This window comes from Patella vulgata, chromosome 6 (genome assembly GCF_932274485.2).
Source record: "Patella vulgata chromosome 6, xgPatVulg1.2, whole genome shotgun sequence".
Classification (NCBI taxonomy): domain Eukaryota; kingdom Metazoa; phylum Mollusca; class Gastropoda; family Patellidae; genus Patella; species Patella vulgata.
In genome coordinates, this window is record NC_065884.2 from 63,942,923 (window position 1) to 64,003,870 (window position 60,948).

A 60,948-nucleotide genomic window follows, 5' to 3' on the forward strand; every position below is an offset into this window, starting at 1 on the left:
AAGCTACGCCAGGCCCAATTAGGCTCACATATGTCAGGTAAGGTCGCACCGCCCCTGTTATTTAGCTAAAGGGGACGTTTCGGTAAGTATTGTTACATAGTAATTTCAACAAAATTAGTGTCTATTAAGCCACTATTTGAGTTATTTGTATAGAAAGAAGTGTCTCGATTACTGAGAAATAACACAATGTATTGTCCTCGTGCTGTACAATATAGGTGTCAATTCGTGTTTATCTGCATCTCATCTATGTTTACCTATACCCACCTTTTATCCCGGGCACCTTGACACTGTTCTGTTAGTTTTAAATCAAAATTGTGATTGTTCTGATCTGAGCATCATTAGTTAATATATTTCTATATACCTGTTGTTATGTTACTACATGTAAACGTAGATGTGGGTGGTCCACAAGGCCAGCTGTTGTACATGTAATACTTAGCCAAAATTTTCAAAATGCAACCTAACCTATAACACATACTTATGGAAGAACAATTACTGATTTATTTAGGTGACGTTTCGAAGAGTATTCTCTCAACGTCTAAAAGATCAAAATGGAACCTAGAGAAATCAAAGGACTCCATCATTGGGGGTTGTGAAGGGAGGGAACCCGGGACTGGGGTCGGATTTTTAGTCGTGCAATGCGATAGTTTGTTATCTTTGTATGTAGTACTTAGCCAGGGATTCTATTTTTCGAAATGGAACCCAGAAATCAAAGGAATCCATCATGTTTGGGGCTTGTGAAGAGAGGAGACCGTTTGGGGGGATTTTTAGTCGTGCGTTGCGGTAGTTTGTTTTATTTCGTTTATACTTATTGTTTAATTTCGTGGTTCTTTTCCGCATTTTGTTTTGAGATTTTCGTTCTTTTCTTTGCTGGTGGTGATATTTGCTTTTTTTTCTTTTTGTCTTTGTGTTGTTTTGGGTATTTTGTTTCTTTCTTTGTTGAAGGTGGTTTCTGCTTGTTGTTTTTTGCCTTTGTGTGAGTGTATGTGACGAGATTGGATTTAGGGGGTATATTGCCGGTGGTTATGATTTCGGGTTTTTTCTGAGTATTTATCGCAAAACATTGCGACATACATAGGACCACGTTCACAGTTGTTTCCAACCCCAGTCCTTGTTTTATTTTAATTAATTGGTCTTTATAGGAGTACATGATATTACACACATCAGTATTTTCAAATGACACATCAAAATATGAAAACAACGTCTAAAATAAACGTTAAAAGATTTGTTGGCATCATTTTTATAAAATGGCTGAATAAACTTATTTATCTTTCTTTGAGTAAATGATACCAGCATTAGAGTATTTGCATTTTCGAATTTCAAATCAAATTAAGAAAAAAACGTTTCAAATAAACGTTAAAAGGCTGGTGAGCATCATTTTTATTAAAATGGCTGAACAAACAAAGACTACCGATGATGAAGTCGTCCTAGTGAGCAAAGTGAACCCTTACAATAGCTTCAAGCATAAAGGGTTAATGTGAGGCATAAAAGGGTTAACTCCTGACCACTCAATAAAACCCATGACTAGTCTATAGGAACAAATCACAGGTAATGAAGCATTCAATCTACATTTACTTCAATATAAAAGGTTTATAAAGACAGGAGCTCTCTGTTAGTGTCATTCACACTCGATTAACCCTTTCAACTCGCTCATTATCATCCTTACATCCCCCTCTCCTACCTCACTGATGCTCATTTTAAACTCACCTGTTTTAACTCCGCCATGTTTGTTTAGACTTTTGTCTGTGTATCATCTGGACATTGTTGTTAATGTTGGAATTATTGAAAATGTTGAATTTTTTCAGTCGGTGGGTTAAAGACTACAGCGATAAACGATTGCACAATTTTAAAGCTGTATCGCCAGTTATATCAAAATGTGATATTGTTTGAAGGACTCAATCTGTATTCGTTGAAAATTTGACGTTCCACTGTCGAAACGGAGAGTAAAAGGGGGAAGAATAATTAGCAAGTTGTCCCTTGTCAGACCCTTCGAGGTTACCGACCCAAAGCCTTAGTCACTGATCCACGGCGACACCCATATGGTTAGAACACAACCGACTTCCGCTTACTTATCAATTGTACAAAACTTAGCCCCGTAAATAAACGAAATAATTTTCCGATCAGCCAAGTTCTATACTTCATGTCAGCTCCGTTAAGATATTTCTAGCAGCCAATCAAAATAATTGTCTCGTTGTAACATGAATAATGTCTTCAGGACCAAATGGATCTGTTTTGTTTAATTGGCGACATTTTATGAAAATAGAATGATAATCAATTTTCAATTACCATTTACTTTTGAATATTGCAATATATTAATATTTATTTATTAATTAAATTTTTTTAATATCAAAATGGTTAAAATTTATAATGTTTATTAGAAATATATTAATGTGTTTTCACCATGTAAAATATTAGATTGATCTATATTCCCTAGATGATCCAGTCCTTTCTTTGTTCCCATTTGATCTCGGTCCGATTATCAAACCTTATGTCTTCATGTTGAAATGGCCAGAAGTCGCACGCTTTCCTTCCAATCCGCGCGTGAGATACAATCACGGAGCGAACCGATACCATCTTCACACCAGGATGAGGCTAATGAGGCGGAAATGACATCATGGGGAGCTGTTTAGCTTCGTGAGATCGGGTTGGTTATAAAGGGTATAGCTTTGGCGTCTTTTACCTCTTCGATTGTAATTTCGGTCTTGCTCTTTAATTTAACCTCTCCCCATGGACCGCTTTACTTATTAAAACTAGACGGGGCTTTATTTATTACACTTCAACTGTGAGACGGGTATTAAAAACTGATACACCGCCATTTTTCTGATTGGATTTTAAACCATCTCCTGTCGCCAAGGGTAACCAAATATTGTTGATTTGTTGATTTATATATCAGTAAATATCTTCACTTTATATCGGTTGTTGATTTATTTATCACTAAATATCTTCACTGTTTATTTTTTATTTGTTTCTTTGTTTGTCTATTTTATTTATCACTTGCTTCAAACTATTTTCCGTTTGTTTAGTGATTTCGTTTATTTTATGTCATTATAGCCAGTCGAAAGGTAAGGGGAAATAAAATTTGAAATTGTAATATATATAAAGTGCGTAGTTGTTGGGATAGGACGAAAAACCGTTGGCGTCCATATTAAATAACCATTCACAATGGGACGTGTATATGTAACAAATTTTGCCCTGAAAGCGGTGCCACGAAGAACACGTATTGCAAATTCCGATTATTAGGTGTTTTTTTGGGTTTTTTTTTTTTTTTTTTTTTTAACTTACTACCAATGGTTTACACAAGGCCTCGTTGTTTTGTCCCACACCATCCGCCCTGCACCAATATCAATTTCTTGAACTCGAGGCTTCCTGGTTAGTCCGCCAGTCCCAAACTCAACGAGGCCCTGTGGCCCCGGATGTGGACAGCAATAGTTTACAATCAAAAAAAATAGACTTAAATTTTGTCTAATATTTAAGAGATGCCTCTTCTTTATAGGACTGCCGTGGGTATCTGTATAAATCGTCGGACATGGTTACACGATAAAAGTATTTCTTACCAAGGTTAGACTTTTTAATTATAACAGACCTTGTCATATTTAATGTTTTAATACATCCCCTCTATAAACTCTAGACTCACTTCCGCTCTCACACGAGACGCTTATACCCCTGGCGCCATCTACATGGTTAAAAGGCTAGAGAACATGGCTAGCGATATTAAGAATATCATTATATATTTAATTTAATTTAGCTACATACTTTAATAGCCCGCTTCAAAGGCAACGGTATCAATATCCTTAGGGGATTTAATGCCTTACTAGGAGGTCGATGGGGGCCTTGTTTTTCTTCAGCCTAAATTAACCCCTCCCGCTGACCAGCTCTAATCAAAATTGACTCTATTAGAAAGCGGAAGCCTTCGGGGGTCTTGGGAGAAAGCATTCGGACATCTAACAAATTTATACAATACATTTTTACTTTTCAATTTTAATAATAGTTCCAAAATGTGACGAAATTTTGCCCAGAACAACTCAAGTTGATATTTGTACGCCATCTTTGTTTGATGGAGTCACGCTATGTACTGTGGGAAATTCGTCACTTGGTACTCCATTTACTGTCGCAAAATATTACAGCATTTCCTCTTACTGTGTTTTGTCAAAGCAAGTTCGGTTGAAGAGAGAGAGAGAGGTGGGGTTTAACGTTCTTTCGACACAAACTAGGTCATTTCGAGACTAGCACATGGTTCAATTTTATTTCAACAATTCGCTTTCGCGTATTGGTCTTTAGCAGTGGGAGGAAACCGGAGGACCCGGAGAAAACCCACGAGGTTGTACAGGCGACCCTTCCCCTGGCCACCTACAGCCGGGGAATCGAACCACGCCAGTTGACCCAATGACAGATCTTATGATACAGAGCGCACGTGCTAACCATTCTGCCATCAACCCCCTACCCCCACTCCCGCCGGTTGGATAGTGTTTATAGAAGTGTGTGCATATGGGGAGGTTGGATGGCTGAGTTTTATAACGCATGTTTTTATGGGCAGAGTATGTGGCCGAGTGGTCAGATCATTTTGTTATGGGCAGATTATGTGACCGAGTGGTCTAACTCGTGTTGTTATCTATGCAAATTATGGTTAGATATGACATGGAGGATGGTTGCCTGCCTATCATCGTGTGTATATTCCAGTTATGCCTTTCTCCTCCTACGTGCAAGCGAACCATTGAATAAATAAAACAACTTCTAATACACGTATTAATTATCTCTCTCTCTCTCTCTCTCTTTCTCTATCTTCCTCTCTCTCTCTCCAAATTAATGTCAGATCTACAAAATGTCCTAATACACATTTAAATAAAAATATGGATGAGTATGGAGGCTTGAGCTGAGAATTTCTCCATCTTTATTTGAATCAAAAAGTAATAATTAAAAACTGGAAATACAGGAAATTGTCAAGTTACAATGTGACATTATACACAGAACATCATATTGAATCTTTAAAGGATGACTAGATTACTGGATTAAACTAAATATTGGGTTTAGTTTTAAATTACCGCATTATTGAAACTACAAATACACATTAAAACAATCAAAACTGCTAAACAGCACGAGTAACTCATCATCACTGCTTGACACCCAGACAATAATGTCATCATCAGATATTTTTTTGTCTCCGTTTATTTTCGCTATTTTATTTTAAAAGAGAAAATTTCTGATTGGCCTTTAATTTGAGTTTTGATCTGAAAATGAAGGGTTTAGTGTTTATTGAGAGGAATTACTGATATCCGACTGAAGTTAGTCTGTCATCGTGCAAAGTTTAAATCTTCTCGTGCTATTATATCAAACTTCCTGATAATTACATCGAATACTTGACAGAAAAGTGAGTTATGCGGGTAAGGAATTATACGTTTGGAGCGTCATCACGTTCTAAACCGAGACTAATATCGCGTGACGACATTTCCGTTTGTTTCCGTGAGTTGACGTAAATAATAGGGTCTCGGAAATGTCTCTTTATGACTGTATCACCATAGTCGTAGAAATTAACTGTATTTATATTCCAGCTACTATTATGATCCGAGACACAATTTTAAAGTTTCAAGGCACGCTGCCTTAGAATATTCGATTGTGTGGTGTGTTTTTTTCTGGGGAGAGAATAAATGTACAAAAGTCAGCACTCCCTAAAATAGATAAGACGTTATCATTTTCCATGCATGGGGGTTTAATGTCATGCAGGTTGGATACAAGGCACATTTTGCCCTGATATCGACGTTTCCGCCAAGACTTTATCGAATCACATCTGTCAAGTCCTTGCCCCACCGTACGTCCTGTACCACTGATAAAATTAAATGAAATGGTGTTTAACGTCTTACTGTTCTTCTCCGACCGGGATAATGAAGACGGACATACGCCATTCAGTGTGCTATGAGAAAATTTTGCCCGGGCAGCGGCACTATGGCCTACTCTTATATCGAATTCCAACTGCCAAGGGATTTTTTACGTGCACGCCAATGTTTGACGGGACCTTGGCTTTTCGTCCAATCTGAACGACTAGACAAGGGGTAACCGTACCGGAAAATTTGGATGAACTTTCCCGGTCCCTCATAGCACACTGTATGCCCGTCTTCATTAGCCCAGTAAGAGTTAAACCCCATTTCATTTCACAAGACATCATCCAATCCAACAGCAACATCAGACCTTGAATCTCGGATCGACTTCATTCCCTCCTCACGAAAACATCAGACCAAATTATCTGAACACTTTGATGAAGAGGTGATTTACTCACTGCAAGCCCTAATCATGTCATCGCCGCCATTGATAGAGGTATGATTCTATAAAGGTTTATGACAGGCAGCGTGTTCACCACAACAACTAGCACGACTGTTAATGTTTGCACGTGCTGGGGGTTGCACGCGATAGTGCTATTGTTCGATCAAAAATAAACAAAACTACTATTTAACCCTCGATAATAATGGCGGCCGCTCGACCATTTTCTCGACTAACGTTAACTCCATTTGAAACATTTATCGCAGTAGGTTTAAGTAGAATTGATCGTTTTATGCGTCCCCCGAACACGATCATTTCGTGACAACTCGCCTCTCTTCCTAAAACACAATGGTCTCTCAATCGCCTATAAAACCATTTAAAATTATAAATGTGGCCCAAAACGGAAACAGTTTCGTCTGGAAAGGAAAAGGGCATTTGAATTAATGACTAGTTTTTGTAAAATAAAATTCATGAAACATTTGTCGTGTAATTATAATTTCTCATCGGATATGATTTCCATTATTCTTATTATCATGCATTAATCAATGTTGTAAAATTGTAAAAGAAAAGAATGGATGGAAATGGGGTTTAACGTCCTACTGTTCTGCACCAACTAGGATAATGAAGATGGGCATACATACTCCATACAGTGTACAATTATTGATAATTTACCCGGACAGCAATTGAATTTCAACTGTCAAAGACTTTTTGGCGTATATGCCAAAGTGTACACTGGATCTCGGTTTTTTCCTCTTATCCTAACGACTAGACATTTTTTCTTACAAACCCGTCGTCCTGCACCACTGACAACAGGAGGTGTTTTGGGAAGATTAAGCATATTCTTTTCTCGTGCACAACAACCAGTCACAAATTGTAGCTGAATCTCTAGATGTTAGAGATTCCCAAATTTATCCCAAAGCAATGACCAACTGGTGACTAGAATCTCGGCCATTTGTGTCATTCAAGTGGAAATTAATTATTTAGCTTCAGCGCCTGAACGTTTTTTTTTTTTTTGGTCATTATCTTTGATAAACTATTTTAAAAAGCACAGGACGCAGACATGACACTTGTATGCCGCCTGTTTAGATTATCCATGACGTCCTTGTCCGACATAACCGGAAGTAGGTATATCCGGTAGACGGAGACGGAGAACAGGATAGGTATCAAAGTTGACAGCATAATTTAACACTGCCACTTCAGCAGTTATCACCAATTCGCCATCTTTAAGTACAGGAGGAATCTCAGCACTATTTGTCTGTCTTACAACAGGAAATGGAGGAGTGACTTTGATGAGCAGTTTCTTCTCAATATTTTTCATTAAAAGAAACGAGTTGAACGTCTCATTTTTTCTGCTCCAACCGAATTAACGAATATGGAACTGCGCCATGCAGTGTTCTATCGGGTAAAATGTGTCCAGGAAGTCGTGCTACAGCCTTCCCTTCATTTGGAAATCCATGGGGAAATGATTATTATACGTATCAGGTCTTCAACGGCAAAGAAGAAGTCTGTAGAACCAGGGATATGAGAGAGAGAGAGAGAGAGAGAGATAAATGGGGTTTAACGTCCACTCAACACAAACTAGGTCATTTCGGGACTAACATATGGTTTAATTTTATTTCAATAATTCGCTTGCGCGTAGGGGTCTTTAGCAGTGGGAGGAAACCGGAGGACCCGGAGAAAACCCATGAGGTTGGACAACCGGGGAATCGAAACGTAAATTAACTCCTCAGTAAGGAATTATCAACAGTACTTTCGTTTAATCATTTTCAAATAGCCTCTGATATACTTCGTAGAAGTTTAACATAAACACCCTGTTGGGCACGTATGCCTTAGTAGACGCGAGAAAAGGCTCTGCGAAACTGTTGCTCATCGAGCAACTCTTTTACTGTTTTCGTTTTCGCGGTTGCGGAACGCTTACATGGGAACGGCCCGATTACATTTGCATTAGACCAACTTTTTCACCAACGAAACATGGGAAGCGCAGTTAAGACTTTACACCCCCTTTCATTTCACGAAAGCAATTATAGTCTATCAACTAGCAAGACGACTATAATATATATGTTTAAGTAGGTGATTAAACTTTAGAAAACATTAACAAAGTCGAAGAGGAAGTTGAGAATTTGTTCACATTCATGGCACTTTTACTCTTGAAGTGTTACACGTTGAACAATTATTTTCTCTTTAAAAAAAAACGGAATTTTAATTCAAAACAATTCCAAGTTTTAACATAAATAATCAACAGTTTGTACCTGTGCCCATCTTTAATTTGGTATGGGTAAAGACCTGAATGAAGCTTAATGTCCACAAACTCGATCGTATGGAACAATTTTATGAGTGTTTTATTGCGTAAGGGTCTTTAGCAGCGAGAGGAAACCGGAGGACTCGACCCCATCCGCTACCCCGCTAACAACAAGTAATAATAGCAGCCCAAATCCCCTTTAATGGCGACATTATTACCCCCCCCCCCCAGATAGAAAGTGAAATGTCCATTCGGCACAACTATGTCATTTCTGGACTACCATATCGTTATCGTTCAATAAATATGAAACATTTAGTATTCCACTAATCTAGGTCTGGATAAGAAGTTGGGTAAAACGCAGCTTAACGAGAAAAATGTTTCATTAAGCCCAGGTCTTACAGCTTTGAGTGCCAAAGCGACTCAATGAGAAGGGCACTGGTACACTAATTAGGAGGTCCCGGAGGATTTCTTCCCCGTGTAGAACGATAACGTTCCCAGAGAGTTACTTGTCTGACCCCCCCCCCCCCTTCAGAGGTGCAGGACGCACCGGCAGGCTTCTGGTCATTCTGATGGGGCGAAAACCGATGACCCATGTACACATTGACCTAGACTTAAAAGAACCCTTGGCAGTTGGAATACGAAGATGAGGATACCCTCATCGCCAACGGTATAGCATGTACCCGTCTTCATTACCGGTTATGTGCAGAGAGTAGGGCGTTAAGCCCCATTTCGTTTCAATGTATTTTTTCAGGGTTGGCGTTATTAATAAAATCTGAACAAATGTCACCTTGTCCTGATTGTAAGAAAATAACTACATATTTTTCTTTATTACAAAAACTTTTTTACGAACAATAAATCGTCTTCCCGGTTCTATAGCCCAAGATGATTGAGTACAACTCTCCCTTAATAAAGGTGGGCGGGATGATTATGATTGTCTACCGCCCCACCCCGAGGCAGAACCACCCCTTCCGAATTGCACAAAACATATCACGTGTCTTGTCAGTGCGGAGTTTCGCATTACTACCTCGAATAAAATAGACGGAATATTTTTGAGGACAACCAAACTACTTGATATTCGACTCTAATAGCCAGCCATCACTTGTTAAAATGAAAATTAACTGTTTAAAAAACATCTTGAAAATTAGCGTCACCTGTTTTACCACTATTCAGACAAACAAGCTTAAGGCTGTTCCTCTTGACTTTTGTTCAATGTAAAACTCGATCCCTCATTGAGAGCACCTTGTTTGCGGACGCCAGTGAAAGCATCATCTATGGAGGGGGTGAAACGCCCACCCCTATTTAGCCCTATACAAAAAGTGTCACTTTTAAAACCGTGGATAAATAAAACCCCTAGATGGGGTATCGGCGATTTTTTTTCTTCGGCATTCAAACCGCGTCTGTTCATCCCAGACTCTCCCGAATCAATAGATTTTGTTAATTCTTGTAACATGCATCCCCTGTTCGTCTAGTTACAGGTTCGACGCCTCCTGTGTTCAAATATCAACCCCTGTAAGTGCTTATCTCTGACTAGGTGTTTCAAATTATTGACTCACATTACCTCTCAATTTGTGTCATGTGACTGCTAATTTCCTCTCATATTTCTCACCGTAATACCGGGGTTCGAAGTTCGGCTATTCAAGCGAAGTATTGGCTTGAAACGCTATGTTTTAAGACAAACAATACGCTTCATTAAGTTATAGAAAAAGCCGAAGAATAGAGAAGGATGGGGGGTAAAATTGGGATATATTTTTTATTTTCGCTTCTCGTCTTCTACTATATTTATAGTTTGAAGCAGGACGATAATTTGTACTAACTTCGTCTTTTTGTAACGTGTTCATCATATTACCGTGTGGTAGAGCAGTTAGTGTTGTATTTATGCCTTGTAAAAAGCGTTATGTCCCAAACCAAAATGATATTTGTCGCACGAAAAGCTCAATCGGGTTTAATGTTTCTAATTTCACAGTAGATATTACTGTTTCATAATTATGTCCCCGTCCTTAATAACTTACTGGCGCGTCATTTTCATTTTTCAGAAAATATCAGCTTAAAGATACAATATGGGAGATTAGATAGAGAGCTGACAGTTCTCACTATTATAGTTAAAAAACTTAAGAAAGACCTGCAATAGGCAGATTTAGCTCTTGCATAATGTATGTTTAAGTCACGTTAAAATGTGAAATGCCATGATGGGGTTTATCATCCCACTTTTCTGCTCTAAGGGAAGATGGATTTTCATGAAATCAGAGGAAGGAATTACTAACAGGGGCGGACTGGGTCGCTCTCCACCCTCGGGCCAATTGGTTTCATTGGGCTCCCTTTCGTAGTAAAGAACGCTTGACCTGAAAACGAAAGTAGGTTGATTCATCTTCCCCGCACCCCACTCATTGATCATGTTTCTCCTCGAATTTGGGCCATTGTGTTTTTCATTAGACGCGAAGATGAATTTTATTTGTTTTGAAAAATATATATGTCAATTTCTTTTCAAATAGGTCTCTGAGCCCTCGGGGCACTTCCGATGCTCTGATTCCCAGTCTGCCTCTGATGACTGCGATGTTGCTGTTCTACATACGCGGTATCATTACAAAATAAAATAAACCTGTGTTTATGCATGTTTGTAGAGCTATAGTGTCAGTAACATCTGGACTCAACACCAACACAGAAACAAACTGTAACCATGTTACGATGTAACGGCGCCTATCCCAACACAGTCAACCGTTCTACTCACCAATTAACAATTTTCTAACAACGGATGTTATACATCAATGTGATGTAATACGTTGTTATAGCACGTGAGCAGGTGTATATTATAATGATAATGGTGTATTATAGCCCACCGTTCTGTGCATCTTTTTGATAAGTTGTATTGCCTGTAATATATCAACCATTTCTACGGAATTGAAACATTTGTTGACTGATGTCGTTTAGAGATAAAACTTTCACTATGTTGTAGTGACCAGGGGATTACGAAACCCTCCAGGGGGATGATGATCGAATGGTTAGCGCGTGCGCGCTGCGTCATAAAGTCTATCATTGAGTCAACTGGCGTGGTTTCGATTCCCCAGTGACAAGGAGTAGCGGTCTAACCGCGTGGATTTTCTCCGGGTCCTCCGGTTTCCTCCCACTGCTAAAGACCCCAAGGCGCAAGCGAATTATTGAAATAAAATTGAACCATATGTTAGTCCCAAAATGACTTAGTTTGTGTCGAGTGGACCTTAAACACACACACACTCTCTCTCTCTCTGAAAACCCTCCAATGACGAGCAGAGACTAAGCGTACAAAGCTGAATGCACAACTAGTAGTCACGTGACTATGAAGACACAGGTATCGACTCATTCAGGAAGACAGAAATGTAATTAACTGGATGCAGAAGTCTGTATAGTCCTAGATTGGTCTATTTATTGAACCATCTTGCCTAAGTAAACCAACCGATGTCAACATTTCATACATTCTAACTGGAATATCCCTAGGATAACTTTGTAGTCATTTCTTTTACCGAGTACTGAACTTGTGAACTAGTTTCAGATAAATATTAATAACAGTTTCAGATAAATGTTGATTATCAGATTCAGATAAATTTTGATTACCAGTTTCAGATGAAATATCATCAGTTGTAGTACCAGTTTCAGATCTATAGTATTACCATAGTACCAGATAAAATATTATGACCCGTTTCAGATAAATCTAATGTCGTCCTCTTTATGAGATTGGCAACAAGGGTGATGTCATAATGTGAAATTTGTAATTTAAAGATGTTGCATCAAATACTACAAATTAACATCTGACTTTCTAATTCCGGAAAGGAAACTGTCATAAAGTCGGAAAGTTCAGTCCGGATTGGTCTTGTTTAAAATATAGCTGTAAAGTGTCGGGTAAAATTTAATGTTAGCTGGTTGGACGTCCTGTGATTTTGCCCAACAATGCGACGAATTGAATTTAGAAGTCGCTATTGACGTGCCTTTCCTGCATAAGCAGCATTTTGTTTCTTTTGCTGCGTCTGTGAGTTTAAGATCTACTTTGTCTCAACGGGCGGATGACAACGACGTGACGTTTTGCCACCTTCCGTTAAAACCATTGTTTCTACTTCTCGAACAATATGTACTTTTTTACGTAAGTGTCGATGGCTTGTTTATGGCGTCTACAGATGATGATGTCGAATGTTGCGACATTTTAATTTCATATAATATCGCTGTTGCACTGAACGGAATCAGTCATTTTTGAACTGATATTCCTTTTAGAGATGAACAATCACTTAAATTACGAGCAGCTGATTTAAGATTCGAAATAACCAGATATTCTTGGTTGATCCCGCTTCTTTCACCCGACAACTTTCGTTTCATTCCAGATCAGGGTGGAGGGGGATTCCTTACGTGAAATGAAATGGACTTATTGTCCCATTCTTCTGCTCCGACAGGGCTAATAAATACGGACATATCGCTATGAGGCCTATTCTTATATTGAATCCCATCTTTCAAGGATCTTTTACGTGCACGCCAATGTGTACACGTGACTTCTTGTTTTTCGTCCCATCCGAACGATTATACATTGTCACTTGCCAGGACCTCTACCCTGCACAACTGGCAATGGGGAACCATGCCGGAAAGTCCCGATGAACTTTCTCGGTCAACACCGGGATAGAACACGGGACCTCCAGGTTAGCTAGCCAACGTCTCAGCAACTGAGTCGGGGGTTGGATGGCCGAATGGTTAGCACGTGCGTGCTGTATCATAAGGCCTATCATTGAGTCAACTGGCGTGGTTTCGAATTCCCGGTTGTACGCGACAAGGAGTAGGGTCGCCTTTCCAAGCGAATTATTGAAATAAAATTAAACAAATGACCTAGTTTGCGTCGAGTGGACGTTAAACCCCATTTCTCTCTCTATCTCTCTTTCTCAGCCACTGAGCCACTGCAGCTCTGATTCTTTGTGTGACATCATGGCATCTTCCGTCAAATCACCAGATCAGGATGTCAAAGATATATGTCAACATTCCTTTGCACTTCCCGATGGACGAAAACAGATCTACTGACCGCAAAAACAAAGGTTGCCTGCCAATAAGATGGACGTCGTCTGCCAGGATGTCACGGTTGCAACTACGAATGACACTATCCGGTGCATTCTTTTATTAAATATTAATTGCAATTTCCTCGCTGATGACTTATAACATCACCTCTCCAATTTTTATATTAGACACATCATTGAACCTGTAAACATTTCCACGGCGCCAAGAAACTCTCACGATCAAATTTTGTTTACAACGGCCCGCTATTTAGTATTCCCTAAAAGTATTTTGACATGTTCCAGAAAGGATGCTTAAAGTGATATTGGGTGATTTGCTTTTGATCGATGGCTGGTCAGAAACCAAAGGAAGACTCGAGAGCGTGGATTTTGATGTCTTTGACTCGACTGGAAAATAATGTCATCCATCGGATGCCTTTTGCTTTTCAGTGGACAGAGAACTGAAGTTTGTTGTATTTATATTATTGTTAATTGACCCCTCCTAAAAAAAGGGGATGGATAAAGGAGTCCCCTACCAGGTAGTTTCCTCTCTGAAGCTAAAATACACAGATATGGCCACATCTGTTAAATTAATAGTATCTTAATAAATTCATGACAACTTTTCAGTGGGGTTTTAGGTGGAGCCGGGGCGGGTATTTATGAATTCGGTGTACGAAGAATATGTCATTTCGTAGCGCCCCCCAATCCCAAATCCTTCCTACCAAATTCTTGGATTCATAAATGAGATTTTATTTTTATTTAAACATCAATGGATGCGTTTTATATTATTGTGATATCATGGCGCTTAGCTAAAGCACATTTCTTGTGCTTTCACATCATATGAAAATTTATTACACATATGTAAATTGCTGGTGGAGAGAGAGGGGGAGAATGGGGTTTAACGTCCACTCGACACAAACTAGGTCATTTCGGGACTAACATATGGATTTTAATTTTATTTCTATAATTCGCGTAGGAGTCTTTAGCAGTGGGAGGAAACCGGAGGACCCGGAGAAAACCCACGAGGTTGGATCGAAATAAGAGACTCGCTGTCCGGGTACACTTCCCCTCATAACACACTGCATGTCGTATACCGGTCTTCATCAACCCGGTTGGTTCAGAGCAGTAGGACGTCAAACCCCATTTCATGTCATTTGATTTCATTAAGACATATCAATTTCTTGTGTCACTTCGAGATAAATATTTAAGGCATGTCATGTAGGTGCAAATCGTGCATTATAACACACAGCACGAGAAGACCGGCGCCATCATCACCGTGTTCCGGGGACTCGATAACACGAAAAGTGCATTGGTGGACATGCTTCATGCTATGGCTTCATATATCATAGATGTCAACCAGAGTGACCACTGTCCGTATTAAACTATGGACAAATGACCAGCTTATCTTGTCCGTGGTGTGGACATGTATAATACGTCTTGTTATCATGGCAGCGTTGACGAAGGTGACAGCAACTGGTTTGAAGTGATGATTCGTTTCGTGTGTTTGTTGATCGGTGTTTTTGATTTACCCTTTTAAATGAACGATTCTCTTTAGCAAACACAAAAAATTACAAACACATCGAGATGTTGTCTTCCTTTAACAACTTTTTCTCCCTTTTTTGTCAAAAGAGGGTTAAAGGTGAAAGGTGAACTCTTGGTTTTGTTGTTTTAAGTCAGGAACTACTGAACGTATGTCCGTCTTTATTAGCCCAGTTTAGGAGCAGAACAGTAGGACGTTAAGCCCCATTTCATTAGCCCGGATGGTGCAGAAAACTAAGACCCCATTTCATTTCCATCGAAGCTGATTAGCCGTAATTTACATTTATAGTTGATCAGTTGGCATTAGTTTGTATTGTCTTAAACTATTCTATATTTTACTTTTAATATGGTCGACTTCCTGAATTACATGGTTCGGGGCAGAATGCACCATTTAGTTGGATCGTTTGGGAATGAAAGAGAGTATAACGTCCTACTCTTCTCTATCGACTGGGCTAATGAAGACGGTGGATGATTTGTTGTCTCTGTGAGTATGACTTTGACTCATTAAGCCGCGGGCTCCAAGCCAGATCCTTGGGATAATCACACCGGGTTTCAAGGATGGAGGACGGAAACACACAGCAACATCTTGTCGGGTGTATACCACTGGCTGCACGTTAGAGGTTCTCTTCTGACAGTTGAAACTCGAAATAAGACATTGTTTAATTTCCACTCATAACATCATGCATGGTTTATGCGAGACTTCAATAACCCTGTCTGTTGAACCTGTGGGTTTGAGTAGTCTGTCGCACTCTCTGGGGGGGGGGTGGCCGAATGGTTAGCACGTGCGCTCTGTATCATAAGGTTTGTCATTGAGTCAACTGAGGTGGTGTCGATTCCTCGGTTGTACGTGACAAGGAGTACGGTCGTCTGTCCAACCTCATGAGTTTTCTCCGAGTCCTCCAGTTTCCTCCCACTGCTAGTTTCCTCCCACTGCTAAAGACCCCTACGCGCAAGCAAATTATTGAAATAAAATTGAACCGTGTGTTAGTCCCGAAATGACCTAGATTGTGTCTCTGGGTGTCTGTCTCTCTCTCTCTCTCTCTCTTGGTGAGTAGAAGATAAGATGGCTACGTCGTCACTAGCATGGCCGGTGCAGAAAAATAGGACGCTAAACCTCATTTCATTTGAATGGACCTATGGACCTTTACATCCCCTAGACCCCGACCTCCTGTCTATCTTGTATTATTACCAACCACTTGAAGAAAGCTTTTAAAATGTCGTGTAGAAGGTATGCTAACTGTATAAGGAGACTGGTTAATCTATCATTATGTATGTTGGTATATTATTTCAATTATTAGCCTGTCACAGAACTATTCCTCCGCTAGAGAGACATATATCATACACCTTGTTAAACTGTCATGGCGGTCAGTTAGAACACGTGGACATGGTATTTAGATTTATGTGTTGTAAGTTATGTTTGTAGGTACATGTTTAGGGTGTAGTGTTTGACAGGGTTCTAAGTGAAATAGTTGTACCTGTCCCCTTTCTACTCCCTCAACACACCTAGTTGGATACTTAACATGACCTATACCTAGTTTTACTGTTCTCTCCATACACCTAGCGCTACAGTTCTCACAATACACCTAGTTCTACATTTCACCATACACTCAGTTCTACAATTCTCACCATACACCCAGTTCTACAGTTCTCACACCACACCCAGATCTACAGTTCTCAAAACACACACAGTTTTACAGTTCTCACATACACCTAGTTCTACAGTTCTCACAACACACCCAGTTCTACAGTTCTCACAACACACCCAGTTCTACAGTTCTCACCATATACCTAGTTCCACAGTTTTCACAACACACCTAGTTCTACAGTTCTCACCACACACCTTAAATATTATATATATTTTCATTGCTTCTAATTCCAAACCAATTAGACCAAAGCAAAAAATTCAATCAGGTCAGTGCTTTTCGCAAAGCAGCTCATCGAATCAATTTTATTTTTTAAAACTTTGCACAAAAAGTGAAAAAATGAAATGAAATGGGCTGTAAATGTCCTATTTCTCTGCACGAAACAGAATAAAACGTCTTTTTATTTTGTACTAAATCTTCAGTTTCATCTCAGGACCATTAAAGCCACATCCCCTTTAACCCTAATTCTGTTTTTCGTTTTAAATTATACACAGATCTACGAATATTTATGAGTCTTGATCAATATAGTACCTCCAATGTTTGTTTAGTAGCCAGTGTGTGCGAAAACAGTGCGCCAATTCTGTTTGTGACAATTAATAATAAGTGCGCAAGATATGTGTAAAATTTGAAGATATTTGTTTCAAGATAATTTGGTACAGTCTATCTCTGATGTCTAATAAAACTATTTGTAAATAAAATCAGCCATACCACCCATTCAAGTGAAGCGAAGGGGATCTCAGAACCAGAATAGTTTTTTGTTTAAAACGGCTTAACATTTATCTACTTTCCTGAATGAGAGCGAGAGAAATGGGGTTTAAGGCCCACTCGACCCAAACTAGGTCATTTCGGGACTAACATATGGTTCAATTTTATTTCAATAATTCGCTTCCGTGTAGGGTTCTTTAGCAGTAGGAGGAAACCGTAGGACCCGGAGAAAATCTACTCCTTGACATTAACAAGCGGGGAATCCGAACCACGCCACTTGACTCAGTGACAGACCTTCTGATCCAATCCACAAACGTTAACCATGCGGCCCGGCCATCCCCCACCCTCTTCCTTTGTTACACGTTTGTGTTTGAATATATGTACGCTAGTAACACCAAGGCCATATAAAACATAACGGAGAATGTGACACTTCAGGAGAAAAAACCAAGATATGCAGAAAATGTATATTTTTTGCTGATTAATTCATATAATGGAGGTAAAAATTGAGTAAAAATATCAGTATAGGCGCCGTTATACAGTTAATATAATGTTTGTTGTCAAACTGTGATAAATGTCATTTATCATGGTCAGTATAGTGGGAGGATTCGCACCATCTATCATGATCAGTTGTGGGAGGATTCGGACCATATGGTGTTGTTTTAGTAAAAATAAACATATAGAAAATATTTGGGATATGTGTCACAAATACCCTTGACCAACTTGTAAAGATGTTTTTTGTGGGTTTTTTTATTATTCTGATTTGTATAATATTGTATATATGGTTATGACGATTTTCCGACTTTATTATGAGTGTTATTTTTTGTTTACAAACTCGATTGTTGAAATAACGTTTTAATATTACAATTAGAAAATATCGTTTATAAAGCTATATTTTAAGGTCGATGTACGTATAAATTTTGTCTCATAGCGTATATACCCGTCTTTGTTTTTCCGGGAGGGACGAATGGTAAACGCGCGCGGATTGTATCAGACGATCTGTCAATGCGCAAGTGGCGTGGTTTCGATTCCCTGCTTGTACGTGACAAGGAGTAGGGTCGCCTGTCCAACCTCCTTGGTTTTCTCCGGGTCCTCCGAGTTCCTCCCACTGCTAAATTCCCCTACGCGCAAGCGATTTATTGAAATAAAATTTAACCATATGTTAGTCCCGAAATGACTTAGTTTGTGTCGAGTGGTCGTTAAACCCCATTTCTCTCTCTCTCTCCCCTTGTCCAGTTGGTCCGGAACAGTTGGACATTAAACCTCATTATAATGACCGTATTTACCATCGACATTTCACAAAAGTTCTAACAACTTATAAAATATTAATTGATGAGAATATTGCAAATGATAAATAAGAAGTTATATTCCTTTCAGTGAAATAATCATTAATATAGTGGATTCATGTATGTAAATAGAATGAATCAACAAATATATATTTAGCTATGTAACCTTGACGATCCATAAGAGTATTGGCACAGCACAAGATTACAGTTTGTAACCAAGAGAGAGAGATGGGGTTTACGTCCACTGGACACAAACTAGGTCATTTCGAGACTAACATATGGTTCAATCTTATTGCAACAATTCCTTTGCCCGTAGGGGTCTTTAGCATTGGGAGGAAACCGGAGGACCCGGAGAAAACCCACGCGTTTGGACAGGCGAACCTGGCCTACTCCTTTTTACGTATTACTGGGTAATCGAAACCACGCCCACTGGCTCAATGACAGACCTTATGACACAGCGTGCACGTGCTAACCATTCAGCCATCCAAGCCTGCTGACCTCAGGGGATTCGGGAGCCAAATATAAGAAAGTTCTTTGTCATTTGTAAATTTCCGACGGTGGTTTAACTTCACAAGATTCTTGTTTGAGAGGAGGAAGGGGCTATGAAAACGAACAATGGTGTGATCATTGGGTAAGGGTGGTGGTTACTACGGACTGATAATCTCGCGTGATTCGGGGCTGGGACATTGCAAAATAGAAAGAGAGACAGAAATGGGGTTTAACGCCCAATCGACACAAACTAGGTCATTTCAGGACCGACACATGGTTCAATTTAATTTCAATAATCGCTTCCACGTAGGGGTCTTTAGCAGTGGGAGAAACTGGAGGACCCGGAGAAAGCCCACGAGGTTGGACAGGCGGACCTACTTCTTGTCACGTACAGCTGGGGAATCGAAACCACGCTTGATGACTCATTGGCAGACCTTGTGATAAAACGGGCTACCCCTTTGCAAATTTCCGACGGTGAGAGAAGGCAGGGGTTATGAAAGAAAACAGTGTTGTGATCACTGGGTAAGGGTGGCTACCACGGACTGATAGTCTCGCGTGATTCGGGCCTGAGGACATTGCAAAACGAAAAGTTAGCGGTGAGGAAAGAAAAACAAAAAAATATTTGAACAGTTTTATCTGCATGACTTCAATAAATACACATTTACTGTATCATATTTAATATAAATTTAACAAATAATATCATTGGTGCAGCACAAAATTGTCATTTATTGAAATAACTTGCCCGGAAGGAGTCATTCAACCAAACAAGAGTCCACAGGGCATGCGCAAACTGACCATGATCTCGCCCCAACCCTGTAACTGGCATTTGCGAATAGGTCGTGATTCCTCTCACTCTCACTCCACTTCCGTTTTCAGAACTGTTCAGAACCATAATAGGCCTCAATTCCGCGTCACTCGATTGATTACAACAATTCGGAATATTCAGGCGAAACAATTGAGCTCGTCCTACACGCTTAGTAAAAGTTTATAGCTGGGGTGTAAAGTTTATATCGCGATTTGATGGATTCGGAACGAGTTATCATGTCCCCATTCCACCATCAATAATGTAAAATAAATAACATGTAGAAAACTAAAATAGATTGCACTTTTCAATACACGTTTTACTCCGTTTATACAACACAATATACAAATTTATTATAACTATTACACGTCACGAATTATATATATACACGTCACTTCCCATCGTTTCAAATTTACGTCACTTCTTCGTCTCGCACTCATTGGATGGAAGACGAGATTTAGATAAACCGGATAACATTTTTTCCATATTTTTCAGTTCACTTCCGTTTTCATCACTGACTCTCAGTGATTTAATTCGTTCCGTTTTTGCTTTCGGAAACCCGGATTCACTAGTGTCATTCTGATCGGAAGAAGTTTTCAAAAGTTCACAGGATCTTAAAGTAGAATTTGGATACGGATAAGGACTGAAGCGATTGTTTTTTAACGCGTATGGATTGAAATGTGCGGAATAGTTCATCGGAAGAGAAGGACTCTCTCCAAACATGTTCAATCCATTGTAACTCTGGTGTAACGAACTCAGAAAAGATAGGTGACTGCTTAGCAACGCGTTTTGACTAATGGCTGACTGGAACTGGGTCATGTGATTATTGTAATCCATCAGAGAGGGTACTGGGTAATATTTCGATATCTCACTATTAACACTTTGAGTTTTATCGTCGGATAACATGGCGCTCACCGGAAATGAAAGTTTTGTCGATTTCGTGAACTTTGAACTCTCTGGTTTTGAAGTAGAGACAGGGCTGTAAGTGGATGTCTTGAGAGATGGTGACAAGCGTTCCGATAAATTGGTGCCAGGCTGCTCGTCAACAAGGACCGACATCTTGGATTGTTCGGTCGTTGATTGGCAATATTTGCCGCCAGAAGATATTTCAACGTTTACTTTAGATGATGTACTTCTGTCGTCAGGAACAAATTCTTCATCATTTTCACAAGTTGACGAGCTCACTGTAAACAGAAAGAAAAAACGCAGCTGTTATAATTAAATAAAAAGTTCTATTCAGCCACTTTGTTTACTACAGGGTAAACGCGTTTCACCGATGTGGAACGTCGTCGATTGGTCAAAAATTCAAATTTTGATTTGACGTGATTGGATATACAGTTATATAGAATATGGAATAAATTAGACTGAATGTAAATTTGAAATGTCTGACAAGCCAAGGCTGAGATATATGTTTAGAATTTTATTAAAGGTATTTTTAGACATGATATTCTATATTATTCCTGGAGTGGGGATAGTAGTGACCGCCCCTGTTTAACGACGGTTGAATACGTGTGGTGAAACTACTTTACGGCGTATGAATATACATGTTCACTTGTCTGATCTCTATTTAACATTTGGACTGGTGACTCCCTTGGCGGCCATTATGCTGACCGTAACATATTTCATTTCTGCAATTGCCTAGTTTTATGCGCGGTTTCGCAGAAATGTTAATTCATAAACGCAGTCTCTGTATGGTGGTATTTACAGGAAAGTAAATTAAAACTAAATTATGATACAGAAATCACAGTAATGAGGCGATAATATACGGTGTGTACCGAATGATAACACGTTGATTATAACAACGAGGCTCATTAGTCAGATACAACCAGCCCCAAAATTGCCAGTCAAGTGAAATAATGATACCCTTTAGTGATCATGACTCACCTCCGGTTTCAAAAGTCAAAACTAGAAAATAGCGAACCCTGATTGTTTTCGTGGCTTAATAATATTTTAATGGCGTTTAATTATGACCGTCAGATTTAATGTTCATTTCAGACAGAGACACTCAATTAAGACGTAAACAAAATGGTGATTACCTTCAATTTGGTTGTCAGCATCGCTGTCGTCACCATCATCCCCGACAACACAGATTGTCTCCTCTTGATCAATCATAGAGGGTGTTGTTCTTCCGTGCACGTTATCAACACTTCCCGTATGGCACGTGCTTGTTGGCGCCATAAAACAGGGTCTCCTAAAATCAACAAATGCGATTAAATTTACGTAGGTGTTCCAGTTTTTGTGATCAAATCAGACGACAAACCATTTAGCAGTCTTTTTAATTCTATCTTTGGTCAAACACTGCCCTTTCCGGTGCAGTTCCCCCTTGTCCAGGCAAGGAACAGTATTGGGACGCACAATCGGCCATGCGTGCATGTAAAATAACCATGCGTGCATGTAAAATACCGGTCTTCATTCTCCCGGTTGGTTCAGAAAGTTAGACGCTAAACATCATTTTAGGAAAATAAACCCCATTTCATTTCAAAAACAATTTTTCACAACATAAAAGATCGAAGCTGTTCCAAAGAATTTCTATTCACAAGTTAGGGGTTTGTGGCCAATCGACTTCAAAAAATATTATGTTCTTTTTTGCTCATTTGAAAATATGACAATTAATAGTAAATCTGACCGTTGTTATAGTAAATCTGACCATTGTTAATATTGTAAATCTGACTATATTATTAATATTGTAAAAATCTGACTATATTGTTAATTGTAAATCTGACAATTTTTAATGGTAAATCTGACAATTTTTAATTGTAAATCGTACAATTGTTGATTGTAAATCGGACAACTTCAAAGCCGCTGATCGTGCGTTTTTGGGCAATATTTTGCAAATAATAACTTGTGAATATGAAATTGATTTCACGGCTTAATCTGAGCTAAACTGTATTTCAAATGACTTAATTAACAATTATCAGTGGTAGATAATACCCGGGCTTGAATTCTGTAAATTCTGAAAGGAATTGAACCATTTTTGAATTGATATTCCTTTCAGGGATTCAACTTTCACAAAATTGTTGTTTGAATAAGGACGGTCGGCGGCTTTAAAAATATTATTACACGAAACGAATTCGCGCTAAGATTATTTTAAGTCTGCTTACTTTTTCTCTCTCTTTCCTCCACCGGTGTCCCGAAAGCCCTTAGCAAATGGGTTGTGGTCTATTTTTAGCTGCGTGATCTATGAAATAAAATAAACGAGGCTACTTAATTATAGAACTGCAGTATTGTTAGGCAAGAGACAATTCACAACTTTCCTTTCCATACTTATTCTTTAATTGATTTGAATTTTAAACAATATAATTTTATAAAATATATGGAATGATATTAATGTCAAAAAATATATATGGAATGATAACTAAAAAAACGGATCTCATTGTTCTTGGATAATGATGAGTTCAACTACCGAGTATAAAAGAGCAAAATGCAACTTGTTGAGAAATACGCAGAAAACGGGGGAGCTGCGGTGACTCGGCGAATAAGATGAAGGCTCGTTAACATGGAAATACCGTGTTGGCCGAGAACATTCATTGTAATTTTCCGGCGTGGTTTCCCCTTACCAGTGATGCAGGATGGGTCGACTAACCGAGGTCCCGTGCACCTATTGGCGAGCACGTAAATAACCCTATACGAGTAGGCTGTTGCGCATGACGTATGCTGGTTTTCGTTATCCCATTCGGGGCAGACAAGTAGGACGTTAAACCCCATTTGATTTCATTTCCGCAGAAAATAATGGCAACTGTAAAACATAATTTATGTTAGGATTATCGATTAACCCTTTTGACCCTGAAATGCCTTTAGTCTGAAATATAGCATCTTTAAAGTAATTAAATGAATATATTTAATTGCTTATGACCAAAAAGATTAAGTTTATATATATTTTGAACTTACCTTTTCGTTTTGGTAAGCTGTGACTGCTATAAATTCCATCTCCTTAAATACAAAGGTACGGAATGGACTGTACGGTAACTTCAATATATCATCAGTACGGACTAGATGGAACCGGGGTTGATATTTATGCATAGAATTCAATATAGTCTGAAATTCAGAAAATAGCCCAATAGGTTAATCCCTTTCAGGTATATTGTTCAAATTTCCACATCCAGTTTTAACCTGGCAGTGTTTGTCCAGGGCATACAATATTTTTATGTCGAAGATCAACTTCAACAAAATATGATTTATTTTTTAAAAAAATAAATAATTATAAATAAACGTCCGTTTTGATTAATCTAAATTTCATTTCCTTTCATGAATAAAAGAATAGAAAAATCCAACATTTTTTTCTGCAGATTCCATATACTAATCATCTGTTCATTAATAAAACACCTTTGCGATGAACTAAATTATGAGTTTTCCCGTTATATATAAACCAATATTGATATCATTAAAAAGCCCCTGGTTAAAAATTAGTCGTTTGTCTGCAAATACACTAACAAGAGAGAAACTGGCCAGTTAACAAAGAAATTCTAACAGTTACAATGTTGAAAGTATCACCCGCACTTTCGTATTTTCGGACAAGAGAGCATGTGCGCGGGCCAGCTGCAATCAAATATCTACTAGTCCAGTTGTAAATAACTATCGGGTATCACTTTCCATAGTTGTCTGCGATATCACTTATTGTGGAAGCAGATGTTAAACACAAAGTGAAATGAAATGAAATGGGGTTTAACGTCCTACTGTTCTACACCGAGCTGGGCTAATGAAGACGGGCATACGCCATACAGTGTGCTATGAGGGAAATTTTGCCCGGACAGCGGCACTACGGTCTACTCTTATATCAAATTCCAATTGTCAAGGGATCTTTTACGTGCACGCTAATGTGTACACGGGACCTCGGTTTTTCGTCACATCCGAACGACTAGACAGCTGTCCTTGTCAGGCCCTCCGCTCTGCATTACTGACAAGGGGAACTAAACACAAAACAGCCAACAGACAACTTTACTTTCAAAACCAAACCGTATTTTCACAACAAATACTGAACAAATTTAACCGCAAAAATTCAAAAGAATAAAATGTTACCAACTGAATTATATCAGTTTATGGCGTGCACGAGACAGGTTATGCGTTCACTATTTTAAAGAATATCCCGGTACCACTTCTTGTGTAGTTGGGAAGCTCATATAAATCATAGACATTGATTATTTTATAAACTTTGTTCACGTACATAGAACCGTTGTATTTCAACAATATGGTGATCGATAAATTAATGAGTAGCTGAGATTTCTTATGCGATTATATTCCCTGGAGTAAGTTGTATAGACATTTTATTATTAATCACAAGCATCGCACTGTTACTACTGACGCGTCGTGGACAACTTGTTTTATCTAATAAATCTAAACATAGGACAATATTCTATTGTTGAATAACTCCGGCGCACTCCATACACCGAAAGGCATAAACATTAGCTTTTTCAATAAAATTCTAAACAGAAAAGGAATGAAATGGGGTTTAACGTCCTACTCCGGTTGGGCTAATGAAGACGGTGATTATGAATAAAACACGGGTTTAGGGCAGATGAACTGAAATAAAATGGGGTTTAACGTCTAACTGTTCGTCTTCGACTTGGCTAATCAAGACGGCGAATTCAAGACAAGTTCAAATAGAACAAGTATCAGGGTATGCTTTTTTGCCTATAACACCTGGTGGGGATATGAATTAGGGACCACAGTAATAAACATCACCTTTTATTAGTCAAAAAATGACCAAAAGTATCGACAATTACCTGTTAAGGGTGCAATATTTATTTATATTGCGCTTTAGGACACAATATATATATATATATATATATATATTTACACACGTTTCAAGATAATATTATATAGACATAGTTATATGAAGACATAGTTTTACAAAACTTTATGAATGAACAATTCGCATAGCTTTCAGTTTTTGTGTTCAGTTGTGATTAACACACTGGGCTGTTGACGTTTGTATCTCAGTTAAACTTATAATTGAACTTGGCTTCCACCAGCACTGATATCAGTTCAACTTCACCAAGTACATGCGGATTGACATCCGCTTCTATAACGGTCATATCGCAGACAACAATTTCATCTGATTAATCGCTTAACAGATACCACGAGATATCCCGATTCCCTGATTTCGTGATTACGCATACCTCCATTTATGCCTTATCATCATCCAATCAGTATTCGAAACATAATTACGTCAAAACCAATCTATACGTCACATCCTGAAATCTTCACATTTTGTCCAATCACTTTTAATTATTGTTCAAGACTTTGCTTTAAATTGTTAAACTTTTCAAATATACTTTTTTTACTTTTTTTCTTTCTTGTCTGTGATATTGGTGGCAGCGGACATTAATCCCAGGTTATGTTTTTCAATATTGTATATCTTGCTATAGCATAATGTACGACGTCATAGAAACATATCGTCATCATCATCCCAGTCGGAGCGGAAGAGTAGGAAATTGAACCCCATTTTATTTCATTAGTATCTTATATAACTTTGTCCACGGAACACGTTGGTGTTCAGCTTAAAAAAAGATTTTCAGTTAAAATTCGACGGAAAGAAGCCAGCTCTCCCACACAATGTCCCTCATAGCATACTGCATGGCGTATGCCTAGTCTCATTGACCCGGTTGGTGCCAAAAAGTAGGACGTTAAACCCATTAAATTTATGTACAAAGACTTCAGCTAAAATATTTTAAGGATGACCCATTTTCAACGGTCAAGAATTAATATTTTAGTATAACTGATACTGAACAGTCCATTTGCTGATTATACTATTTTTGCCTATACCGTATTTCTTTTAGGGCTTCGAATCGTTTATAATGGTTTAGATTGTTCGTACTTGGTTTTATTTTATTGAATATTTTAGATTCTTAGAAAATAATGGCTACATTACTCAGATCTGAAAATTCAAAATGGTGTCCTTTCATTAGATTTTACACTTCTACGTTAATTCATAATTGGATTTAAAATTATATTTAGAAATCTTGTGAACACTGCTTCTGCTCTAATTTCAACAACTCATTGTTCACCGAGCCAGTTCTATAAAATTAACTTTAATACGATTTCTGATCGTATCTTAAAAATTATCGTCAAATCACATAAGATTCCAGGACACGCCCACTTTATTTTGTTGTTTGTGACCCCGTATCGGAAACCTGATCAGATGCCTGTGTATTTTGTCGACTGTAAGTGCGGCCTTTTGTTGCTAATTTCGAGGGTAATTATTTGCCGGGAGAGTTTTAAGTTCATAATTCGCCGAGTGGTCTCGCTCCATGAAACATGCACTTATTTGAACGGGGTTCTATTTTTTAGAAATATTTTATTAGGATTGTGGAGATTTATGAATTTTTTTTTTTTTTTTTTTTTTTTTTTTTTTTTAATAATTTTTAAATCCTGATTATATTCATATTTTTTGTTCGCTAAAAACTTAAATTTCAATATTTTCTGCTAAATATCCTTTACATATATTGCTTGAGGGCAGGGGTTTCTCGGTAAGATATTAAGATACCTAACTCTATACGCATCTTTATATTTAGGTTTAAGTTTACATACAAGAACTGGTCGCGAGATCATAAGGCATTCTCAGACTCAAAATTATTCGCCTTATTTTAACTAAAATATAGCCTTTTATAAAACTTGTGTTGTTTTAATGTATCAAATACATCAATAAGAAACTATTTGCAAATCTTGGGGTTTCTGGATCAAAGATATTTCTCATAAATAGTGATTTAAACTTGAGTAAATTCTTAATTTGGGGTCTGTACAGCTGTATTTCATCGAATTCCAACTGTCAAGGGTTCTGCTACGTGCACGACAAAGGGTAACAAGGTGAAGCTAGTTTTTTTTGTCCCATCCGACTGATTAGACGTCTTTGCTCGCCAGGCCGCCCTCACCTCTGCACTACTTACAGGGAAGGGGGGGGGGGGCAAATTTGAAAATTCCAAGAAACCTTCATCGTTGGTGATCCAGTTTATATCTGCTGAGCAAAAGTCGACAAGATAAGCCGATGAACGATAACGCATTGTCCCCATTTAACACAATTCTAATTTAATCAATAAAGTAAAATAAAAAATTTAAAATTTCAACTTACGAAATGATAACTTACAAAACCATGTTTATCCGAGATATTGTTGGATAGCTTCAGCTTGTGGAAGGAGACGATCTTCTGCATCCATTGTTCACCAGTACTCGGAGAATCTGGATGGATGTACATCCTCTTTGGCATCTCTGGATCAGCTTTTCCCGCTACCATCCATTTACTGTTGTGAAATTTATATCTACAGTCATCAACAGCCACAATATCCATCAATAAAATATATTTAGCTTTTTTATCTAAACCTGATACTTTCACTTTAAATGGCGGGAACATTCGTCTGAAAGTAGAAAAGGGCATAATTTAAATGTGGGAAATACTCGTCTGAAAGTAGAGAAAGGCCTAATAAAATGGCGGGAATATTCGTCTGCAAGAAGAGGCAAATTACAAAGCATTAATGAATCAACTTCCAATCTGATTAAAATACAGATCTCTATTTCGTTTCGTTTTTTTTAATACTTTCGGTGGCCTCTACTATATGAAGATCTTACCACTTGTAGTGGGAGGTAGCGTCAGACGTTTGATTAACCAATTAGCGTTGATGTTTCTAGTGGAATACCCACAGTTCCGTGCATCGCACACCAAGACCTCGCTGCAACAGACCGTTTCATTGGCTAATCTCTCACACCAAGCAGAACGCGAGTTTTATAACAACTCTTCCATGTCCTAGTGTAGTGAAGACAAGTAAAACGAAATTTTGAACTATAAAAAACGAAACGAAATAGGATCTGCGTTTTAATCAGACTGATCAACTTCATAATCTAAATGGTTAAGGATACCATCTCTTCTGAAATCGTTGAGAGAGGAAACACATTACTTTGGTCCTTGCAGAACTAACAAGCTTCAATTGATTTGGATTTTTGCAATAGCTGCCAAGGACTGTTTTACTTGCACCTACCCAAGTGGATCGCGGTTTATCGTCCCATCTGAACGAATAGAGACATTTTTCTTGTCAGACCCCTGGCCGAAGTATCGTGTTGACGAAACGTTATACCCACTCTTATAAAACAATTTAATAAAATAATATAAAATGTTTACTATATCAGAGTTTTAACGAACAATAAGGCTTGGAACAGATTATATGGTCTTCTTCTAGACCAGCCTCTCAAATTGAAATTAATCTTCGTTTATTGTTTGCATCAAGTTTTATCACGCGCGCTATTGTTTGTTGTCTGTATATTGGGAGATGGCGTGTGGTCCAATATAGATATTGTCGCGCGTGCGGGTCATAAACAGTCTGTCTATAGACACCCAAATTAGCCGTGGAAGCATACCTTAAAGTAACAATGTTGTTATTAATTTTTAAAGTTAAACTAGCAATATTGTTATTAATTTTTAAAGTAAAAGTAAAAATATTGTTATTAATTTATAAAGTAAAAGTAGCAATATTATTATTAATTTATGAAGTAAAAGTAGAAATAGTGTTATTAATTTATAAATTAAAGTAGCAATATTGTTATTAATTTTTGACGTAAAAGTAGCAATACTGTTAGTAATTTATTATGTAAACGCTGCAATATTGTTATTTTAAAAAGTAAAAGTAGCAATATTGTTATTAATTTATAAAGTAAAAGTAGAAATAGTGTTATTAATTCATAAAGTAAAAGTAGCACCATTGTTATTAATTTATAACAATCAACAATGTTCAGTTTTTTTATGTGAAGTTAAAACATATTATATTACGGTGATCTACAAACTTACTGACTCTTACAAATATCCAGATTTCTCTAATTCTTACAGTTAGTAAGGCAATCGGTGCTATTCAAAATATTGCAATTATTGGAGCTTACACTGTTACAAATTACTTCATTGATATGCACATTCAACGATTGGTATGATTAGTATTGTCGACACATAATACTAGCTCGAATAGACTTACTGTCGCTTTAAGCAGGATATTAGCACCCACAAAAACTTAACTTCAAGACTTAACAGTTATGTATAAAAAAAATAAAAGTGTTTACTGTCATTGACTTTTAAAAACGACAGCAGTTTATTCAAACGTCCGGACAAAGATCTGATCTAATCCACACTAAAAATAACAAGTTCTAAATTCAAAGTTTGGGGCTTGACATTTATGAAAAAAAGCATAAATTTATTGGCAATGTTTACATAAACCAGACAGTAACCTAAAACTCATTGTTTCAGCCAATTCACAGATTATTTTCTTCTTAACGCAGTTCTGTTCATAACACATCTACAATAAAACGAGCTAAAAATGCGCTCGATTTAATGTGATCTTCAATGGTAAGAGTCCATTGAGAACCTCTTGTAAATTCACGAAATTATATGTTTTCATCCAGTGCCATGGTAGCTCGTTGCGATGGGGTTGACGGGCGGGTGTTTTGTGAGAACTTTCCTTGTATTTTTCTAAAAGTGTGGGACGGAGGGTCTGGTTGTATAGTTGTGCGGATGGAACGATAAACCGATGTCCACCTGTGTAGTATTTGGCGTATATCTAAAAAAAACCTTTTGACTGTTTTAATTCGATGTTTTGTTCGGAATGTTCCTCATAGCACCGGTGACTAAGTGAGTAAGACGCTAGATCGATAGTCTGGAGGTCGTGTTTTCGATCCAAGTGGTCATCGAGTTTTTCCGGCCTGGTTTTCCCCTGCCAGTGGTGTATGACGGAGGGTCTGACAAAATGAGGTCCCATGTACACACTGGTGTGCACGTAAAAGATCCCATGGCAGTTGGAATGTGATGTAAGAGTAAGCCGTAGCGCCGCTGTCCGGGCAAAATTTCCCTCATAGCACACTGCATGTCCTATACCCTTCTTCATTATTCAGATTGGGCCAGTAAATTGAAATGAAATAGGGTTTAACGTCACAGACTAGATTAATGAAGTCGGGGTCAGTTATGTAGAACGTTAAAACCTCTTTTTATTTCTACTTTTGATCCACACCTACCTACAAAACTAAGACCAGTATTTTGTATGAACGATGTTGTTTATTATTATAATTAGGCTAAATGTTCACCTTAAGGTACTTAAAGATGGTAATGTGAAGCTTTATTTTACAAGTCGCTGGAGGATTTATAAGAACTGAAACCAAGAAACATGAAACAACCCAATCTAATGATAGAACAAGCTTTGACCTATTGCACTGGTTTGATGTCAAACTAAGAAATATGTCCCTGTCTAAATTAACACGATCGCCATCTTAACACAGAATTTCATTAAAAACCCGGAAAAACTTGTCGTTGATTAAAATAGGTGAATAAAACAATATGGACATCTAGGTTATAGGTTTTATTCTGTTCTAAATATAAAAAAACCATATAAACATATTTCCTTACAATTAAACATGCATTATGCAAGCGCTAAATATGCATATTGCAGATCTTTCTTTGGGCCTTAAATGTTATATAAATTATTGATTAGACATATATTAACTGCCATCGGATGCTCTAGTTTTTCTACAGATTTATATACAATTTTCGGTGAATGATTTAATTTAATTTGTTTATTATCGTAACAGCGGTAGCATTGAGAATCGTGACTACATGATGTAGCAATTGTACTGAAATTTTCAACATATTCCCTATTCAGTATCTATTTTGAACTATTATAGTGAGAGCTGTCTTTATCTAAATCTTATGTTATACATGTTTAATTTATCGTATATCTGTAAAAAGAGAGAAAAAGGGTTTAATGTCCACTCGACACAAACTAGGTCATTTCGGGACTAACATGGTTCAATTGTATTTCAATAATTCGCTTTCGCGTAGGGGTCTTTAGCAGTGGGAGGAAGTCGGAGAACCCGGAGAAAACCCACGAGGTTGGACAAGCGACCCTACTCCTTGTCACGTACAACAGGGAAATCGAAACCACACCAGTTGATTCAATGACATACCTTATGATACAGCGCGCACGTGCTAACCATTCGGCCATCCAACCCCCCGTATATCTGTAAAGTAGGTAAACTTCTTTGATTAATGTCAATATAAAGTATTTAATTGGTTTGGTCTGATATGTGTCTCAGTTAGTGAGATGGGGCCAGATCCACTGGCGGTTGTTCTCATAATAAATCGGTTCAATGGCATTCAGTAATTGAACTGGAAATCAACAGGTCACAGTTCTATTACTGCTTCTTATCGAGAGACGTGCTACGTTGCGAGTAGGACCCCGACCCCACTCCCTTGGTGCCGAGAACTGTTAGACTATGTGGAACATCCTAGAGTCGATGTGTAGCATATCTGAGACACAGATATATTTACAATGGTTGAATATGATTTGAAAATCGCAATGAAACAATTATGAAGTTTGAGAGAGGGTGCAACAACTATGTAACCATGATTGACGCAAAACGCGCCATTGTGCGCTCTTCACTTAGTCCCTGGTTCGGAGGAACATGACGATGTGTTGAGTATCCCTACGCCTACAGGGTTACCTAGATTTAATTACCCACTGATTTGTTCTGTCTATTTCAAGATCAATTATCAATCAATCAAAGACTGGAGACACGCGACGATGACAGCAGATGGCATGAGGAATAATGATCCTTCTATTACACGAGATATCAATCAACAACTTGTCTAGTAGTCTTACATTTTAAATATTGTAATCTTATCTGGTATAAACACATTTTAAATATTGTAATCATATCTGGTATAAAAACATTTTAAATATTGTGATCATATCTGGAATAAACACATCTTAAATATTGTAATCATATCTGAAATAAACACAGCTTAAATACTGCAATCATATCTGGAATAAACACATTTTAAATATTGTAATCATATCTGTAATAAACACATTTTAAATATTGTAATTATATCTGGAATAAACACATTTTAAATATTGTAATCATATCTGGAATAAACACATTTTATATATTGTAATTATATCTGGAATAAATACATTTTATATATTGTAATTATATCTGGAATAAACACTTTTTATATATTGTAATTATATCTGGAATAAACACATTTTATATATTGTGATCATATCTGGAATAAATGTTTTTTTAAATACTGTAATCATATTTGGAATAAACCCATTTTAAATACTACAATCATATCTGATATAAACGCGTTATAAATTCCAGATGACCGTTTATGAGGCAAGGTGGAATAGAACTACTTTAACTTTTTTGAATTGTGAAACATGATCGCATCATGATCGCATCATAATCAAGTGATCTAATACCACTTCTCGTTTGAATAGTTCACAGCAAGCAATTTTTTGTTGAAACATATTAACTAATCACCATAACATCTGTAAGGTATGTAAACGTTACAGTGTTTTTCGTCTTTGTAACTAGTCGTTCGTATGGGACAACAAACTGAAATCTATCCGTATAGACATTGCTGTGCATGTAAAAGAACCCTTGATAGTTGGAGTAGGCGATCTGTCCAGAATCCTACCACTCGCATTGCACACGTAAAGATGTGAATAACAATTATCACGTTAGTCCCAGAATAACCAAAGTACTGTGTTGACGAGGCGTTAAACAACATTCCATGGTTTCTGATCGTTTATAGGCGTAAGGAAAGAGTAATTGGACGAGGTCAATATTAATATGTTATACTGGATAATCATTGATAAATATGTAGTCATGTATGACACGATTTGTTAATAGCTTGTGTCACACGTGTATTACGTCACGCAAATTACGTCATATTGTCTTATTCTTAATCTAAGAAGGTGGAATTTCCATAATATAATAATATTTAGGATGTTTTTTTTAAATTATATCGTCTAAATGATAATCTCTATAAACTGGATGCCAAAATAAAACACCTGCTCTCTAGATCCTCGTCCCTTTTTGACGAGTAAAAATAAATATCGAATTGGTAATGGACCCAATGACAATATTACCCTTACTATATCCATAGAGCGCGGAGATTTATTTAGCTCCGGGGATCCTTATCGTTCTCCTTGTGGTATACACCGGACCTCGTGTTTTCGTCTCAACCGAATGATCCTACACCGCTAACAAGGGGAAACAAGACAGGAAAACACTAAGGAAACTTCCTCGACCCGCCCTGCGTATTGCGCCACTGTGGGAATTTACTAACAGATGTCATACTTCTTACTCTACGCCATTATTCAGCGAGTCAGATTGATAAAATGGCTGTCTTCCGATTATCTTTTATTTCTCTTACTTTATTTACATCCCTTTGTTACCTGTTAATTAATATTCTATTGTTCTAAATTTATCCCCCGTTTGTTTTATTTTTAGCTTAACCAGAACAAAATATACGCAAAATTCCCATAAACGATATAGTCAACGAACCGGTTACGCAAAAACTCGGAATAATTACACGCTCTACTGTATAAATGTAATGACCGGTTAAGATAAACGAAACGAATTCTTAACTAATTTGTTTATTTTGATTATATAATGAGTAATTTGTAATGATTTGACCGCGGGGATAAACTGAACGCGAAACCCCTACAAAGCAAATAAACCAGGGGAGTTGTAATTTAAAGATTTAAATATCCCTACTTTCTCACCATATAATAGTCCAGAAAAATTGACCTTGTTTGACCTGCGCTGGGCAGCGTATGCTTACAAATTTCAAAAACCCGACACAACACCTATTGGTCCGTTATGAATTTTATACACCCCCCCCCCCATTCACGAAGTCCAGCTATCCTTAATAAGGATTGTCCTACTACAATAGCTATACTTAATAAGGACTATCCCTACTACAATATCTAGCATTGGTGTGGACTTCCATCCTCTCTGTTATCTTCTGCAATAGTTACCCTTGTAAGGATTTACCTTCATCTCTATCAACAGCTACAATACCAATATTTAGCCTTGGTAAGGATTTACCTTCATCTGTCAACTACTACAGCTACCATCTTTGTAACGACTGTCCCGCCACCTCTCTGTCAACTACTACAGCTACCATCTTGGTAACGACTTCCCCGTCCCTCTCTGTCAACTACTACAATACTCACCCTTGGCAAGGACTGTTTATCCCATATGTCAACTACTGCAGCTACCATCTGGGTACCCCCCCCCACCTCTCTGTCAACTACTACAGCTACCATCTTGGTAAGGCCCCCCCCACCTCTCTGTCAACTACTACAATAGCTACCATCTTGGTATCTTGGTAAGGACTGTTTCTTCCATCTGTCAACTGGTAAGGATTTACCTTCATCTGTCAACAGCTACAATACCAATATCTAGCCTTGGTAAGGATTTACCTTCATCTGTCAACTACTGCAGCTACCATTTGGGTACCCCCCCCCCACCTCTCTGTCAACAACTACAGCTACCATCTCGGTAAGGACCCCCCCCCACCCACACTTCTCTGTCAACTATTACAATAGCTACCATCTTGGTATCTTGGTAAGGACTGTTTCTTCCATCTGTCAGCTACTACAGCTACCATCTTGATCAGGACTGGCCCTCCTCCCTGTCAACTGCTACAATAGCTTCCCTTAGTAAGGGTCATCTCCTCACTCTAATAGCTGCCAATTGGTATGGATTGGTCTTGCTCTCTTTCATGTATAACAATATATATAAGAATCGGGGTTATTATTGTGGTGTTGTGATTCTGGCCAAAATCTATTAAAGGTACAGTGGTGTGTATGAGAGATGGCATTAAGTGTTCTGGAAAGAGTTTGTATACCCTTCGTGCATGACGTCCCTCAGTACATTCATAATATAGTAACCATCTTTATCTGTATATAAAGAGTAAGGTCGGGTATTGTTCTGGAAAGGGTAAGTATACCACCACTACCTCGTGTATGACCCCCGCCATTACGTTTATAATATACTAGCTATGTTTATCTGTAGAGAGAGAGAGAGAGAGAGAGAGATGGGATTAACACCCACTTGACACAAACTAGGTCATTTCGGGACTAACATATGGTTCACTTTTTTATTTCAATAATTCGCTTGCGCGTAGGGGTCTTTGGCATCGGGAGGAAACCGGAGGACCCGGAAAAAACCCACGAGGTTGGACAGGCGACCTTACTCCTTGTCACGTACACCTGGGGAATCGAATCCACGCTAGTTAACTCAATGACGGACCTTATGATTCGGCGCGCACGCTCTAACCATTCGGCCATCCATCCCTCGTATATACAGAGTAAGGTCGAGTAGTGTAGATGTTACCCACGTGATACCAGATAGCGAGAGATATATTAATGCGTATCATTTGACAGAAGCCATTATCACCAGTAAAAATATAATTTACACATGCCGTGAATATTTTCACCTGTGTTGAAAGGTGAAACGTACAGGTAGATAATATACCAAGATGGAACGGATATTGTATTTTTGTCTGGTTTTTTTTTCAAAACCTCCGGTGTTTTGCGGGTTTGTTTTCAGAATTTGTAAACGGTTTCAAGCGCATAAATTACAAGGAGCATGGAAGGAAGGTACTTCATTAGTCTAAGATTCCTGGCTTTGCGAAATAAATGAAAACTAACGTTAACTTAAAATGGCCACACGCTAAGTCATAGTTGAATGATTCTTTAATAGAATTACTTTTCATTGTATTTATCTGTACTGTATTCCAGTATGTTGGGGTAAAACGCAGTTTGTTAATATTAGTGGTGCAACATGTCGCCCACGAGGGGGGGGGGGTAACGTCCAATCGACACAAACTAGGTCATTTCGGGACCAACATATAGTTTAATTTTATGTCAATGATTCGCTTGCGCGTAGGGGTCTTTAGCAGTGGGAGGAAACCGGAGGACAGACGACGCTAATTTGAACTAAAATATAGCCCTTTATTAAACCTTTTGTGTTTAAATGTATCAAATGCATCAATAAGAAACTATGTGCAAAGTTTTGCGTTTCGGGATCGAAGATATTTCTCTTAAACTGTGATTGAAAGTTGACCAAATTCTTAACGGAAGTCTGAGAAGGCTTTGTGAACTCGAGGCTTGGAAATGCTTTTAAAATCAAAACTGATGCAGACAATCACAAAAGAAACGCACGTGTCTCTGCTTTATGTTTGTATTCTATTTACAGTGATATATTGAGAATAGTATCAATGTTCTGTATATACATGTAATTTATCCCCAAATATTACACGGGAATAGTATCAATATGTTTTGTATATAATTTAGCCCCCAATATTACACGAGGGAGTATTATTATAAATAGTATTATTAAACTCCCAAATATTACATCTGAGTAGTATCACTATTTTGTATCTATTTAAGACCTAAATATTACATGTAGGATGCATTTTTATATTCCGTATAGAATAAGCTCCCAAATATTGGATGAGAGTAGTATTAATATGTTTTGTATATAATTAAGTCCTAAATGTTACATGGAGTAAGTAGTTATATGTTTTGTGTATAATTTAGCTCCAAATATAACATAATAGAGTAGTATCAATATATTATGTCCCAAAATATTACACTAGCGAGTAGTATTAATATTTTTTGTTTATAATTAAACGCCGATATATTACATGAGAGTGTAGTATTAATATAATAATATTTTGTTTATTATTAAACTCAGGAAATATTACAAGAGAAGTCTTAATATATATTTATACAAGCCCCACATATTACATGAATAGTATTAATATATTACATTGTAGTAGTATTAATATAATTTATAAGCCTCACATATTACATGAATAGTATTAATATATTACATTGTAGTAGTATTAATATATTTGATATAAGCCCCACATATTACATGAATATTATTAATATATTGATATAAGTTCGCCCCCCCCCCCCCAAAGTATTACATTATAGTAGTATTAATATATTTAATAAAAGCCCCACATTTTGTATATAATTAAGCTCCGGAATATAAATTTATTTTGTATAACCAGCAAACATTACATGAGGGAGTAGTATTAATAGATGTTATATATATTTAAATTCTCAAATATAACATTGTAGTAGTATTAATGTTTTGTATAAGCCCCAAATATTGAATGAGAAAGCAGTGGTAATATTTTTGTGAATACGGTAACAATTATTAAAGAGACGAAAGACAATAAAACGGCAAACACATCAAAGCACCAACATCTTATAGTATAGTTTAAGTTTTAAACACACATAAAACAACATTTTGGTCAAAAAGAATTAAGATCGATCGGTTGTGACCTTTTAATATTGATTTATATCGATTTCACACCGCCATCTCTAAGTATGTTAGACAGTAGAGTAATGATAATTGTACTAGCTTTTTCCCTCTCTGTGAAATCACCTCTCTTGAAGCGGGCGTTAAGCTACATTTTCGTACATGCTAGCCCATTCTCTTTCTTCATAAAGAGTTGATGTTTTTAAATACCCTTGCTTAAACAATAACAGCATTGTTTACATTAAATTTCATACTGAAACTAAGAATAAAGAATTTCACAAAAGAAATATGGTCCTGCGTGTATCTGTCTGGGGCTATGATTTAATTAATGACAAGAAAATCGTTTATATATACTGGTCCCTTTTTTGTGGTGGTGGTGGTGTGTGTGTGTGTGTGTTGGGGGGGGGGGGGGTAAACCAGTATAAACCAGAACAACTAAAAACAATCGACAGTGTATTCCACCAACAACGGTTGTAATTAGAGTATTTTAAGTAAATTAATATGCATATTTTAAAATTAGGTATGATTAAAGGCTAGCTAATGACGACAAATTATTTCCACTAGCATAAGTGCAATCCCTTTTATCCTAAATCTATGACGTTTTCTTCTTTTAAGTTGAAGACAGGATTTCTTTTTATCTTGATAAAAAGTGTTATTTTGAAGAATAATTAATATTCGGGTTGAACTTTAGGAGATTTAATTATCGTTATAAAATATTAATGTTCATCACAAAACATGTGATATTTAGAAATAATAGACTCAGTAGAAATAAAATATAAAGGTCAAAGGTCAATAATTATATATTATACAGACTAATTCTATTAATTAAAAAAGATGCAAAATTATATAAAAAGATTTATTCTTAATATAGCGTTTTGCCTAATACCTCAAAACGCTACACAGAATATAAAAATAACACAAAATTTGACTATAAAATAGATTAAAATTTATCTAGATGTGTTCTCAAAAAGTGTTTTTTAAATATTTGACTTTAAGAGTATTATGTATATCTATAGAACGTTTTTTCATCTGGCGAGTCGTTAACCAGCTTGGATGCATAAATCTGAGTTATTAAGTTATATTATATGTGAATCTATAATTAAGATTTAAATTAGAGATTAAACAAAAATCAACACTTTTTGCACATTCATTTTAAAAGTTTGAAAAAAAAAACCCAAATAAATAAGTCAACTCACCTGCCGGACTTTGTAATCACCATCTCTGTGCCATATTCATGGAAAGAATTCCACAGTTCCTTGGCATCTAATTCAACTTTAGGGTCGTCCGTAACATCGGCATCGCTATCAGCACAAGAATAGGGACGAAAGGGTTGAGAAACAGTGTCACTCGGTACGAAACCACTTCTATCGAACATCTGGGATAATTTGGGCAAGGGAGCGGTTAATCCCTGGGGATGAAGATGCATAGGAGGGAGGTAGGGGTTCGGGAGAAACAAGTTGCCCATTGTATAGTCCATTGAGCGCTGCAGAAGATATGGATTAAACGCCATGATGGGTCAGTGGATTAACTGGGTTTAAGTCGGATTAACGCTTTCATCCACAGCGAGTCACCTAAATCGTCAATATTATGAGATTTATCAGGAATATCAACAAGTCTACGGTGTCTAGTTAACACGGTACAGTAAATATTATACCCAATGCTACACGAACAGATTTACTACTAGTCCGCCATAGCTCACGCGCAGTCATCTCTAATACTCCTCTCTCATTGGATGTGATTCGTCTCGAGAGATTTAGAGTAGAAGGCGTGTTTTAATTCTATAAACAAGATGAATGAGGGAGATGACAAAACAAACCACTTCATCTTTTATGCCGTTTTTTCACTTCTGTATAATACGTCATGTCATATTGTCACAGTTTTTAAGGACCCACCTCGTGTTACCGGATATATCACGTTGTACACATAAAGTGGTGACGTTTTATTTATAACGATCCATTATTGACATTGAAGTCGATATAATCGTTTCTTGATACTGGATAAAGGAGCGAAATGTTTTCTGACATCAAGAAAACAATGGGTGTTGCCAAATGGGGAAAATGCAATCGTTTATAACTTAGCACCATCGTCAAGAGCTTCTTAATTAGATAAATAAATAAATTTTGAATAAATTCAAAGCTTATTGACCAGTGGTGCGTAAGTGGAATTAACACGAGCTGTAATTATCGGGAGGCACACTTATTCGCACGTTTTCATCACACCCAGCACACATTTATTTCGTTTCTATTTTAGACTGTACAAAAAAATAAATATTGTTTCCAAGACCGCGAAATTTTATATTAAAAAATACAAAACTTTATGGAATATTATTCAATTACTGAATTTAATATACGCAATGTTTCAACCATAATTTTCTCCGTGTTGCTTTTATTAAATTCAGATAAAAAAATTAAAAATGAATAAATAAATAAACAATTTGGAGGTGGGTTGTTTTTAGGGTTCTTTTTTTTAAAAAAAAAAATTCTATTGTTTTTCTTTAAAATACATAAATTCTCAAACTTAAATAGATAAGGTGTTTTTAATTTATTTAAATTTTCCCATAAAGATAATTATTCATTCACTATTTACTTTGATCTGAAATGTGTAATTTATCATTTCCATATTGATTAGGCCATCCAACTTTAAAATGGAAGAGTCTATTTTAGGCCGGTTGAGGTGGTCGGAAACTTTAACACGTTGAGTTAGACATTACAGGGGTTGGGGTTGGGGGTTTGGGTAATCATCCCCCTTTCTAAATTTTCAAATATACTCCAGAATTCCTGATATATATGCATTTTTCGTATATGTATATCCCCAGCCAGCCAATGCAAATAGGAAACACCTTCTAAGATATGATTTTTAAATGTCGCTTACATAGGCTACATCCCTCTTTAAAAATAAATATTTGTCTTTTTGTGAACAAATAATTTTGCTATAATCGCCATCAGACCCACTCCATCAGACCCACTCTGCCTATAATTCAATATAATTATCATCTGGCGCGAGCTACTCATCATCTTCATACCACACTAATAATTTTAATTACTTCTGACATGCCGTCATGCACGTGCATTTTGGCGTAGAGAATGAGTGTACGTCACGATAATCAATGATGACGTATTTTAATCAATATTATGCTGGCAGACGAGTAGTAATGTTTACATTCGCCATGTTTCTATGGAAGGGGGTCGAGTATGAACATTATGTAAGGTAAATCCGATGCTGTTTTGCACATGGTTTAATTAATGAGTTTTCTTGCCAACACTTTGTCTTATATAAGTGATCGCCATTAATACTTGTGTAACTGTCTGGATTGTTCATCATAAACATCGGCTAAATATTTGGGCAAAATCTTTAAAATCTATGCGTAGACTGTGGTCTTAATGAAAATATGAAATATCATACGGTATTCAACTTCAGACTGATTTCAGGTGCGCGCTTAACATAAGTAACGAGTTTAGGCGCCTCTCGACACCTTTAAGAATGGAGAACCGTTTTCAAATAAAGGCCCTATCGTTTTCGCAAAGCGTTGATGGTAATGATATGGAATCAAACAGGAATCCAATAATCTCTTATGGTGATATAGGTCTCAGGCCTTGATATCGACATGCAAATGCAAGGAGAACTATTTCGTTAGTTATAGTAATTGGTCTGAGTTTTATATAAAAATGTTAAATATGAGTGATAAAAAGGAAAATTTTTATTTATATCCTCGGTTAAATTTGAGAATTCGTGTAAACAGAAGCGGAGGAAATGTTTTCAGATAAATCGCGTCAAACGGGCCTAACAGTTCAATTTATAAGTTAACCTAATTCATCCCGAGTTGATTAGTTAATCACAACATAAATTTCCTCAGACAACTTTTTATAAATCAAATTAAATTCGTCTCCGACATCACACGGTGCAATTTCTAAATTCAATCACTTTATATTATTTTCCTCCTGAGAATCTGACAAGAAATTCATCCAATTTAGCGGTGATTTGGTGAAAATGGTTTATTGCCGTGTGATGACGGGTATAAAAACTGGCGGCCATATTTTTATATTGTTTAGAAGAAGCAGATATTTTTATACGACCTTTTGATCTCTAAGAAACTTTTCAACAACCATTTTGTTTTTTCGATTGCCCTTTATTGGTTGGAGGTATTTTGTTCGTGAATTTTGTGTTTTCCTGAGTGAATTATCAAATCTGTGTGCTAGTTATTTATCGTTAATAAAAAAATAAAAATCCCCTAAACGTTTTGCTGGGAAACTGACTGAAGGCCTAATCGAGTCCTAATCAATAACTTCAATACTACCGGCTAGTCATTTGCCAATGAAAACTGATTTGGAAAACAATATCTTTAAACTGTTGTTGACTTTGCAAACTTACTTCAATAATAATGATTACTCGAGCTTCATTTTGCAAGGTTCTCACATTCCTTGAAAGTCCTGGAAAATCCTGGAAAAATGAAAATGTAATTTCCAATACTGGAAAATCCTGGTAAAACAAGATTAGTCATTGAAACTCCTGGAAAATTAACAGTGTGGTTTCGCTGTTTATTTTAAGATATAAAACTGGACGTTGTCATCGAATGTTTATTCAAAAGTGCACGATTTCGTCGCCGTAAAAGGACTCGAGTCAGCTGAACAATGTTTTCAAGGGTAAAAAAATACATTATGCTGTAGAATTATTATATACAGGGACTCCTGGAATCTGGTAAATAACTCCTGGAAAACTGCTGGAATTTTAAGTGTTCTGAGTTGTGCACACCCTGTTTTGTCTGTAACTGTCAAGGGATCTTTTACGTACACGCCAATATGTACACGGGACCTCGGTTTTTCGTCCTATCCGACCGACTAGACAGCTGTCCTTGTCGTACCCTCCGTCCTGCATCACTGACAAAGGGGAACCACGCCAGAAAATCTGGAGGAACTTTCTCGGCCAATGCAGGGATCAAACACCCGACCTCCAGGCTAGCGAGCACGGCAAGGAAAAGCTTAGTCCTTCGGGTTGTTCAACAAACCAAGGTCTCTTATATACTATTGGAAATTGAACCCCTGACAGTTGGAAATCTGAATCTGAGCAGGTCGTCGCGCCATTGTTGTTAGAGCAATATTTCCCTCATATCATGCTGTATAGCGTATGCCCGTCTTCATTATCCTTGTTGGTTCAGAAAAGTAAGTAATCCCCATTTTATTTCACAAACCAATTAATATTTTGAATTCGGTTGTAATGGTTTGAAGCGTCATCGTTTAAGGTCGCTTATTTAGTAACCAATTAAGTAAGGTACCGCGGGTTCTGAGTAGTGCCCCGACATCTACTCTACTCGATGCAGAAGGCCAGACAACATAATATAAGACTAAGAGGACATTGTATGCCAAAAGTACTAAAAAAAGAAAGATGGGGATCCTCATATGAGGGATATTGAATCCCTTGCAAAATTGTGATATTTGAATCAATAAAACGAAAACATCAGTTTAAAAAATTGTGAATTTCCATTCAGCATCCTTTGCCGAAACTATCAAAGCCAGCACCCAATAAACGTGTTGTGTTAAATCTTTTTGATTGGCCTCCTTTTAATCCGGTCGAATCCTAGCCAAGAGATAATCCAACCGGTCATATTTTGATTTATTTTTTTTTCTTTAATCAATTAAATGCTATGCTATAACACAATTAGACCAGAATAAGCAGTAACGATTACATATTTTAAGAAAAATGTAATCAGCAGCTTTAGACTAATAAAAAATCGAAAGTAAACCCGATCGAATTGTTAGTTCGTTCTCCCATGTCAAAAGACACAGTCATACAATTACATACAAGCTCTGCTTGTATATTGTGCCCTGTCCGTATTATTGTTTTGTGTAATTGTATGTGTGTGGTGCGGTCTCCCTGCACTTAATATAATCCCCAGGATATTTCCCGGTATTTTTATTAGAAAAAGGAGATTTGTAAAACCATGAAATTTGTAAAACATTGAATAACAATATGGTTTAAAAATTCCAGGTATTTTTATAACACCATTAAAACAACATTTACGGCAAAATATGTTGGAAGATAAAACATGGTTCAAAACTAATATGCGAACACAACAAGAATATCGATAAAAGTGTTGAGTCCACATGCAGTGTCGGGATCTAAGCATAGTATATTTTACGTCACCCCCACCCTCACTGTTTATCAATGTTGAATACTTTATTTTAGTAAATTACTTATAATTAATACAAGCTTATTCACAGGCTTTCTTTATAAAATAAAATAAAACCAAGTACGAACAATCCAAACCATAAGACAGAATTCGAAGTCCTAAAAAACGTTATAGGCAAAATAGTGTATTCAAGCAAAATAGTGTAATCAGCAAATGGACTGCTCCTCGTGTACAAAATACACGACAAACAGTGGTAACAGGTGTCCGGAAGAGTAAGCTTACCCTGCCTGGCGCCACATAATTAATACAATTTTATTATTGATAACACAGCCTTACTTATAATAAATACAAACTTATTATTGATAACACAGCCTTACTTTTAATAAATACAAACTTATTATTAATAACACAGCCTTAGTTATATTTAATACAATTCCATTATTCATAAAACAGCCTTACTTATAATTAATACAAACTTATTATTGATAACACAGCCTTACTTATAATAAATACAAACAGCCTTACTTATAATTAATACAAACTTATTATTGATAACACAACCTTACTTATAATAAATACAAACTTATTATTGATAACACAACCTTACTTATAATAAATACAAACTTATTATTGATAACACGGCCTTAATTTTAATAAATACAAACTTATAATTTATAACACGGCCTCTTATAATTAGTACAATTAATTCCATTATTGATAACTCAGCCTTACTTATAATTAATTAATAGAGTCTTATTATTGATAACGCAGCCTTACTTATTATCAATAATATTTCATTATTGATAACACAGCCTTATTTGATAACACAGCCCTATTTATAATTAATATAGTCTTATTATTGATAACACAGCATGACTTTTAATTAATACAATACAATCTTATTATTGATAAAACAGCCTTACATTTAATTAATACAATCTTAATATTGATAACACAGCCTTACTTTTAATCAATACAATCTTAATATTGATAACACAGCCTTACTTATAAGAGAGGAGGATGGTCCCACCTATTGAAAAATGAATGGGCCTGTTAACAGTGCTTCACATGACGATGAATAGACGTCAAATAGTGACGTTTTACACTGTGCTATATGGGACATTTGGGCTCAACAACTGATACTGTCTACTCTTCACTCGAATTCCAACTGTAAAGGGTTTTGTTATGTGCACACCAACCAGTAAACCGGTAGAGTACCCCTCTTTTTTGTATCATTCGAACGACTAGACAGCCCTGCCAGGTCCTCCATCTTGCACGACTGAACAGAGGTCAAGGCCACACGGGTCAAATGTGTGCTAACTGGTGTTTATAGGGTTAGGGTAGAAATGCTATATGGCCGACAAGTGCAGGATCTAAATGTCGTACACTTGTAAGATCTTCGGTAACACAAGTTCCTGAATCAATGAGTTTTATAGATGTACAAAAGAAGTTAAAGCGAGATCAAGCCTTCAACTGAAGATGGGGTTAACATAAATGTAGGTTGTGCGTAATGCTGTTATATCACAAATGCTACATCGCATTCATTTATGAAATCCCAAGCTAACAGTTGTATCTGGTTTTCCTTGTTTTAACGATGTCATGGCAACAGATCAGTGAATTGAAAGTGAAACGATCTACATTAAAGACATCTTAGTTTATATAAATATATATCTACACGTCTTTGATGTTGTGTATAGTTGACGATGTTATTAAAACTTTTAGCACGTCACAAAACAGCATCTGTTCCATACCGTTTCATTTCCTGCGAGATAAGCCAATAAATTGGGTTTATTGTCGCTTAAATTGACGAAACTAAGGGGGGTAATTAAATGTGTGTGGTGTAGTATTTTGTGATTGGATTATCCAGAACCCTTCAAATCTCCATGAGAATTGTTTTCGTTATTCATTAGCCGATAGGCGTATAATTTCAGCAAGTAACGTAACATTTCGTTTTGCTAGATTATGTTCATCACACACACAAGCCGTGTTATAGGTATAGCCAACTTTCAAAGGCTTAATTCACGAAAACGTGGACTAAAAGATTTTAAGGAGGCAGCGACATCATCGACTGAGAGGGTCAGGTCTAAATATTAAGGTCACCTACATATTTCGCCATGGTCACGAGATGTAAACAAAGTTAGGGCACGTGATTGTTGGCGAGGATTGTTGGTTAGGGTTAGCGCTAGGCTTATTTATATCTTCTGACCTTGGCGAAAGCTGCAGGTGGCTTTAATATTTAGACATTACCGGCTGAGAGTTAAAATTCTAGAAAAAATTCTAAGCTCTTGGCCAATGAAACATCTGAATTCTCAAAATATTTCAGTTTATGTTTTGGTGAATAAAGTCACAGGTGAAAATATTTTAATATCGCTCGGGTTTCAATGATATTTCCATTTGGAAACCCACACTGTCATCTTTTGTCTTTAAACGAACTTCCATTTTGATGGACAACCGGTATAAAGATATCAAATTAATGGGCTTGAAAATCAACTCAGCAATCGTGACTACTTCCTCTCTGTAAACATGCGCTGGTGTTAAAACGCATTTTATTGTATAAGAACAAACATGTTGCTGTTTTAAGTGAAATCTTCCGACGCCAGTAAACGACATCACGCGCTCGTTTCGCATGTGCACTTTTCTGTATTAATGAGTTTTGTTATCTGTTGAAACTTTGCAGGATTCGTGATGAAAGTGAAGCATTTTTATATCTCGTCTTTCATCGTAGCCACAGTTTGGTATTTAAAGCGCTATTAAGTTTATTCATCTCATAAAGTCGACTTATAAATGTCGTGTTATAAGCGATTGAATACCGTGTACACCTTTAATAAAAACTGTTTTATGTTTTAGAGTTATTGCCCGTTAATGAAGACCATTGATGTCTTAGTTTCGTATTAATTCCTGTCGATAAATGAGAAGCAAGTGTTACGATTTTGTTGGCGTCCATTTTTTTTATTTGTTTCAACTGGTCTCTTTCATCTTGATTTCTGTGGATTAATTTGTATTTACAGAAAAATCGTTTAGATTCATTATCAGGAAAAGAGGTCAACGACATAAAATCCGAATCGTTTGTAGTCAAGTTTCAGATACACTGCTTATCTCAAAAGCATTAAAAAGTTCAAGGCAGCAGTATTACCTTTTAAAAATACATGTATTCTCAAAAATATTATTTACACGTTCTTAATATTACAAGATAAATAGAGAAAAAAATCCATTCCAGTGTCTCGGCATACTTTAGAATATATTCTTGACGTATGTAATTTTTTTTTCTTTTTTTTTCTTCTTCTTTTTAACGTCACACAAAGGGATCTAGAAATAAATTCACAAATGTAAGCATTAACTCTTTAATCTTTATTTTTTATTATTTTATGGACTGGAATGGTTGATAGGGATTATTTTAATATCCTCAAAACAGCATTGTTAAAGCCAGAGTTACTAAGAACCTAGTGAAAAGACAATTTTTGGTCGGTACAAGGCCCCTCCTGTGAATACCTACGATAGTTAATTTTGAGTCGAAACCATTCCTTAAAATTGTTTTTTTTACTGAATTTAAGAAATAGTTGCTAAGAATGATATTATTAATAGATCTACCTTTCCTTCAATATGGGACGTTAATGTGTCGGCAACATGAAAGAATTGTTTGATTAAAGGTAAATCAATGTTAAACGGAGATGAAGAGGAAGATAAATGGTAGGTATAATGTAAATTTAAGACAGATGAAACAAGTAACTGGTAATATTACAACCATGTTATTGTTTCTCCAGAAACTTGACCCTTTTAGGGATAGGTTAATCTATTTTCTTATTAAGATAATCGATTAAGGGTGATTTTGTACGGGTAAAGTGACCAGTAACTGTCGATTGAGATGATTATTGTAAGGCTTAAGTTCTTAACAACGTCGAATGGAATGATTATTTTAACGAGTTAAGTTCTTAACAACGTCCATTGAATGATTATTTTAACGTCTAAAATTCTCAACGTCGATGGACATGATTATTTTAACGAGTAAAGTTCTTTACAACGTCGAATTAAATGATTATTTTAACGAGTTTTAAAGTTCTTAACAACGTCGAATGAAATGATTGTTTTAACTTGTAAAGTTCTTTACAACGTCAAATGAAATGATTATTTTAACTTTAAAGTTCTTAACAACGTCGAATGAAATGATTATTTTAACGAGTAAAGTTCTTAACAACGTCGATTGAAATGATTATTTTAACCTGTAAAGTGTAAAGTTCTTTACAACGTCGATTGAGATGATTATCTAAAGTTCTCAACGTAATTAAGCTTATCACGAATATAAATAAATATAACAAAACATAATCAAATTATACTCCAAATTGGTAAATGTTTATTCTTTCTAGAACATCTTATATTACTTCTAATTTCATGGATCAGATATCCAATAAGTGAGAAGGGTTTTACATAGGCTAAGACGTTACTGTTCGCCAATATAAATTCAGATACCCTGAATAAAAATATTTTTTCAAAAAAGAAATATCCAATTATTTATTTGTACTTTTTACAGATATATTTCTAAGACCAGATTAGTCGTATTTATTTGACGCAATAATTAAAAATAAACCCAATATTTTAAAAGAAAAAAACAAACAAACGAAGACAGTTTAACTAAATGGCATTGTGCTTAAATAGTAAAACAAATGATTGTTTCTCCTTAAATTGTGTTCTGTTAATGTGTTTCTCAATCACTAAAATGCCACTTAAAGGCTCAATACCACTCTTGTTGTAACTGAATAATATGTCCCAATCTTTATTCTGGTCAACAAATTGTACTATTTTACAATATTCCAATTAATTGATGATACAAATTTCATCTTAACACACCTAAAAAATTGGAAAAATTCAACTAAATGATTTGAAAAGCCTAACGTAAAGCTTTTCAAATGTGACTTGGATTTAAAAATATTTTTGAACCCTCTGGACAAGTAAAATAGGATTTAATGGATAATTTACACAACAGGTAAGACACTAACACATCTAGTACTTAGAATAAGGCTATTTTTTATTTTCTGGAGCTGTCAAGCCAGCAAAAGTGTTATTGTCCCTTTAACGGCCAGTTTAATAAAGACTATGATTTTTAAAATAAAATTATTTGAGGAAGCTCGTATATTTTAGACTGTGCTCTGTTAATGTGTTTCTCAATGCCACTTAAGGGCCATTGTAAAGACTATGATTTTTAAAATAAAAATTTAGACTGTTTTGTTTCTCAATCACTAAATGCCAATTTAAGTAATAAGATATGTTTAATAAAAAATATTGGAGGAATTGTTGCTCGTATATTTTAGGCTGTGTTCTGTCAATCACCAAATGCCACTGAAAGACCAGTTTAAGACTATGATTTTTATAATAAAACATATTGGAGGAATTGTTATACTTATATTTTAGACCGTCCGTGAAGAGTGGAAACTGAATAGGGCTATGGACAAGTTTATGTCATGGTGGTGACAAGTTCAAGGTCTGACCACTTAGAGGTAAATTAATTAAGACACGTGACTGATAGATCTACTAATGACAAGTTTACTGTTTGTAATGTAAACTATTATAACACGCCGCGGGGTAGTCGTTTCACACAATGCCTGACGAGTTCGAGACCGCCGTGATGCCTGTGTGTAAATTAATAAGAGCGGGTATCAATCAAAATAAAATCGTGTATTACTTTTAATAGTGAATCTGTAGTCCCCCAAAATTATTAACGTTCGTTAGAATTATCGCCGAAATAAATTTGTAAAGAAATTTCGACTTTAGCGACCGACAGCGTGAGGCCAGAATTGACATTATTTCAGTCAGTGGTGAGACAATGTCTTTACGATTATATATATATAATATATTTTTTTTTTGTGTTTTTTTTTTTTTTTTTTTTTGAAACATCAAATTAAAAATCCTAACAGTTTAAGCCTCGACACTTTCAATATTCTTGAATAATGTTGATTGTTTATTTCTCCATAACGCCACTTACTGTGTAAACAAACGTTAATTTGGTAGCAAGCCAATTTAAGAACTAGAGTTTTCAATAAAGGGGTTTGTAATACAAGATCCAATACGACTGTGGATGTTCATAATATAGTATGTTTTAACTCCATGCAAAGACTGGGCGTGGTTTCCGAATTAATAACAACTATTGCTTCTTAATAATGTTGCTACTTTATTTTATAAATTAATAACAATATTCCTACTTTCACTTTATAAATCAGCTATATAAATTTTAAATCAATGGCAATATTAATATTGCTACTTTTACTTTATAAATTAATAACTATATTGACGCTTTTACTTTATAAATTCATAACAATATAGCTCCTTTTACATTATAAATCAATAACAAATTTCGCATCTTTTTCCTTTATAAATTAATAACAATGTTGCTACGTTTACTTTATAAATTAATAACAATGTTGCTACGTTTACTTTATAAATTAATAACAATGTTGCTACTTTTACTTTATAGAACAAATAATAATAGTGTTATGTGAGATTAAAGAAATCAAAAACAAGAAAGTGTTACGAATTAATACGCATATTAATACTATCCAAAACATACGAGTGATTTCATAAGACCGGAATGTGAATTAACCACCATGGATTTATTTACTAAACATAAAAACACCCCATGGGAATCGTTTGAAGCCCTGGGCGACAAAAGCTGACATGAAGAAACAAATCTTTGCTACTGTCGTTTACATTAATATCTGTCCCTAGTCCACTGTCCTTACTTGTTCAACAAGATTATATTGAGACAAGAAAGGCGGCTAAATGTAATATAATTTGAATCAATAATCACCTGTCGGGCGTCAATCACCCATCCCCCGACATTTAAAATATATCTTATAAATGTAGGTATCTTGTGTAGTGACATCTGTTAAGAGTGACAAAGAAAGTAAAGCGGTATTAAAAGTTACGTAACTCTAATTATTTCCAATTTGACGTGATTTAGCCGTACACTCAGAGAGAGAGAGAGAGAGAGAGAGAGATGATATTTTACGTCCACTCGACACAAACTAGGTCATTTTGGGACTAACATATGGTTAAATTTTATTTCAATAATTCGCTTGCGCGAAGGGGTCGTTAGCAGTAAGAGAAAACTGGAGGACCCGGAGAAAACCCACGAAGTTGGGCAACCCACCCTACTCATTGTAACATACAAGCGGATAATCGAAACCACGCCACTTGACTTAATGACAGACCTTTAGATCCAACGCGCAAGCATTAATCATTAACTGACTGTTGAAATGGCAGTCGCCGCGTGTTATTTGCATCTAGAGCAAATATCGAATTTCCTAAGGCTTAGTCCACGCTAAATTATACTCAAATCATTACTCAACTTTCAAAGAAATGTGAAAAAAAAATTAAAATATTAAAGGTAGATAACCCCAAGACATGGATTCAATCGGAAGAAAAAGGAGGTCCATTACAGGTGTCACTAACCTTTGACCATATCCAGCGGGTATACCGAAGATTAACAAATTTTCAATTCATCATATCTTTGTAAAGACTGAATGGAATTGGAACATTTTGGGACAGATATTCAATTTAGAGATTCCATATTGTTTGCAAGGGATTCCCCAATCTCTCAAATGACGTTCAAAGATTTTACTATAAGTTTTCGTTAAAACGTTTTCGTATGGCACCATGTTCTTTTACTGAAATTTTAGAATTGTACTCATCCAGTAGTTTCATGGCGTGGTCCTTCATCATTAGCCCGATTGTTGCAGAAAAGTAGGACGTTAAACCCCATTTCGTTTCATTTCATGACAGGAAGCGTGGTTTCGATTCCCCGCATGTACACAACAAGGAGTAGGGTCGGATGCCTGCCTAACCTCGTGGGTTTTCTCCTGGCCCCCTGGTTTACCCTCACTGCTAAAGACCTCTACGCGCAAACCAATTATTGAGATAAAATTGAATCATATAATACTGCCGAAATGACCATCCTCTCTCTCTCTCTCTCTCTCTCTCTCTCTCTCTCTCCGTATGTCGCTTTAAAACAGGAATATAAAATTCTGGTCACCAATCATGTAAATTAACTGTAATTATCAGGACATCCAGTTAAGTGTTAATTGTTTTATTAATAGATGCCAGATAAAATTATTAAATGTTATATAAAATGACAGATAGCAATCATATACACTGAAAATATCATCTGCACGGTATTCACAAATAATACCACACGGTTGTATAGGGGTGGGGTGTGGATAAATAAGAGATTGTATAGGGGTGGGATGAATAGGAAGTTGTATAGGGGTGGGATGAATAGGAAGTTGTATAGGGGTGGGGATGAATAGGAAGTTGTATAGGGGTAGTGATGAATAGGGGGTTGTAAATAGGGGGTAAATAGGAGGTTGTATAGGGTGGGGTGGGGATGAATAGAGGTTGTATAGGAGTGAGGGGGTGAATAGAGGTTGTATAGAGGTGAGAGGGGGATGAATAGAGGTTGTATAGGGGTAAGAGGGGATGAATAGAGGTTGTATAGGGGTGAGAGGGGGGTGAATAGAGGTTGTATAGGGGTGAGGGGGTGAATAGAGGTTGTATAGGAGTGAGGAGAGATGAATAGGAGGTTGTATAGGGATGAGAGGGGGATGAATAGAGGTTTTATAGGAGTGAGAGAATTTATACTTTATTGTTATATATAAATTATCAATGTATTCTTGGCTACAACAAACATTTTGTTTCGCCTGTAATAAAGTTCTTCCAGTACTACTAGATATGAAATAACGAGATAGAGAGAGAGAGAGAGAGATGAACATGTGTATATTATTATCTATATACATAATACCCATCTTTACTAACAGACGTTAATAAACCTATATTTAATAACAATCCCCATTTTCTTAATGCCTTTACTTATAGCTTGGTGTATAATCTGCCGCGACTCGGCGCCTACTTCATTAACCAGAATTAAACACAGCTAGACTGTTTTGGTATGGATGTGATGAGCATGGCAAGTAAAGTGATACTTCTAGCAGCCGATATCGTCTCTTAATATCTCCAGGTATTTTCCCGGCGTATTAAAAATCTCTGTTATGCCCTCAGACGTGTTTTTAGCATTCCTTTTTCATAATTGAAGGATCTCACCAGCGACGCGTTTTCATCAATTGCAAGCTGTGCTGCAGGCTCCTGTCGAATATTTTTGTGAGATCTTTCACATAACTCAATCGGCAAGACGAGACTTTTCTCAATGAACTGTACATGCTGATGTCTTCTGGATTTTGTCAATGAAACAACCTAAGACGTATGGCGTACTCGATCGAATTCACGAAATTACGAATGGATGTTGTTCAAAATTACCTTCATTGTGGGGTACGCCATACGTCTTGGTGCAGTCTCTACCTTAACTGATACCCCAAAAACAAAAATACAAATGAGGGGGGATGGGATAATGATGATGATGGTGAGGATTTCAGAACTGACATGATGGTATATTTTGTATTTAAATAAATCAGTAAAGAGAAGCTATAGTTTGTGATGGTTGTCTTGAAAGAAACAGAACGAGCTGACTATCTCTCACACTCACGATGCTACGTGTATGTCTTAGTATTAAAAAATATAATAATTTCAAAATATGATTCTCTCGATAAAGACCCAAGTCAACAAATAAATGTATATTTCGAAAAGAAATAAATAATAAATTGTGTTATAACATATCTGATAGAAAAGATACAACAACGCCTAAATGAATATAATTTAAAACGTCATAGAATAGAAACATCACAGAGAGAAGAAAACTCCATCTAGGGTACTGACCATTTCGTCTAAATTCGGCAGCCATAGGGCATAAAACAGTATGACCAAGATAACAATATGCAATGATGCTTTAAGACCCAGAAAATGAAACGAAATTGGTCGCAACCTCCTTGGGGTTCAATTCAAAGTCAATATCTCTGAAGCGAAAAGCAGACCCGAGGGCATAAAAATCAGCCATTTTAGGCGAGCAGCGTGACGTCATTAGTATTTTATCGTCATCAAAGTCAAGTACCAGCTATTAACCAATGGTGTTATTTGTAACAGAAGGGTTTAATGGCGAGGTGAGTGGTGTGGATGAGGTGTAATATAAAGGTTGATGGGCTGTTAATTTCTCTATTTAACTAAGAATTAGTTACTACTTACATTCAAGATATAGATAAGTAAATAGTCAACTAGTAACATTAGTCAGTAAATTAGTAGCAGATGTAGATCTGTAAACATTGTAATATCACAGCCACTTGTAGGACTAATATCGCTGACTGTTTTTCATTCTCGGCCTCACTTAATTATCCGAACTGAAAACAACTGCTTAGCTTAAAAGCCAAACCCTCCCCCCTCTCTCTCTCTCTCTCTCTCTCTCTCTCCATTAACGGGTTTTAGATACTAGGTAAGGTATTTGCTAACCAATTCAAGGTTTTTAAGGAGGCCTCGGCATGGCGGTTTTAGTTGTACCTGATAATTTGAACTTTGTGTTTCTTCTATTAGTGTGTAACGTCCGCTTCAACCGATGGTGATATCGCAGACAAAACGTCTTTTCTTGTTTGTCTTTCCAGTGGGAGGAAATCGGGTCATGTGGGAGGAAATCGGAATACCCGGGGTAAACCCACGAGGTTAAGAAGGCGCCCTATCAACAGGCCTTATGCGCTTACACCAGAGATCGAAACCACGACCGCAATCCAGAGTTGACTAAGCAGCTAGACCTCGAAGCGAGACACTCTAGATCACTAGGCCATTCCAACCCCACTTAGGCTTTGTGATGATTGTGTCTGACAATGTCTGGGACCGGTGCCTCATTTCCAGGGTTGGCTTTTAAAGTGCAAAAAGTTCTGAATCCACAACCCTTATTAATAAAGATACATTATGGGAAATTAGATAAAAAGCTGGCAGTTCTCACTATAATAGTTAAAAACTAGATAGTGTAAAGGAAATTTGCTGAAAATTTCAGTCAAATTGATCCACTATGAACCGAGAATTAAGCGATTGAAATTTCGCCCTAGCCTCGATCATCATTACTAAAGTCTGTACGATAACAAACAGTCTCGATCATCCATTTCATGATTAAATTATGAATGGAAGTCGAGTAGCAAATGGGATCATAATCCAGTAAATATCGCAGGCTAACGATGCCACCGAGAGCTGATTATGGTCTGGATAAGTTAATTAATGTCTAATTAATAATTTAGATAACATTTAGGCCTAAAGAAAGACCTGCAATGTATGTTAAGTAGGGTATAGGCTATTTCAATTTTCTTAAATCTGCAAAGTAAGCTTGATTTTTACGTACAAGCTTTCAAATTTCAAATCTGGAAAAATGCTATAGAATTATCATCATTTCATTTCACTTTCAATCGTGGTGGTAATAACTAAGTAAACAAATGAGTTTCTTTTATTTGTAAAACATTGAAAACACACTTACAGAACGTCTGTTCAAGACTCACACTGTTCTAAGAATTCAAAATAATCGAAGAAGGGTTTAAAATGATTCCTAATGCTGTTTAACTACGCCAGCAATTTGTTTTTAATGTCTGAAGCAGAAAGCCAAAAGATTCCGGACATTTTGTTTGTGATTCTTGTAGGCAATAAAATGTTGAGTCATGGTGACATTTTAATAAGTAAAAGACGACCAGGCGCAATTCTTGCATAGTTCTATTCCGCCATATTTGATGTCACGCCTGGTTGGCAGGTCTATTATAATCATTAACGCAGTGTTGTGGTGCTCTGTGATATCCCAGAATGCTATTCGCTAGACACCGCCCGTAGTTTTAGAATCTGCACGTCAAAGAAGTACACCGAGCCACTTCAATTAGACTCTTGTCTTTTAAATCACGTGATTACAACCACTCTCGCATTTTATCAATTACTCTCCCACTGATTGTAAACCAGGTTTCGGTTCTACGCGTAAATTAACCGTTTGTGGTGCCAATCTTTAGTTAAACCCGAGGCGCTGATGTTAACAGGAACGGGACGAACGGCCTTATTCCTGTATACCCAAAACCCGCGGGGTCATTATTAAAGATATTGCCCAGTTAGACACAACTGGCCAGCCTGTGTTGTTGTAGATTTAATTGATTTAAAACACTCGGAGGCCGCCACGGCCCTTAAACCTGTCATCACCAATTACCGGAAGTGGTCATCTAACGTCGCCATATTGCCCGTTAATGAAATAATAAGGAGAGAGAGACGCCGTCGTTGGAACGTGAGACGCCACCTGGCGGCTATTCTCGGTATGTTTAGTACTACAAGTGGCGGCGAGATGCGTAAAATTACCTTTCGGTGTGCAGATTGAAGCCATATGGAGTGTGGATGGAGTTAACAATTCTTGACAGTTCGGGGCGGGAGGCGTATGTTAGTACATCCCTCGTATTAACAACTCGAGACACATCATTAAAGTTATTACCGCAGATTAGCCAAGAGGAGTTTTACCTACTTAAATATAAATATCTGAAATATGTTTCTACTTTTTTTTCTATATTATAATAATTATAATGTACATGTTATTTAAGACGAGGATATGCGCACGATGTTTTAATGTCTAGCCGAGTAGATAATAACTCTCTTTACACCCCCACACACAGGGTGATCGCTTTCATCATTTATTTAGCTTTTCTTTTGAAGTCGATGATCGCCATTTGCATTTTCCGGACAATATCTAATTTTCACAGCTTAATTGTACTCAGGTTGAATATTTAAAGATGCATTACGAGAGAGAGAGAAATGGGGTTTAACGCCCACTCGACACAAACTAGGTCATTTTGGGACTAACATATGGTTTAATTTTATTTACATAATTCACTTGCGCATAGGGGTCTTTAGCAGTGGGAGGACCCGGAGAAAACCCACGAGGTTGGACAGGCGACTCTACTCCTTGCCACGTACAGCCGGGGATTCGAAACCACGCCAGTCGACTCAATGACAGACTTTATGATACAGCGCGCGCACGCTAACCATTCAGCCATCCAACCCCCCAAAGATGCATTACGGAAGATTAGATAAAAGAGCTGGCAGTTCTCGTTATAACAGTTACAAAATAGATAATGAAAAGTGAATATGTTGAAAATATCAGTCAAATTACTTTACTCTGAGCTAAGCTTTCGGTGACACAATTATGGTCTTGCCTCGATTGTCATTACTACCATTGTTACGATAAAAAAACAAAGTCTCGATTATCCATTTTTACGGTAAACGCATCCATCACAAAACGTATTTAAATCAAGTAAATATCGAAACGATCCGATGGCATCTAGAGTTGATTATGATCTGGATAAGTTAATAAATGTCTAATTAACAATTTAGCTAACATTTCAGGCCTTAAGAAGGACCTACAATAGGCAGATTTACCTCTTGCATAATGCCATTTGATTCCCGGATCAACATATAGTGATTTGGAGTGAGGAGTTCTTATGACCAGAAATTGTTGGCCGTTTTTTGCTTTTGGCCGTTATGTCCACAATCCTTACATATAAAGCAACATAAGACAGGTTTTTTTTTAAAATTTCAAGCTTAACTGTGTACATGTGCAAAGAAAGTAGGCGATATTACAATTCAACAATCTGTTTTATAATCAGTAAGGCTTACTTCTTTCTCACCCTTGTTTCAAAAAAATATATATATACAAAAATATCAATTCCAAATGTTTGAAAAAGATAGTTATGAGTAATCAAAATGGCTATGTACATATTTATAGTTTCAGTAATTGTTTTCCATAGAAGTGCTGTGCGGATTTTAATGATGTTTCAGTTGGGCGTTGTTTGTTTTGTTAATAAACTATGAAATGGAATTGGGTTTTAACACAATACTTCTGTAATTTTGGCCTTAACTTATGGGAAATGTCTGTTGTTACGCGTGCAATTTGATGAGGAGATTTGTCCCCCTACAGTGGTGTTTCCGCCTAATTTTCTTCAAATTCCAACGGCAAAGGAATTTTTTATGTACCCGCCAGTGTTGTGATCCCATCCGAACGAATAGGCACATTGTCCTTGCCAGTCCTGGGAGCGACACCTCTGCCAAATGAGAGACGTACAGTAGGAACCAGGCTTGAAAAATCCCACAATTCATCTCAACGCAAGCCGGGATTTGAACCTGGGACACTCTGTATTCTTACCACCACTATTTTTCTACATTTTCAAATCATTGTCTATTTTCTAATGCAGGGATGCTGGTATAGTAATGGTGTCAATAGATTGCACAATAAATTTGTACTAAATATTGCCAACAATAAAGCCATTGATGAAACACATTTCTTTATAGTGAATATGAATTACTACCATCAGGGCGTCGCTACAGAGTGCCAAAATTCAAAACAAAAAGATGTCATTCATTTCTAGACTGCATGGCGCATTACCGTCAGGAAAAAAACTCTAATTTTGTGGCAAATTATAATCTCAAAATGATACCTATACAAATGAAATGAAATGGAGTTTAACGTCCTACTGTTCTGCGATACCTATAGAAGAAACGTTATTGCATAAAAAAAAACTTATAAGGTTCTGTGCATATACAAATAAAATCATAATTAAAATATACATGAGCCAAACAAAGGATACATAAATGTACATAATTATATAAACATATATACTTTACAGAGACATGAACGAATTGTATATAAATGCTCCTAAACACATTTGAAAATTTCTACATTTTTATTTATCATAAGTATTTTAAATTGTTGTAAAACATTCATTTTTCAGTCCGGTGGGGTAGATGAGGACAGATTGGGAGGTCATTTCCATAAGGAAAAATTCATCTATTGGATATAATATAAGACATTCACCCGTGGGACGCAGGATAACTAAGCTACTACTTATTAAAAGATTTAACCTATCTCCGCCCTCCCCCATCATGTGCTCACGACATGGTGTATAGAAAGAGATATTTTGTTGTGTGATTATGAACATAGATAATACATTAGACCGAACATAGATACGTCATAATGTTCTTTATACGACAACAAAAAAACATCTACGTAGATATAAGTATTAAAGAGTCATAATCTATATACGGTAAATAATACACGGCATTGGAATGTATTCAACCCCCATCAATAATGGCGGTTTTGTCTATTTTCATTCCTGTGGGGGAGATGGGGACAGATTGGGAGGTTAATTTCCATAAGGAAAAATTCATCTATTGGATATATAGAGTTAGGGTTAGGGATACCTGACTCTATTCCCAACCCTAACCCTTATTATATCCAACATGGCGTGTGCGAATTTGCGACTTCCCCCAATCGCCCAGGCTCCTCAACCGGCCTAAAAATCGACTGTCCCAATACGGTCATTGTATACAAGTGCTGCCATCTAGCGGATAATTAGTCACCTTTTGTTTATGATAAATAGGAAAGGCTTGTTATTTACTTGTTGATCTCGAGGTAAGGTTAGGTTTGACAGGCACTAATAACAATTACACCCCATAATCACCGTGTTCTTTATAATCATTTTAAACCTGAATAACTCACTTTATTTCCCAACATAAAGACAACTCGTTGTCAAGTCGACAAGTTTATAAAGAATTTTTTCCACTAGATAATTATTTCAAACTTAGATAACTCGGCTTTTCAAACTGAACACTTATTCTCAATGATTGGCTGTCATGTGTCATACTAGGGTTACGTACCTTAGTACGGCGTCGCACAGGCGTGAAAATCGTTGAGAAGGGGTCTCGCGGTGTCGTGAAAATTAGATAAGAATTTGTACGAGTGAATTTACTCGTATTACATAAAGACATAAAGTGCGATATAGACATAACTAAAGCTTCTGTTACAATCAACCGTGACATTGTAACAAGTACAGATAACTCTCAACAACAAAAGATAGTTAGCTCCCTTGTGTCTACAGATCTTTATCTCATCCTAGAATAAGTAGATCTTGTAAAGGGACATTATCACTTCCCTTAAGAAAGTAACAAATGTTATTTAATATACCGACCTGTTTTCATTACACCCGGTTGGTGCAGAAAATAGGACGTTAAACCTCAATTTAATTTCCGACTAACGTGGGAGTGCCTCTTTAAACTTAAAGTTACATTCTTTAAAGTGTCACGATCACTTAATTCCCAAACCCCTTCAAAGCCAGGTTCCCTACTCGGTGATTTTTAACATTTCAGATTTATGTTCATAGTGCCACGTGTTCTAATCTAATCGAAGCTAGATGAACTTCCGTCAATTACGACAACCAATAACGGAAGCCACGTTTGTCATGCCCGTTGACCAGACACTTACGCACTTCCGATATAACGTCTACAGTTGCCCATTAGTCGACCTTTTGGTGAAAAAACTTTCTAACTTCCGAGGTGTATTAATCTGTGAATTAGTCCAGTAATATCGAACTTCACTCACCCTTATCCGACCAAGTAAAACAATTAATTAATTGAATTAGATTTACAATAGAAAGACATGTAGGTGCCCATGCGTGGCAATTCTCCGGTACAAATATCTGTGTTTACACTTATCTAGATAGGAAAGGAATGCCTAAACACTAAATGTTACTTTCGCCACAGCCAGGGCGCGGGTAATTAATACATATAAAAGGACTTACTGACTGAATGATTACGGGGTTAACATCCGATTCAACACTGCTTATATCGCAGACAATACGTTAAAGGTAAGGTGTAGGGTATTGTTTTAATTCTTTGATGAATTTTTAATTCTTTGGAATCTGCAATTAATGTTACTCTCGTCACAACCGTCCAAGGCGCGGGTAATTAATATATATAAAAGGTCTGACAGACAGACTGATTATGGGGTTAATATCCGATTCAACACTGCTAATGTCGCAGACAATACGTTAAAGTTAAGGTGTAGGTTATTGTTTTAATTCT

The 60,948-nt window shown here is 36.7% G+C and overlaps 1 protein-coding gene across 1 annotated transcript; it reads right to left on the bottom strand.

Annotated features, from left to right (window-relative positions):
- Positions 1-23,037: 23,037 nt before the first annotated feature.
- LOC130010400 (T-box transcription factor TBX3-like) lies at positions 23,038-39,724 on the bottom strand. Its single transcript, XM_050555414.2, has 4 exons — positions 39,233-39,724; positions 28,006-28,288; positions 23,829-23,975; positions 23,038-23,118 (listed from the first exon to the last, which is right to left on the bottom strand). The coding sequence occupies exons 1-4, from the start codon at positions 39,544-39,546 to the stop codon at positions 23,038-23,040; spliced, it is 825 nt and encodes a 274-aa protein (XP_050411371.1). The 5' UTR covers positions 39,547-39,724.
- Between the last annotated feature and the right edge of the window lie 21,224 nt (positions 39,725-60,948).

Coding starts and splice junctions, on each gene's coding strand:
- LOC130010400 (XM_050555414.2), bottom strand. CDS start 39,546: ATGGCGTTTAATCCATATCTTCTGCAGCGCTCAATGGACTATACAATG. Junction 23,976..28,005: donor GTTTTGTAAGTTATCATTTC/GTAAGTTGAAAT, acceptor TCTGAATTTCAG/ACTATATTGAATTCTATGCA. Junction 23,119..23,828: donor CAGCTTACCAAAACGAAAAG/GTAAGTTCAAAA, acceptor TTTATTTCATAG/ATCACGCAGCTAAAAATAGA.